This window comes from Chlamydotis macqueenii, chromosome 2, assembly GCF_036417535.1.
Source record: "Chlamydotis macqueenii isolate bChlMac1 chromosome 2, bChlMac1.mat, whole genome shotgun sequence".
Lineage (NCBI taxonomy): Eukaryota > Metazoa > Chordata > Aves > Otidiformes > Otididae > Chlamydotis > Chlamydotis macqueenii.
Window position 1 is genome coordinate 48,409,827 of NC_141557.1, and position 65,788 is coordinate 48,475,614.

General features: G+C 43.5%; 1 protein-coding gene and 1 long non-coding RNA gene across 2 annotated transcripts; both read left to right on the plus strand.

Annotated features, from left to right (window-relative positions):
• Window positions 1–3,667: 3,667 nt before the first annotated feature.
• Window positions 3,668–11,544, plus strand: LOC147601653 (uncharacterized). Its single transcript, XR_015257671.1, has 3 exons — window positions 3,668–3,761; window positions 9,997–10,460; window positions 11,269–11,544. It is a non-coding gene; the product is annotated as an uncharacterized LOC147601653 (long non-coding RNA).
• A 15,284-nt stretch (window positions 11,545–26,828) lies between these two features.
• TMC2 (transmembrane channel like 2) lies at window positions 26,829–60,473 on the plus strand. The gene is made up of 20 exons (XM_086741469.1): window positions 26,829–26,925; window positions 27,344–27,391; window positions 29,403–29,736; window positions 30,248–30,400; window positions 32,155–32,245; window positions 33,108–33,189; window positions 33,485–33,591; window positions 35,636–35,734; window positions 39,439–39,581; window positions 41,070–41,217; window positions 41,647–41,835; window positions 43,348–43,527; window positions 44,353–44,505; window positions 45,873–46,001; window positions 48,962–49,029; window positions 50,038–50,277; window positions 51,697–51,822; window positions 56,726–56,804; window positions 58,977–59,097; window positions 60,220–60,473. Exons 1-20 carry the CDS (start codon window positions 26,829–26,831, stop codon window positions 60,471–60,473), a joined length of 2,841 nt encoding a protein of 946 aa, XP_086597595.1.
• Window positions 60,474–65,788: the final 5,315 nt, after the last annotated feature.

A 65,788-nucleotide genomic window follows, 5' to 3' on the forward strand; every position in this document is an offset into this window, starting at 1 on the left:
CCCTCACAAAACCTACATGATGAAAAGGAACCAAACTCCAAACACGCCATGGAGGTTTTAGGCAATTATTGATTTTGCTATTCAAGTAGAAAGAGTAGTTCCCATGGCAACGAGCCCATCACTCCCTACCTGTGGCATTGCTTGCTCTCATAACACAAGATCTTTATTGAAAGAAATATATATATATATATATATGTTCACATGGCTGCCCCTCAGAGACCAATTTCCTTTCATTTCACCCTGGCATAAGTGACAACTCGCCTTGTGTCTGACTCCTTAAAAATACACCGAAGGCTTTCCCCCGCCTTCCATGGTGTCCACAGGAAGAGTGATGGTTGCAGTGCAGGGGATGCCCGCCTGCCTGCCCCGAGGGGTGACCACCATAGTGGTGCTGGGGCTGATGCTGCCAAGAAGCACTTCCAGATGAACCATGCAAGGGAGCACCCCATTGAGCTGCTGGCTGGGTCCCCCATGAAAACCCACTACTTTTACATCCATGTCACGCAAGGGCGAAGGTGCTCCCAATTTTTCTTAATGTTCCACATTAAACCAGGCATTGGTGGGAAGCAAATTCACCTTCAGCATTCACAGTATTTCTTCCTCAATCTGTCTAACACCTACTAGGGCAAATAACCCTCAAACACAACAAAATTAAATAAATAAATAAAAAAGGGATATCGCATCACTACTAAAAATTATGGCAGCTCTGAGTAGAAAAAGTCAACCACTTCTGATATTTTCATCACTTAAATAATAAGCCAGCAGGACAGGCTGGCTCTTTAGGAGATGTAAATCAGCACAGCTCCCTGTTGTTTTAATGGCAGTCAAGTTGCAGGTGTTGATGAGCAGGCTCCACATCTTGGGAAGAGAAACACCACTCAGGAAAAGGGGAGACAGCGGGTCGTCTTGGGGTGGCTGGTAGGGCAGTGCTCAGGGTAATCAGGGTCATGCCACAACCACTGTCGCAGGCCAGCCCCTGGCTCATAATAAGGCTTTATCTCCATGGAGGGGTCTTCTCCATGCCAGGAGATGGGAGGATGGGGTGCAATACACACTGGTGAGCAGCACGGCTGGGCTGCAGCCCCGTGGAGCTGACAAGGAAAGCGCTCAGGCAAGAAACGTGAGAAGCAGCAGCAATGCTGGTTCAGCTCAAAAGTTAAAAGCAAAATCTAGGCCAGATGCAAGACTTCCTTCTAGAAATTAGCCACTGAAAGAGGGAAAGTGAGGTTCCGTGTGGCAGGGCTGAGAAAAGGCACAGCTGGGTTGCCTCTGGCAGCTTGCTTTGCTTCTGGCTACACACAGGAGGAAAACACATATACAGGCATGGAAACTGGTGCTTACAAGCAGGATCTTTCAGATGAATTTTGGTCCCCTGAAAAAAATTTATGAGGCATAAGCTATTTCCAAGCCCTTTTCTCACGCAGCTCCAGGCCCCTTAACAGCCTTGCGCAGTCCAGCGGGGGGCTGCCTGCATCCATGTAAGCAGGATGCAGGAACCAGACATATTTCCAGGTTGTGGTACCCAAGGGATTTACAAGCCTGATGTCTTGGGTTTGGAGGTCGAAGAGAAGTGAGATCTGCACAAGCATGAGCATCCATCCATGCTACGGGCAGTAGAGCGGCTCTGCAAGGTGTGCTGGGAGCCTGAGAAGGGACAACTCAAACCAGACACACAAGAAGGAGGTGAAGATACATTTTGGGAGATGACAGAGGAAATCATGGAGAGAATTACAGCGAGGGAGATCAGACAAGCCTTGGCTTGGAAGAAGTAAAGGTGTTAAAGCTGAAAAAGCGGTGGCTGTGTTGAGGGGAAGAAGAAATATCAAAAGCAACAGCAGGAGGAAATAGATCAATTGGAATAGCTGGAAGCAAAAAGATTTGAGGACATCAGAGACCTTACAGCACAGAGTCTGGAGAGATGCAACTAAGACTGAGGAGACATTAGTGGATTTTAAAAAATAAAAAAATAGAAGTCTCTGAGAGATGCCAGATATGGGAAAGGAAGATGTGAGGAGTCAAATCTCCTTACAGGGGTGGGATGCAGGGGGACAACAGCCAGGCATGGACCAGGGGGTAAGGAGATAGAAGATAAAGCTTGCAGGCACACAGAGGAAGGGAGCTATAGCAGCAGCAGACCATTTTGCTGGGTCCAAAAAGGGTGGCAGTGCACACAGTAAGGGCCCTCCATCAGCCTGAGCTTGGGCTGTCCCACACTGCAGGGAGAGGAGAGGTCAGTGGTGGGGAGCTGGCGAAGCAGGGCCCAGAGCGGTGTAGCTTTAGAGAACACAGCACCCTGGAGAAAAACCGATCCCAACAGCTCCTCCAGGGGTTATTACACAGGTTTGAATCAGTTATTGTGGAAATACGTTTTGTTCAGCAGCTGGGCAGATAGCAAGCTTGTCTGTACATACAGAGAGGTGAGGCAGAAAATAGCATACACAGAAAAATGGGAAGAGAAGCAGATGAAAGCTTCACACTGCTTGCTTGACAGGCATCTGCCAAGACATCATGGATCAGATGGAAGCCGGAGGGGTCAGTTTTTAACAGTTATCATGTTTTCTGAGTACATTCAAAGCTGAACCTAGATGCTCTCAAGCAATATTTTTCTTCTGCTCATATCTTTCTGCTCGTTATTAGCTTCCAGGCTGGAAAACCAGTATTTGGTTATATCTTCCTGCCTCCAGAATTTGCTTGGGTGAAACTGGTTTCTGAAAAATTCTTTCTTCAGTTTATTTTTGTTTGGGGTTTGTTTGGGGTTGGTCCTGACTGCTTTTAAAAAAAAAAGAAAGAAAGGGGGGGAAGTTTTACTTTTGACTTACAAAACCCCTTAGCCTACAGGAGTTTTCTGGCTTTTTTGCTTTCCCGTGCTAGTGTCCAGATTTGTAAATTCAATATAAGGGAACAACTATTTCACAGAGACAGCTGGTACAAGAGCAAATGTGAAGCAAACCAAGGGGTGACAGAGGATAGGACTTGTAGCTTATCAGTCAGCCCACTAATTCAGCAAAGGAAGATAAAACTGGTTTGCCACCGTTAACTTGCATTTCAGTCAGCTCATACAGCTGAACACACAATCTTTCTAGGACATGATAGAATGATTAAAAATAAGACAGGAAAGAAAGTCACTCGTATCTTCTATCATGCACTATTTATATAATACCAATGATTCCTAGCAAAATTGCTTATTTTCCCCCAAGGCATAAAAACTTCAGATTCTTACTATTTTGCTTCCCTTCCTCTTTCCAATTTTCCACTGATTTTCATGTTATTGAAGTCTCTATATCATGTCTAATGATCAGCCTATAGAGAGCCATTAAAAGGGATGAGAAAATTATTTTCTAGCTCTTTCTTACAGCAGGATGCTTTTATAGGAATAATCAGGTTTTTCAGTATTTGTTTCTGGATCTGCACAGCAAATCTAATAGTTGGGAATCTAAAAGAAATTCTCTGGGAATAACTATGGGCATCAAGGTTGCTCCATATGGAAAGGCTACCTTATCCCCATCACAGCACAGTCATCTGTTGGCTACTGTCATGGAAACAGAGCTGTGCAAGATAGATATCCATTTCCAAAAGTGTTGTCATCGATTTGATGTAGCCAATGTATGAGTAACAAACCTTCTCCCTGCAAATACGATTGCTGCACTATTTGCAGCAGAAAAAGCTGTGGCATGAAGTTTTTTTTACTTCATTGCCAGACAAGGCTAGGATGCAATAGAAGTTATGCCCTTGGCATCTCATAGAAAGCCACATGAACAACAGTAAGTCTTTTCTTCATGTTCATTGCCTTACTCGTGCCTTTATAGTGCAGAATCAAGAAAGACTCTTTTATGTAAAAAATCCGTGTTCCGTGACCACATTCATTAGGACAGAATGGGGGGTGGGGGGGAGGGCGGGAATTAGACTTTCCTGCTATGTAATCTAAGGATAGAAGGTGGGGATGGATAGCTCTTTTTCTGTCGACATTTTATCATTCTATGAATTAGTCATGATGGTCCAATTATCTTCAAATATGTAAAGCGCAACCTTTTAAGTAGACTAATTTACGAGCTTGCTTCATGGCCCTCCGCATCAATTTACCACTTAGCCCTAGATTAAAGGACTGAGCTTGCCTTGCTGAAGTGGCACTGAGGACATGACAGCAGAAGGGTGTGAAAGCAGCATTTGTTTCTCTCCTCTAGCGACAGCAGGGCACTCTTTTCATGCATCACAGGGAGAGAAAACTTGCCCACTTTTTCCATAGCATAGGCTCCAAAAGAACAAGATTACCTCCCATATTAACTCAGAGAATAAGAAACAAGGACAAGAGAGAATGTGAGGATGGAAGGGGGTTAAAATGTTAATGTTTTTATCTGTTCCAGAGCTGATCTGGGTTTAACCCATTCTTTAACAGCAGACTTTGTCCCAAAACATCACTGTCCTGTAGGGATGTTAGACAATCCATATGGTGGGTAGTTTGGCCACTTAGCAGTACCCACTTAAATCAGGTCACCAATAGCAAAACCATGGAGATTATGTTAAAAAGCAAACCCAGGGGTACATGCATGGGTGCTTGTAAGGACCAGGATCAGATGCACAGTGTGTTTGTGCTGCACCTTCACCAGGATATTCCACTTCCTCATGCAACCCTCCTGTTCCCCCGTGCTGTGCTTTGTATGGGGGAAGAGAGTCACACTCTTTGCCATCATGGATCACCCGACTCAGAGGGGCCAGCGAAGCTGCTAAGAAAGTGGGAAATAATGCACTAATGAAGACAGCAAAGGCAGGTCTGGGACAGGTGAGAAAGAACGCTCCCAAGTAGAAATAAGCTGCAAACATTTCTATTACACACCATTGAAGAGAACTGTGAAACAGGATGTTTACCTCCTCCACTCACATTTGAAAGAATTTTTATTACTTGGTAAAAGTTCAGAAAACAATAATTTGTGATATAGAAAATTTACCTTGTATCTTTGGACTGACGTAGTCCAATCCACAAAGTGTATTCAGAACTTTATCTAGACCTCATTAGGTAAGATTCTTCCTGTGCTTACAAAGAGAAACAGCCATATATTTACAGGTGAACTCAATCTATCAGATAAAGGTTTAAAAATATATTCAGTGACAGCAACATCAGTCTAGCCAAATTCAAGCTAAAAGGAAGAAGAATATTTATTTCAACATTGATCAATGGAACAGAGCAGCTTGCAATGTGCTGGATCTTAACCATGCAAAGTCTTTAGCTTTTGAGAAGAGAGATACTTGGGTTCAGTCAAAAAATTAAGGCATTAATCAATAAGTAAAATGAAATTACATGACCTATGTGACAGGGAAAGTTAGATTCAGGGATCGTAATGACTCATCCAGCATCTAATGGTCTGATCTCTGCCTCTCTGAGGGTCAGGATTAGGACCTCTGCCAGGAGCTGTTCTTCAGGGGTGGGAGGTCCTCAGTCTCTGGCTGCAGTGAGAAGCCTTCTGTGAAGGGCTCCAATAGGATTTGCACTTGTTCAGCACTTCCCCATTCATACATATTAATTTACAGCATCCCACTTATGAAAACCTGTTTCCCCTTAATGATCTGGGAACTGCACAGAATCAGGATTTCCACCATTCCCACAAACACTCTTTTTAAAATTTATCCTATCCTACATTTATGCAGGTTTCTACAAAAATATTCAGCTTTTTTTCACTGGTCCATATGTAAGTCTTCTTTCTGGAGTATGCAACTAAATGCTTAGGTATTAACTATTTCAAAGAGAAACAATGTGAAACAAGAGCCAGCTGTCTGTACTAATGAATGTCCCAAGAAACAAACTTTTAACTATTGATCAGAGAAGAAAACATCTTCTGATGCTTTATCTGGAAACAGAGGTCAGATAACAAGAAGCAACACTAAAAATCCAAGACTGAAGAGTGATTTCTGACATGAACCACAAAAGGAAGAGGATGATGGGGATGGACAGACATCTCTATGTGTGGGGATATTTGATATTTCATTTCATACTTAAGAAACAGATTGCCATAAAGGTGCAGCAATATGGCCCAAGACAAATTAACAGATGCTCTCTCTTTTTTTTCCTGAGTCTCCTGGGGCAGGCAACTTTGAATTTAACTGCTGAAAAAGCTTTTAACTGATGCCAGATGTTTAAGAACTGAGGGGGATTCTCAGGAAAGTGTTCCCATGGAGGAGAATCAGCACGCAGATTTGAGGTTGACATGCCAGAGTCAGTAGGGTAGCGACCTCCTCCCAGGACACAGAAATAGAAAGCGATGGGGCAGAAAGGTGGAGGCTTCTGCTAACTGCAGTCAAGAATACAGATTGAAAAAAAAAAAAAAAAAAAAGAAAAAAAACCCCCACAAACAACAATTAAAAAAACACTATAGGTAAAAGCATAGTTTCCTTCACACTATAAAACACAGGGAGGCAGCACAGAGTGCTGATAAGAGGGATAAAAACAATTCTGTGCAACTGGAAGTTGAGAGACCAGCCAAAAATGTGCTTTGTGTTTGCAGAATTTGTTTAAATCCCTGAGTCTTCTCATAAGTTAAATCCATGGGGATTTTCTCTCCTCAGGAAGCTAATTAAACTACACAGCATGTTTTGTTAGCTAACAAGAAGCCTATATCCTTTATGGGCCTATGAAAAACCCCATGAAAGCCAGGCTATCACAAGTAAGTGCTGAACACACAGTGCTGATGTGCCCAGTACATACTGCTGTATAATATCAAACACACCAGTGCTTCTCAGATGTGTTTCTAAGGCTTCATAGCTTTTTTCCTTTTAATTTTCCATTTCCATCCATTTCCACCTGATGCAGACGTTCACTCAGCTGGCCGGTTGCAGCCACAGCTGATACCGCTCTGTACACGGGGACATTGCCACTCAGTGAGTACTTACGCAATAACCAAGAGAAAAATTCTGGATCTCGTCTGCCCAAATACAGGCAGAAGCAGAGGACGTAGGTCCATAGCCACCTGAGTTTGGGAGAAAAAAGAATGCAGAGGGAGTGACTTTTGTGCTGCTCTCTTCCCTCTGGGAAGAGCCCTCAGTCCTGTGCTGGCAGCATCACGTGTGCAGCCCCTTGAGCTGGGTGAGCTCCCTGCAGGCCATCACTCTCCGACATCAGGAGCTAATACTGAATTCACTCTATCGTTTTCTTCAGTGATTTTGTCCCCACATACAATCAATGTTGTGTTTCAAAATCTGCAGCACTTGCTTTTGCTGTGCATGACCTTGGGCGTTTTATCACAAGCAGTCTGTAGCTTAGCCCTGAGCTCAGCATCCAGACAAAGGCCAGGATACAGTTAGTGCTCGTGGGAAATCTACGTCTTGCAGAAAAGCAGCCTGCATCCTCCTCCTATGTCCCTGCAGATACAGGGCAGATCCTGCCCTAGGGCAACTCAGTCTCAACCATGATGTTAATTTTGAGATGCCTTAGCTACTGTGAGATTATTGTCACCTTCCCTGCAGATCCCAAACCATCTCTTCCTCTCCCAGCACATCAACCCCATCCTGCCTTTTGTGACAAAACCAGCTGCCCATGCTGACCCTTATCCTCCCCTCTGCCAGCAGCCCTCCAACCTGCGAGTGGGAACGGCTCCCAAGCAAAACCTGGAAAACTCCAGCTGGGTTTTTCAGGTAAGTAGGACAGACTAGAAAAAAGACTTGAATCTCTTTGGGGCTCACACTTTTTACTCAGCTCCTGGCACAGCACTTTCAACCAGCTCAGTTTCTCAGTACTATAACAATATAAAGGTATTTATAATACTGATACTATTGCAAAGTGTAAAAAGTCTGTGCATTAAGATCCATATCTCACCATGCCATTTTTGCCTTTTTTTTTTTTTAAATTTTTAAGCACCATGCACAGATACAAACATGGGTACATACAGGCAATATGTTATCTTTCTGTGGTCTAATATGGAAGAACCTACAGACAGAAAATAATTTGTGCACCTTTTCACTGCATAAATTGTTTTCCAACATTTGGCAAGAGAAAGAAAGAAAACCAGGACACAGCAGGAGTCCTACCAGTAATTTCCTCTTTTCTGTCTCTGATCTGCCAAGTGTCACATGGAAATTTCTCCTGAGAAAGAGATATGCCTGCATTAAATGCACTCAACTACCATCAGAGGTTCAGTTTTCCTCTACTGAGAATAAGGAAACGCCTCACAGGGCAGCTAGACAGCATGCATTTTGAACTATCGGACACTGTAATTATTTCTATTCCATTTTAAGAATACATCAATAGTCAAGCAACAAATACTCCCTCCACGGTAAACTGGAGGAAGAGTCAGACAGCTTGTTTAAAATTCAGCACATCGGCCAGAAAAAAAACCCCCACGGCCAGAGAGAGCAGGCTGTGCATTTCTGCTAACTGACTCAAAACAAGACAGAAGTCAGGCATGGGCCACATCAGAGGTGACAGTGGTGACCCAGAGGGAATCCTGCCCAGTCAGCTTGCAGAAACCTACATCCTCACTGCTGGGGCCAAAACAGCCCGCGCCTTGCCATGTACCCAAGTGCCATTAAGACAGCAAACCCATCTTCAGCTGTCCTTCCTTCTGGGGAATAAGGTGACTTCGCTGCTTCATATGGTGCTGGAAAGTGAATTTATTGATAATAAGTATTGCAGTGGTATTACAGTGCCTAGCGGAAGAACTAATACCCTCAGCTTTCCAGACCGTATACAAAAATGATTCTTTTTGTGTTACCCCAAATTCAGGCTGGACCATAGTTTTCCCTAATATTAATGAAAGGGCCTAGCTGAACTATGGACTTCAATATATTAGACTGATTTATTAACAATATCTTTTAATAACACTGATGCTACTCTGCTCTCAAACCAGCATTAACTCCAGCCCAGCTCTGGCTAGCATTTCTAAAGCACAGCTGTCTGAGGAAACACACAACTAACAAAGCGAGGCAGCATGGCTATCTGTGGTACGGTTACAATCAGGTTTCCAACACTGAATATGAACAATAACAGTCTTCTGCTGTTCAGTCCAGCAAGCTCACTTATGCTCTTTGAATCTTTAGGCATCATTTAGGTCCTCATACTTACAAATCACATTATTTTCACATGCATGAGATGGAGATATATACACACACGTACATATACACACAGCAAGGAATTTTCAGGAACTGAGAATAACAACTTTTCTGTTATACATTTCTGTGAGTCTTGAGGAAAATTTCCAAAGCATTTCACATCACAGCGAGTTGGTTGTACATGTACCAGAACTTGTGACAAGCAGCTTCGGAAGAAATAAAGGCAGATAAAATGACAATATGTCCCACCACTGTGAAAACCAAAACTAAAAATGCCAAGAGTTTTCTGGCAAGCTCACAAACATCCTTACATCCTTCCTATTGTATATGTCCCTATTAACGTTCACACTTCACACTCTGAATTGCCAAGTGCTTCATGCTCACTATGAAGGTGACCACAGCACCCCTCGTGACAGCATAATCTCGCATGGCTGCTTTGTACTGACTTCTTTCATTCTAGCATAATGCTTTTTTGAAAGCAAATTAACAGAACATAATACTTCATAATATGTTTATTTCCTCCCAATGAATTTGAAAAGCCAACAGGTGACCCAGCATACTCCTGCTTGCACCCCAGTACAATTATATGATCCATGGGCTTTTGCGGCACACGTTACTTTTTGGCAAGGGGATTGAAAACTTGCAATTTGTTATTGATGGAGTTGCTTGTTATGGAAAAATGTCATTTACTGCTGTGAGGGTTCTTCAACTAATTTTTGTCATGTCTTAGCATATACTGGCCTTTTTCTTCTTCAGTCTTACCTGCATTAAAACTTTGGCTTCTGTTAGTCAATACAAAAATATACACATATGCCAGTTACCTTTTTATTAAAAGGTGATGGTTTACAAATTTTGAAAGTCAAGTGTCCAGTCTCCTCAAGGCAATCTACTTTTCAACCTGCCCTGTATCTTTCACCAAGCTGATATTTAGAAATACATTATTTTCAAAATTTCATTTTACAGATCATCCAGGAGAGTTTTCTGATTTCACACAGGATCTTCACTGTGCCTTCAACTTCTGCTACTGGTTTTTACTCTTGCAATTTTCGTTTGTGAAATCATTCTGCTCAAACCATGCACAAACAAAAATATCAAAAAGAAGAATTTTTCTAATGTTCTTTGAAATAGATGTCTTCTCTTGTGTTCCTCAAAATTGCAAGAAGCAGTAACACAAATGGATCCAGCTGAGCCAGGCTAGTAAGAAACTCAAGGGAGTGAAGAAGAGCAGCCTGAACTCCATCCTGGCAGCTGCTGCTGGTGATAAACCCAGCAATTAAGTTTGCTATGTGAAGAAGAAGATGGATTTCATTTGTAGGGACCAGGGAGGGCCCCTCTGAAGGATAGAGATGCTTTTAAAAGGTGTCACTATGGCCAAGCAACTTTGGAGGTGCCTGAAGTTTTGAACCTAAGCATTCTCCTTTTAGCTGGTAAATATTGCAGTTTATCTTCCATTTATCTTGTCTGAAAATTTACTCTCCTGTTAATGATATCCTGATTTTCCTTTAAAAATGCCTTAGCTGTTTGATTTTTATAGATTGATAACTACACAAATCTGCTGCTGTACTCATTCCCTCTCCTCTGCATTTATAGCTTTGCATCCATTAAGTCTGCATATATATGTTCCAATAAGCATTTTAATATCTGGATTTCTTGACAGAGCAATCTATTTTTTATAGTTTATATTTTTTATAGTAGTGACATTTCATTCCCAGTGAATTACCAATTTGCTGTTATCAGTGAGTGCAGTAATACAGCTCAACACTATATTCACCAAGAAGCAGCAAGAATCCTCCTTTTTCTTGACAATTTAACAAAACCCACATGATGTCAAGAAGTCATACATAAAAATATTTATAAAAATTCCTGAGACAGCACCAATTTGCAGCATCTAGGGGAGCCAGGGATCAAAAGTGAAAGCCCAATGGAATGGTGCAGTGCTATCAGTGTCAAATATCAAAGGATTTATGATAAATATTTCTCAGATCGATACATCATAGTCACTATCATGTTAACTATGGCAGAATAGTTTTGCTCAAATAAGTACACAGAATTCATTTTTGTTGTTTAATAAGTGGATATCTTTCTGTAATGATAATTACATTCCTTAAAACTGTAAGGAGATTTAATACTAAAATCTAGAGGCATGTTTCCCTTCAGTACTGCCTAAAATTTTAGGGTAGTGAAAAAAAAAGTTACATTGAACTGAAAATTTTTTAATGTACTTATGCCTTGCAGCTCCAGCTTCCCCTGCAACATGAACTCGAGCCTGATGGATGGTGGAAATGTCACCTGTGATCTCCTGGGAGCACAGAGATGCACAAGCACAAAGCATGGTATTGCACAGGCTTGGCAAAATGGCGGACCAAAAACTTTGGGCAGCATAAATCACAATGGCTACATCAATTTCAGAGATGCTTTTCTGAAACTAACTACCGGTGTACAAGTCAGCATGTATTTATAAAAAAAGACAAAAAATAAAAACAACCCATATCACCTTGGTGTCAGCTGAAACATTAAGTGTAGATATTATTTGAGCAAGTCCACTTAAAGGACACTTTGAATTCAATGTAGAAAAGGATGCAACAGAGGAAAAAGTGATTAATACAACATAGCAAAGGCACTGAATGCCTATGCTCTACTCACAGCAGGTCCTTGATTTTGCCAGCATCCAGGTCCTCTCCTCATCCCTGAGCCCAACCTTTGAGACACAGACTTTTAGAACATATAGGAAATTATTCCAACAAGAAAAATTTCATCTCCTTACAAAGGCTCTAGAAATTGCAATAAAACTGATGCTATACGAGTTTCTTAGCTTTCGCTGACTGCAGAAGCGAGTGACACACTCCAGTCACTCAGGCTCATGTGTGTCTACGTTGGGCAACTTCCCCCCTCCCAGCCATAGGGGTCTGTGCCTAATTGAAAGCACACTCACTTAGCAGAAACAGAGGAGCCACAACACAAGACTGAATGACTGAAACTCTCAGGCAAGAGGTTAGGGCATTTGCCTAGAAAAGGTAGACGTGTCTGTGAGCTTCAGATCTATGCAATTCAGAGAAGGTCCCTCAGCCTGGATTTCTCAAACCCCAGACAAGCATTGCAGCCACTGAAATACTGACTACTTTAGAAAGGGAAAAAATCTTCAGAGGAAGCATTTCAAAAGTGTTTGTTTTCATTGCAACATATTTAAATACAAACTCACAATGTGTTTTTTTTTTTTTTTTTTTAAGGAGATGGTTCTTCTTTACCAGCCCTCCTTGCTCTGGTGGTATCAGCACTGCAAGCCTAAGCACAGGCTCTGCACCAGTGAGCCCACCACCTGCTGTCTCCCCATCCATGCCCCTGCCTACCTCCACAGCTGCTCATGGAAGAGCTTTGGACCCTCTGCGTGGTTTCAGCAGCTGGCTGGGGCTGTAAGATACACACTCAGATCACAGGGGCACAAAAGCTTATGAAGTCCTTGGGGAGATCCCATAGCTCAAGTTTATGCTTTAACTGCCAGGCACATCCTCAGGGGTCCCCTTTCAAGGACCAATCTCGGTTGAGAAGACAGTAGCTTTTCCCCCTGGATCACTGTTTGAGCTGCAGTGATCTTCAGACACTTCATCTGCCCAAAGACAACAAAGAATGTAACAACTGTCAGTCATCTCTCCCTACACTTAATCCACCCAGAATAGAACCAAAAGCTACAACACACCTGAGGCACTTGCATTTTTAGCTCACTCTATCAAAATATCTACTTTTGGTCAGCCCTGTTGTCACTGAAGATGCTGGTCCCCCAAAAAGGTGTTGGGAGCAGAGGTAGGAATAGTCAGGGTCGTTCCTGGCCCTAGCATGAGACAATGCTTCCATTTGCTTCTCCAGATAGCTCTCTGGCCATGGTCAGAGACTACCAATATTGCTGTTTTCCAAAAGAAGTTTTCACTTTATCCAGTTTGCATTCTCACTCTGGCCTATTCAGCAGGGAAATGTCTTAATGTTCCTAACACTTCCTAACACTTCCTTGTTGATGCGGAAGTCACGGACACTGCACACCGATCAACGTGATCAAGCAAATGCCACTTTATTGCCTAGATAGCTCAGATTATACAGACATTAGAGTTCCTGCTCATGCGAAAACTATTCATTGATTGGTTAGTATTGCTTTAGGCGTATGGACAGTACATAATTTGATTTGTTAAAGATGTATACTGGATACAGTCACATATTTCTTACTTTGTCCATCATACCGTTGCTTCTAAGCACGTATTCTCACTTTCTCCATTGTGCTCGGGTCCTGTTCGCTTCGATACATTCACCCATATTCCCATTCGCATAACTCACCTCGCTACATTCGCGTACATTGATACACTTGCTCATATTCCCATCTACTACCTCCATGGCCTACTGCTTGCAGAGGCCTCTGAAACAGTCCCATTGTGTCTGGATTGTTCACTATATGACTATTGCTTTCTAAATATCCCACACTTCCTAAGTGTTAGGAACTTCTCGGTTAAGAGACTGCAATCTAATAAAAACAGGAATTCGGTCCTGCTTAGAAATCTCAAGCAGGAGGAACACGTTCTCATTCAACCCACGGCATCAAAAGGAACAGATAATGTAACTGGTGAAATGCTATGCAAAGGCAATGTGTTGCTGATAGTCTCAAGAATGCCACAGCATGCAAATCTTTAGAGAAAAAAACAGGTTAATGAAGCCAAAGGTGAGAGGTAAAAACTGCAAATAAATGTGAGTAAAGTACAAATCTGGAAATGAGAAGACCACAGTTGAAGACTTTCATTGACCTTCTTGAGCTCATAGTTTAACATCCTTCAGACTCAGTTTCCCTGTAGCTAGATTTCTCCTGGGGCACAATTTGCTTGTTTTTCCCTTCAGAAATACAAAACAGATGAACAGCAGTATTCTGGTAACTTGAAATGCCACACACTGGAAACTGTGTTAGCATAACTCAACAAGATAAAAGCTTGAGTCTTAGGTAAACCCCAGAGGCACACTGAGTTTAGCAGGTCAAAAGGAAGGCCTTTCAAATTTCTTTTGTATGCCTACAGGCCTGAGGTTCAGAGAAAGCTCTTTAGAATTTCATAAAGCCAAAGAAAACAAACAGCCTGGTGCTTGAGGGAGACAGGGATAGGGTTCAGGTTGGAAACAGCAGGTGCAGTCAGCATTTCTCTCTGTCACATATAAAGAACACTACCATCCTTTTTTTTCAAAGAAAAAGGCATTTAGAACCCCAGCCCAAACTAAAGGCTTAGATTATATAGATTCAATAATCTAAATAGCCTCTCCTTCATATCCTACAGAACAGTTCCCATTAGTTTACATGTGCTTGGTATTTTTCAGTAATCCTAAGATCATTCAGGCTGAAGAGACTCCTCAGGATGTCTATAGTCCAACCCCCTGATCAAAATGGGGCCCAAGCCAAGTTCAGACTAGGTTGCTTAGGACTTCATCCATTTGGTCTCAATAAATACAAACAGATTACTCTTCCTCTCTCTTCGATGGCTAAAGCAAGTTAATATTGGTTTTGACAAGAGTCTTGCAGTCATTAGCAAGTAACTACAAACCAGAAGTTTGGCACGTTATTAAGCCAGAAGCGTGACTGTGTAGCGACATCGTAAATGAGCCCTTGCTAACAAGTTGCCCCCTGGAACAGGCCAATGCAGTTAGAGAAAAGAGCAACAATAAAAAATAAATTACCTTCTGCATTCCACATAGAAGGTTAATATTTTAATCAACAGCATTTCATCTTCCTTAAACAACCTATCTTTCTATCTTTCGCATTTGGATCTTTGTGCCAATCTACTTCACTGGATCTCAGATTCACTCAACAGTGATTTAACAAAAGAAGTCTCTGATCAAAGAAGCATCCAAAGAACTGCACCAGTGCCTATGTACTTGCTAAAATTTAAAACATCAGGCTAAATTTCACCTTCTTACATTATCACAAGTCAAGTTTAACAGCAGGGGCTCAGCAATAACATTAAGGCAAATCTGCGCAGTAAACATCACAATGTTTCTGAGGGATTTGCCAGCCTAACCCCAGCCTGCTTCAGCTGCTGGAAGATCATGATTTGTCCGAGATGGTAATTCAGCTCAAGATGATAGAAAAGGTTACTTGGACACACCTGCATTCAATTTTCATTTTAAAGTTTTCATTTTAAAGTTTCACCAAAGAAAAAATCCAGTTTCATTGTGATACTGAAAACCTCATCCATACCAGCTCAGTTTTAGTTTTAACACTGGATTTACCCAACTCAAAAACTAAATCCTCCAGAAGATGAAATCAACATAAATATTTGTAAGCGTGAAAGAATACAAATGTGCTACTGTCCTGGTCATATGATAGAAGAGGCATGCAAATATGTTTTACATCATACACTTAATGCTGGACATGAAGTTTCAGAGCACCCAGCCCTTCCAGCACTTACTGACTCTGTGACACTTTGAACAAAATAAGATAAATATACACATATGTATACATACACACACACACACATATGGTCACGTATATATAGGTGTATACACGTATATACACAAATGAATAATAGTAAAAAATTACCCTCTTCCTACAGCTCTAAGCAAAGGGAGCTTTCTCACAAGAAATCTGAAGCACCAGAAGATACTCAGTGACTTTAAATAAAGCCCAGATAAAAGCTATAACTTTTTATAAGCCTATTATATCAGCAAGACACCCTGAACTGGTAAAGAAAAGGCCTTTATAATTATATTTTTCTCAGTGTTTAATAATAGACAGCCATTCTTAATAATAAGCATGGAAATAACTAACACTTCAAAAGAACATAACTTGTTAGGGATTTTCTCCCTTTGCCACTTACTAGGTATTTAACTTGTTCATGAAACAAAAAGGCAAAAGTTTCCACAGAACTTGAGGAATACTTCACTGTGAATGACAATCTAACAAGATTTTCTCAAGACACACAGGCCTGTTACCTTGAGATTTGCCAATAAAGTGCATTGGCAGTACATTTAAGGAAAGAAATGTAATGAAAACAAATTAAAACAATTTAGAGAGACAGCCCAGAAGTTTTTCCTCAGACCAACAAGGACTCCAAGTACCTCTAAAACAGATCTTTCCAGCATCAGGAGAATTACACCAAAACCCAGCAGGTTATCATTTCATGCCTTGGGTGCCATAAGAGTCCCAGACTCACCAAGTTTCTGAAACTCTGCCTAACAGAAAGCATTTACATGGCATGGCTGAAGTCCGTTGCATTACTTATCTACTTGAATATAAATCCCTACACACTTGTATAATTTTATTTCCATATCTAAATGTTTTTCTATCATCATGTTGAATTACTGACCTCAGATCGCAGCCTCAGCCCTTCAGACTGCCTGACTTGCAGAGCTCAGCTGTGATGAATGCCTCATCATCTATTGGGAAATAACGAGTTTATTTCCTTCCAGCCCCTCTCTGAGGCTTTTCCTAAAGATATCTGTGATAAGTGACTGTAAAATTCCTCAGGCTAATACTCGTAAGAGATTTTTTTCCAATCTGTTTTTGTTACCAAGCGGGAATTCCAATCCCGCTTCTGTTCTGTTAAACACAGAAAAAAAAATAAAAAAGAAAAAAGGAGGAAAACATACCCTTCAATAGCAAAGTGTTTAGTAATAGCTCTTTAAAAAAGAGACAGGATATAGTAAGTCTTCTATTAAGGACTTACACAATATGAAACTAATATTACAAAAGACCTGCCATGTCAGTATGCATGTAATTTAGGATATGATGAATGTTGAAACCCACAAAACTCTCTCTTACTTGCTTCACTTCTGTTCTGCTTTTTGAGGCTGCAGCACCAATTCTACCTAAAAGAACAGAATATAAAGATTTTAAGTTTTAATACACACCACATTTTCTCTTATGGACTTATGGACTCTCTTGGTTGTGCAGCCTAAGGAAATTATCCTCTAGTACTGCACCCGTCCAAGCACTGGTTACTTCTGCTGGTGCCAGCCTCAGCGGTGTCTGGGTGAAGCTGGGGTGCTGGCTATAGCTGGAGCTGGCACACTGCCTTTGGTCGCCATTTAGATGAGGCTGAAGTGTGAAATCCTTTGGCCGTTGGCTGATTAGCGTACTAGGAAATGTTTAGCATCCATCTCCCCTGGGCATCTATCTCCCATCCAGCAATCGCCATCTTAGCACCCAGAGGGGCAGAGGATGGGAGGGCTTTGGGCCCCAGGAGCTGCACTGTGACTCTTTCTAGATACTGAAAACCTGAAAGGTTTGAATCCAGAGCCAATCACAGAAACTGCAAATCTGCTCTGATTAGCCCTCTCCCATGATACTTATGGAAAACATTTCCAGTGCCATTCTGAACTAGAATTTTCCCCAGTTTTCCAAAAGCACTCCCACCTCCTGCAGAAAGTCACCCGGCTTGAAGAGAAGCTACTGACACAGGCATCCCTCCTGCAGAGTGTTCTGCAGTGGTGCATCTGAGAATTAGAACCTCGAAAAGATTCAGACAGAAGGCAAAATCGTACTTGGCTCTTTTAAAAGAAAACAGTGGCTGTCCCAGGGAGCTGTGTGGAGAGGAGGGCATCATGCAATGGAAGGGATGCACCTTCCTTCATCCTCACTTTTGCCAGTTTGGCCCTTTGCTTCCCAACAGGACATAATTTTAATTGAATGATATTTCATATTAAATTTTTTTTTAAAAGCGAAACCTTGGTTTGGTCTTTTTATGGTTTGTTTGTTAGGGTTTTTTTAATGTTTCCATAAGAAAGTCTTTGGGTTTAAAATGCAGATTGTGTTTAACCTGTATCCTTTTTTTTTCCATTCAGGTTTTTACTTTGGCAGCCACTTTAAAGAGCCAGTTATCACTCAGCTCTGGTTATAGTTCCAGCCCCACGAGACCTGTGAAGCCCAGAGATGACCATGGTGAGCATCTTCTCTTAATAAAACAGGTGTGGCACCACCAGAGTCACCAGAGTGTGAAATGCAATGGTGCTTTACAAATGCAGAGACTGCTCTCTAGAAACACCCATGGGGGTCATGGCAAGCATAAAAACAACTTTGGTTAAATGTACTATTTTAACTCAATACCACATTTGGTCTGCCACACTGGATTTCTTTCTGAATCAGACACTAATGAAACCTCTGCTTACTCAGTAATGAGAGAGAAAGCAGACATAGTGTGAAGGACAAAGAATAAATACAAGTTTCACCCAGTGCAACACCCCATGCTTTTAACAAGTGTGCCGCCTCTGCCAGGAGAGACGGTAAATCTGCTGAAATGGAGCAATATGCTATGTAAAGTGGCTACCACAAGAGGGAGGTCCCATTGCACTGCAGGTGTGCTCACTCACCTCAGGGAGCATCATCGACCCCTGCCATCACCCTGCCATGAAAGCCTGGTAGCCATTTGCTTCTCCTCCCCTCCTGTTTCTCGAGCCCATCTTGCACATGAAGGACGCCTTCTCCCTGAAACGCTCTCCCTTCCCCTACCACCTCACCGCATCTCTTCCCTGGCTGTAGAGAAGCTGTCCGTGGCCAAAAGACATTTTAAATGTACGTTACAACACAGAGCAGATCTCAGCTAGCTGAGCATGCTAGCAGCATATTACAGGCAAGCAATGCTACCTTCTTCAGAGCAGAAGGGAGGTGCAACTTTTGTGAGTAGTGTCTGTTCATCACTCAGGAAGTTACTGAGACTGAGGCAAAGGGGGAAGCAGGTTACTGTGGCACAATTTCAATTTATTAAAGAAGCTCTTAAGATGCCTAATCATTGTCTTTCTCTTCCCCAGACAAATTGCTTCTGTTCCATCTTAGTTCACTCTCATGCTTTGTGAGTTTTGTGCGCAATCATGATGCTGTTTCTATGTTGCATTTTATTCTTTTTAAAAGCTTACCTGGAAAGCCTAAGAAAAAAAAACATGCAAAGCATTTCATTAACATGGCCTTATGCTTCTAACAATGGCACAAGCATGTTTTGGTTTTTTTCCAATAGAAATCAACAGTGAGCCTTGAGACAATTTTAAACAGAGATCCTAGTTCTGACTTCCAGTCCCCCTCTCGCCTCTTATGTTCTGACACAGACACAGGGACCTTCTGACTCTGTAAATGCTTTATGGGGAGATCCCTCAAAGTCCTGTGCATCACTGAGCCCATGACCTAGGAGAAGCTTTAGGGTTTTTTGACACAAACCCATGGCTAGTGTAACCTGTCAGAGCCTTGTGGAAGTCACTAAAGCTTCAAAAGCTTGCAGCAGTGGAGGGTCCTGCTTGTACAGATGCAGGCAGAAGTCCTCTGGGAGCTTTGCGCATTTTAGGAAGAGGTTAAAAGCATGCAAGATCCTCCTGCCATGACTGGATTGTCAGGCAGCTTTCTCTCTGTCTTTCTGCATCTAAAAAATAATCTTGTTTTTTGGGCAGAGATTCAAGAAAAAAAAGTGAAAGAAATTTTTCCCATAGAAATTCTCTCAGATCCAAAACAAAAGAGAAGGAAATTCAGCAGCAGCAGCATCCCCTCTGTGTCTTGAGGGGCTGGACAGGAGGCAGCAAAAAAGGTTCAACTCTAGTGAAGGACGTCCTTCTCCTGATCTTCTCATACTTTTATTGCTGGCCTTTCAGGCACCTCCTACAAAGCTGAGGATTTCTCCTTCAGACCAGGGTTGAGCAGATGTGTAAGGTAGGAATGGAGCCCACCAAAAATGTTCCTCCCCAAGAAAATCAAAATAACATCATCACAACACAGGACGAAAAGTGGACAATTTACACACAATCCACCCATCATCCCTTCACCACAATTAAAACAACATGAATTCCCCTCAATCATTTCACTCTCTAGAAGAGTTCAGTCCGTGTTTTGCCCATTACTGCTCCCAATTAATATCCTTATCCCAAATTCCTCGAGCCCCACATCGAGGGCTAAAATAACTGCTGTAGTTTAGCCCCGCTCAGGACCAAGCTACACAGTCTCTCACTCACTCTCCCCACCCCCCAAGGGAATGGAGGAGAGATATTATAACAATAAGCTTGAGGTTTGAGATAAGGACAGGGAGAGATCATTCAAGTTACCGTTACAGGCAAAACAGATTCAACTTGGGGAAAACCACTTAAATTTATTATTAAATTAAAACAAAGCAGGATAAGGAGAGAGAAGAAAAACAACTTCCCCCCGCCCCTCCATCTTCCCAGGCTTAACTTCATTTCAACTATCTTTACCTCCTTCCCCCACCCCAAGCAGCACAGAGGGGAACAGGGAATGGGGGTTGCAGTTGTTGTTTTCCATCACTCCTTCTTCCTCGGGGGAAGAACTCCTCACATTCCTCCCCTACTCCAGTGTGAGTCATTTTTCCACGAGGTGCAGTCCCTCAGGAACTGGGTGCCCCAGCGTGGGCCCTCCATGGGCCACAGCCTCCTTCAGGCATCCTTCTGCCCTGGCGTGGGGTCCTCCACAGGCTGCAGGAGGACAACCTGCTCCACCATGGGCTGCACCTTGGGCTGCAGGGGAATTCTGGCCAGGAGCCACATTACTTCTCCCCCTCCTTCTTCACGGACCTTGGTGTCTGCAGCTGTTCCTCTCACAAGAAATTCTTCACAATCGGTTCAAGCAGATGCCTCTCAGGTTCTCTTCACATCTCATCTCCTCTCTTCACTTCTCTCAGCCGGGCTGAGTCAGGCCCAGACGGCAGCCCAGCAGGAGGTCAGAGGGTGAGGGGGGCAAGGCCCTCAAAGCTTGCACCTCTCCCTCTCTGCCTCCACTTCTTCTTTTTTACTTTTTTTTTTTTCATCCCCCTTAAATATATTATGACAGAGGTGTTATCACTGTAACCAATTAACCAATTAGCCATTGGCTTGGCCCTGGCCAGCAGGGGGTCCGCCTTAGACCTGGCTGAGTCCACCAGATATCCGGGAAACTTCTAGCAGCTTCTTGCAGAAGCTGCCACTATAGCCTCTCCACTATACAAAACCAGGACACTCTCCTACTTTAGAATTTGTGCAAAAAACTTTCCCTCCTTTTGGTTTTCCACATACATTCTCCCCTATTTGCTTGTCCTTGGAAACTTCACAACCTTCATTTTTGGACTTCATTAACTCTTCAGATAGGGTGTGTTGGGTTGAAAAAAAAATGTTGTGCAGTGTCCATTCCCTACAAAAGGTGTGGGAGATTGGTGGAGATTTCTGTCTCTGGTTAGAAATCAAAATGCTTTTCCCATTGCCACTTAGTTACTCATGCAGTGCCAGGACCACAGGGCTGTGGACCACTTTTCAGATGAACAAGAGCCTCCTGCCCTCAAAGTCTGTCAATGCCAGAGATGAGGAAGACCAACACCCACCATCTGATCAGCACCACTGCCAAATACCTACCTGCCGTGTTTGAAGAGCACTGATAGGCTTGTGTGAATCCAGTATGGCTCTAAGCATGCGTGTAGCCTGAGACATGGAGTCAGTGAAGATGGCAGACACGAGCTTGTGTTTTGCCCTTGGCTGGGGTCTTGAAAATGGCACTGTTTCCCATGAGGCTGCTGCTAAAGGAGTGAGTGAGGCTGCTTTATTCTCACACAATTTGGGCAATATAAGCATTATTTAAAAAAATATAAAATAATAATTTATTACCAGCTTCTAGATAATAAAAAGCAGTGGAAGACTGAGGGGCTGTATCCTATGATTTATCTGGCATTCAGAGATATCTCTCCAAGCTGGCACAGCTCCAGGACCTGCCAGTGCACATCCTCCCCTTTTTTGGTTTAATTCTTCCTGACAGGCCACCTGAATTAGCAGCCCTCTGGCAGTAATTGTTCTTCAGCGAAAACACAGACTAACAGCATGTACAGAGCTTGTTGCGCTTCTTCCCGGGAAACTCCCAGCTGTGCCTTGAGGCATGAGGTGAGTGAAAGCCAAAGAGAGAACACCATGAAGTAACAACAAGAAATAAATGAAAAAAGCAATGGCTCTTCTTCTGAGGACCTTGTGCTCCCCACCTTGGGTTGGGATTATTCAGATAAAGGTTATTTCCATGGGCAAAGCACAAGCTGGCAAGGCACTGTGTTGAGCATCCCAAACACCATTAGATTGGTGTCATGCAATTTCTTCCAGTGGGAATTCATTGTCCTTACAAGTAACTAATGCCTACACTGCACAAACGGTATATGACACATATTTGGCACCGTTTTACTGCCTCCGGCCATAATCCAGACCCATCGTTGTTTATGGGAGCCAGAGGATTATTTTCAGAGACTGCAAAAACCTGAGGAATTTCTTTGTCAGATTATGTTAAATTCATGAGACTGTCTACCCACGTGTTTGCAGTGAACACTGCTGACCAGTCCTTACTTTCTCAACATTTCCATGCTGCTCTGTCAGAGGTCACTCCACACCAGGAAATACAGAGAAATACTACAGCATTGCTGAGATTACATGAGAGCACGGATGACCTCTGCATACATTTGTGCTCAGGTTAATGTGTAGCCCATGCCGGATTTCTATGGCTTAGTCAGAAACATTTTTTGCAAAGTAAAGCCGAGATTTTGGTCAAAAGCCAGATTGGATCACAGATGAGCTGGATCCAGTCTTATGAAGCATGCCTGCGAGACCTTGGGAAACACAATTATGTTGCTTTAAAAAAACAATTTAGTTTTCTTTAACAGTCAGTTCAACAGAACTGAGTCGGTTTTGGGAAGTGATCTCTAACTTTTAAATGTCTGTTTCAGATATATCATTAGAGCTGGCTCCAGCAATTTGCAAGTTTTAGGCCCTGACCAAAATATCCTCACACAGGTCAGGTATTATTGTTATTGCTGAAAAACCTTCTCAAGTAAAGATTACTTATAGATGAGATGAATATTGAATAAATGTAATCCGTGGATTAATTAGCTAAAGACCTATGTTAATCAGAAAGCAAGAAAGGGAGAAACACTAGCTCATTAAGCATTTAGAAGCATGTTGTGTGTGCTTCCAGGATTCAGTTACCCTCTCTCCATAACACAACTGCTTTTTATTTAACACTTGGAGGTGTGTGAGAAGTTCAATGTCCTCAGATGTTAAAACTGTCAAATTATATAGCGTTAGTCCCCAACGTGAGAAGAAACAAACTAAATGGTACAGGACAAAAAAGTAGTGCTACAGCTCCACAAATTGCTCTCACTCTGCATGCAAAGTCTGGTATTTACAGAAGTAATAGTTGGATTCATGGTCATGCATTACTTATTCATACCTTGTGTGGAATAACTCAAAGGTAAAAGACTAATCCATTAATCCCCCCCCAATACATAATCCTAAGAAATCATAAACCCTGCAAGATACATCATCCTCTTAGGAAAATCAGGCTCATAAGCTGAGGATGGCAGCGTGCTTGGTGCTGAAGCATGGCAGCATTTCCCCAATGTACGGCTATGCAAGCCCTGCTCTGATCTATTTTGGGATCTGTCATCTGTTTGATGGACACACATAGACATGGAGAGTCCTCATGTGTGACCTCTCTCACAGCACACAAAATGTCTCGCTGCTCTTCCCAGCCTGCCATCCTTGGGGGTTGCTGCAATGTTTTTGCATATGTTTCCTTTAACAAAGCACCTTCAGCCTTCAGAGAAAGATGAGTGTCAAAAGAATGTGAAATGAAGTAAATTTTTCTTCCTTCAAATACAGCATTTTATAGAATATCCCACCTTAAGTTTTTTTCTCATGAATTATTCAACTTTGCATATAAACATCTAAAGATACGGGAAAAATTACAGATCTCTAAGCACTTAACCAAAAATCATGCCAGGCAAGAGAGGCTGGCATGTCTGTGGTTCGGCCTAACCACGCTGAACTTTCTCTTGGTCTCAGCTTGCATGACACCACTTTGTTGCACTGAACCCCGCTCCTGGAGACTCCCCAGGCTCACCTACCCAGCCGGTCTTCTACATCACACCTCTGGTGCTGCCACCTCAAAAGTGATGGTGGCTCTGCCTCTCTCCCCAAGGACAGGTGCCACAAGAGACAAAGACCTCAAGGTTTCTCATCATCCTTGTGTAGCTGCACATCAGTTGCAGGTGGACCTTCACTTCTGGAGCAGGAAGATGGCATCACCTGGGGTAGGTTATTTTGTTTATGCTGGTCTTGGGGCTCTAAGGCAAAGGGAGAAGTAGACTATATGCAAAGGGTCTGTCGTACCATAGGCTGAGTCTGAAAGGTAATGTAGGGATTTCTCCTTAAGGGTAAGCACTTGGGGATCCATTTCAATAACCTTCTACATTAGGCAATAATTGCCAGGCGTTATGCACCTCCCTCCTCTCTGTGTGATGGAGTCCAATAACGTTGGAAGTGTGAAAGATAATGATCCCTACTTACGCGAGGGTAAAATGCTGCCACCCAGCCTGCAACACTACAGTGTTTTCTTGGTCAATCTTACTATGTTTTGTAGTGTAAGGTGCGTGAGTGAGGGAAGCAACATCCATACAGAGCCTACTGCAAATACCTTCAGCCACTGAACAGTCGCACTGACGCGTTGCCTCACGAGCACCGTTCCTGCTCTGTCCCGTGTGCTCAAACCCCTCAGCTATCCCCTCCTCCTGTGGTGCAGGGTGATCTCACCCCCCCTTACAGTGAGGGGTGCCATGCTCCACAGATTGTCTCCAAGTTTGTTGTACCCTGGGCCCCTGTGACTGCATGAGCAACCATCACAACTTTGCCACCACCTCTGTGAACTGGAGTGCAGATTATAAAATCAAAGGATGGGAATTTTGGCTCAGTGCAGGAGGAGGCAGAGGTATTACCTCGCCACACATTTTGGTGTGTTGGCATGTCATAAGCTGCAATTCTGGGAGGCTGAGTATTTCTCAGGAAGGGGGTACACAGGTCTTGAAGACGCAGCAAAATGCAGCAAAATGAATCTGCAGCCCCCGTCAGTTTTCAAAAGCATGCACTCATTACCTGTGGGCATGCCAAGTGGCACAAGGAGCTCTGGAGCCTGTGGCTGCCCCAGCTGCAGTGCAGATGATGGGTGAATTACCGACCATGTGGTGGGGCAGAAACCAGGACATTCGTTTTGCTCCTTCCTGAGGCATTTTGTATACCTCTGGCAATGAGGCACTCACATGAGCATACCCTGAGCATGCAAACAGCATCAGGGTATGCCTTGGTGGAGAAGCAGGGTGTTCTGAGGCAGAAGCAGTGCCAGCACCGGGCACAATATTGCTGGGGCGTGGTGAGCATCCATAGCCCTTTTGCCTCTTACCATCTGATTCTCCAGAAACCTGGCTTTCATTTAACAAGGAAAAAGAAATCCTTAGATCCTCTCTTTGGGAAAGTGATGCTTAGGGCTGAGGCTTGAGGCAACTGAAGTAGCCTGCAGAAAATCCATTCCAGTAGCCTTCAGCAACTGCAAATGTCTCCATTTTGCCTGGAGCAGTCTTAATGCAACAATCTAGTGATCACATTTGAAACAACTTTTCAACCTACCACATCAACACATAGGGTTATAGGTGAAACTTGTTCACTGGGAAGACCTTCAAAGACCACTGCTGCTGTCTTCAGCCCCAGTCAGACCCACTGGTGTGGGGAATACACAGTGGAAATGCCCTGTGTAATGAACTTGCAGGGTTAGAGGTGTTAAAGAGGTGTTAATAATGTATGGGCATATACCGTACATTACATATTTAGCTTAGATGAGCTGAGCTGAAGTCAAGACAGATCAAACAATCCATGGGATTGGACTTCAAATACTTGAAAGGTACCTTTGGACCAAAAGTCAGTGATGAAAAAGAAGCAGAGAGTCTCCCTCAGGCTGTCACTTCCTTGGGTGCTGCACCCAACACAGAGCAGGAGTCATCTGCAAGAGTAGTGGTGGCAGCAGCCTCAAGCTGATCTCCACAACATTCCTCTCTTTTGGGAGGGAAGGGGGGAATTAACCCTCTCCCTGACAACACTTAGTCTTTGTGTACTGTCACCAAGCCAAATCCCCCCAAGGCATGCCCACGAAAGCCGGGGGAGGGGGGGGGGGGGCCGGGAACGGACGGTGGGGGGGTGGGGGTGAGGGGGTGGTCCGCAGCAGATTTCATGGATGGTGTGAAGATAAGCTTTCCTCTTTGGAAACCTAAACAATCTTCATGCCTGCAGGAGAAACCCTGCGCTGAGGATGCACCGGCTCTCCCAGAAAGCTACAGCTGGGGCAGGCGCTGCAGGTTTTACACCGGAAATTGCCCAGACAAACCTATCCTTGGCCCATCGAAAGACTGCCTGCTGCAGTGTGCAATACAATACTTCGCGGTACGAAAGGACCTTCCGAATGAGGGTCTCGCATTAATTAATTAAGCCTCAGAGCACCTAGAAGGAAAATCTATCCTATTTTACCAGCAAGTGCAATGAGCACGCAAAGGTCACACAGAATAAAGGAGCAAAGGAAAGAGAGATCCTGCTGTCCTGACTCCTGACTCCTTGCTGTATCTATTAGCTCATGAGTCCCCTACAAAGGACAGACATGGAGGACAAAAGCGGACCCACAGCTGTGCCCCTCGGGGCACCGCACTGAGAGGTTTAATAAGGTGTGGGAGAATGACTAAGAGGGTTACACAGATTGACGCAGGTCAGTAAAGAATATGGCATTAAGAAAATTGATCCTTTCAAAGCCTCCAGCCACATGCTTATGTCAGAACCAGACGTGACTTGTGTCTGTGTTTCATGCGATACCACCAAGTATCCACCAAAGGGCTTTCCTTCATGTTTAAATAATGAAATGTAACATAATGCCGACAGGTGCTTTTTTTCACAGTTAAAAGGGAGCAGAAGGGAAAGTGCTTGGGTGGGCTGAGGCAGAGCCCTGGTCTTCCCTGCCTCTCCCACCCCTCCCTGCCCACATGGCTCGCAAACAGGAGGTCACCGGCGGCTGGACATGCCCCTTTGTCTGCAATGCCACGGAGAGAAGCACATGGGCACTGGAAGAGAGAGTAACCTGTATTTGACTGGGGTGTGCATGCGCTACGGTGTCTGTGCAAAAGACGGGAGACTGTCATGGGGAAGAAAAAGAAATGTGCTTTACAGGTCATCATGGAAGATGGTTGGTATCACTACAAGATAATTTCAGTTTGGATGCTGCTGAATACTTGACAGAATGTCTCGGGAACTTTTCAAGCACACCATTTTGTGTCTCTCAAAGATCATGCCATTTCAGTTTGCTCATGCAGGGAACTTTTGTCAATACGCCAAACTAAGCAAATATTAAGAGTGTCAGTGTAGGAAAAGAATGTATAATGTATAATCAATAAGGGACATTCTGCCAAGCTCAGCTAGCACTTAAGGAATAGCTGTGTAAAGCATCCCATGTGTAAATCCCAGAGACAAATGCAATTACTCTTTGTTCTTTGTCTTGCAGCCGGAATAGAAATTGATGGACAAGTCCAAAGTGACACAGAGAGTGAAGGTAATGTAGAGATTAAAATATACGGTCTTATTTGAAATACAAGAGGTGATACCTTTTCTTTTGCTCTCTTACTTGCTCTACAACAGGAATGTTTCATAAGCTACTTGGAAGCAAGCAGATTTTTCCCTTGAGGTTTGACTTGTAATAGTGATATTTAAAACACCATTCTTAAGCAGTCTGTCCCCTTTCATCCATGTTCCTAGAGTAGAAGGCTGTCAGAGCTGACATCGCTTGACAGTCATCCCCAGTAAACCAGGAATCACAGTAAAGCACCACCCTATGCAGGGCTGGGACTGCTTTGCATGGCATTGAGGTCCTGCTTGCCCTCCCTGAAATGCTTGCTTAGACTATAACATGCTGGTGTCTGGAGTAATCATGGCTACGAGAAGACAAAAATGAAAATGGATTGGGGGCAGACTGATGGCTGTTACAGAAATTAGGAAGAGCCAGTGACAGGATTAAAAAAAAAGCTTTAAACCAGTGTGTATAGTAAGTAAAGAGAAATAGCTAAGGAATAGGATTATAACACTAAATAAAGAGAGATAGCTATGAGGTAAGATCATAATAGCACTGGATAGATCATATGAATGTAGATGCTACTTCAAAAATGGTACAGACACAACTGTGACTGTATGATCCATAAAATATGAGAAAGTAATTAGCAAATGATTGGGATTTATTTTTTTAATCATACCCACCTTTCCCATACAGGAAAACAAGGAAATAAGATAAAAGTAATGAATGAACACTCCACACTTAACCTAATATTTGATACGTTTCAAATGAAAACCATGATAGTTGACTTCCTGAGATGAACATTTTCCCAAGGAGAGTAGGTGGTCCTTTGATTTAGATCACTAACTGAAATTCAGCTGAAATGCACCATTACACAGTAAAGGAAAGCTATCTAATGGCTCTTGAGAAATAAGTTGAAAGCTCCTTCTCATTCCCAGTGACAAGTGTGACAACCACCACTTACTAATTTTGTATCACTAGCAAGCAAAAACTATTTGTTTGTTATTAATTTCTGACTTTTCACCAAAACAAAAATGCAAATACTCAAATTCATTTTGCTTCTATTTTCCTCACCTTTTAGACTGCTCATTTTTCACTCTGGATCTCACTGCAGCACAATTTCCTTCTTCCATTACGATTTCTGCAACTCTGGGGAAAATGCCAAAATTACAAATTTAATTTTTTTGTTTGTTTGTTTGAACACTCTATTTTCATCAGTAAGAAATTTTGGAAAATTAGAAGCCAAAAGAATCTGGAAAACTTACTATTGATTTTAATGTACTTGGTGGCAAAAGGGATGGAGGGGGTTGAGGTTTTTTGAATGTTTTTTCCCCTTTCCTTAATATTCTTCTATTAAATCATGCTCCGTTTCAGTTTTTTAAACTGGAAGCACAAATTAGGGTTTTAGCTTGCAATGCCAATAAGAATGAAATGTGCATCAGAGACTGCTTTTTTTGTCCTCTGGATATAGACCTTCCTATAGAAAAGGAAATTCAGAGAAAATAAGACCTGGTGCTGCCTAAGCTGTACCTTTTCTCTACATAAATAGAAGACCTCCATCCTCAGCCTTGAAAAGCAAACAGCTTTCAGGGACATCGCACCAACAAGCACACTACATACTGTTTAACTGGCTGCAGTTTCTGTTTCCATTGCTCTGGTGTGTTTACATGCCAGGAACATATCTGTCTGTGCTCTCTGAGGGATGGGATTTTGCATTTTTAACTCATTTCCAGTTTTCTTATGGTCACATATCAGTCGCTGATGTGCTAAAATGAATTGTAATGTCTTAAATGGGAGTTGTATAACCAAAGAGTTGGACGAGGTTCTTGGATGGGACACAATGCAAAGCCCACCGAGGTCAACTGGCATCTGCACATCAGCTTCACTAGGGTTTGTATCAGGCATCCTGGCTGGCTGCACTTTTCTGATGAATCCATATTTTTCCAGCATGGAAAGCTAAGTGTTTCCCAAAGTACTTGTTTTTTATCCATTGCAGAAGATGAAGAAAAGGACAAGAGACCTAAGAAACAGCCCCTCAGGGAAACCGGCAGAGCAAGCAAACTTGAAAGGAAAAAGCAAGAGAAAGACAAAGAAGAAGATGACAGCAAAGAAGAAAACAGTTCTAGCCAACAAAACAGAGCTTCTAGGAGAAAAAGCCTCGAAAAAAAACCTGGTGATGGAAAAAAGGCAGGAGAGGAAAGAAGCCGGCAGAGAGAGAGAGGCAAAAAGGCTCCTACCAAAGATCAAAAGGAGTCAGAAAACAAAGAAAGGAAAACAAACAAGAAAGGAAAAGAGGGGGAGAACAAACAGAAGAAAGACAGGAAAAACAGGTAATTAAACAATCCCTGAGTACAGTGCCTTGTGTCAGACTGGCAGACTGGCAGCAGTACTGACGTGCCAGTGGTGTACGCATCAGAACTGTGAATAAGTTACGACTCTCCCAAAAGAGATACAGGAGTGGAAAACAGTAGTGTAAAATGCCACACAACTAAACTGTTTCCAAGGTCTTCTGTTATTATCGTTTCTCAGGCAGGCTCAGATCCATTAATGTAGTGGAGTCCTAGTGCCTACAGCAGCAGGTAGAAAAGTACTCTTTAAACAGGACACCTTGAGAGACCCAGACCTGGGCACACTTTTTTGGTTGGTCTATGGAAACAGGCTTGCTCTGAGCACGAAGGGATGCACTGGCATCGCACCGAGCTGGGGGACAGTGAGGCACTGTGCCCACATCAGAGTGGGATCCCCTGGGGCCAGCAGCACTGTGTCCACGCTAAGGAAGACCTTCCCTCTAACTCTCGCAAGTTTTTCTATTGTGTGTCCTTTATTTTGTGTCTCTCCTAGTACTTCTTCTGCTTCTTCCAACTCATCTGACGAGGAGTCACTGTCAGAGGAAGAGCTCGCGATGCTGATGGAGCAGGTGGAGCAAAAGAAAAAGCTGATTTCCACCATGAGGAACAAGCCTTGGAGGATGGTGAAGAAGCTCTTGGTGCTCAGGTACCCATCATAATGGGAACCCACAGCCCTAGGGTCTTTGCTGACTGTCAGGTGTACTTTGTTCTTCTGAGAAATTGCATATTTGCTGCTGCTACTGTAACGCCATGGTCTTAGAAAAAGCAACTGGCAGAGCCTGGCCAGCCTGTCTGGGTTTGTATCATCAGAGTTAAAATGTGGAATTTGATTTTCAGCCTCTGTAACCAAAGAAGAGACAAGGTGCAAATCTGTTCAACTGATACTTACGGCCAGGTCATTCTACCCTTGTATTTAAAACCAAATGGCTCGCTACTGTCAGGCTACTTGTTAAAGCAAACTCTGTGCCCTGGTTTGCTTATTCATGCCCATTGTCAGACAGAAATCAGAGCGGCAAAGTGCCACGTTACTTCACACTTTCTGAGATCGCGCTGCTTGGAAAAAATGCTGTATTATTTGCAAAGGTTTATGGAGCAAAGACAATATTGCCACCCAGCCTGCACTGAATGTAGGAACAACTCAGGCAGCGGCAGAGACCTTGTAGTGCAGGGCACTGGGGGGCCGTGAAGCAGGGCTGACCTGGGAAATCAAAGCCACAGCTCATAACAAACCATTCCCATGCCTAGGCAATGATTCAAATCCCAGCTCTATTGGTTAAAATTCCCTTGAAACTCCGTTCTACCAGGAGAGCTTTCAAAACAGCGTTGCAAGGCATGCACAGCCCCCGGGGAGCGGTGATACACGCTCCCCCCATGTTTGTCAAGAGGCTGCAGTGCCAGGCTGTGAAGGCTGGCAGGCACCATGTGTCTCTGCTTCTCTCTTTTACACCCTGAAGGGCAAGACCTGCTCCTTTTTCCATTAAAATCAGGAGCCCTGAACACTGCCAATTATTTCTAAAAATCTGGGTAAAGATCTATGCAGGGAAACTGTATTGGAGCAGCTTTTCTATCTCGCAGGCATGCTACGAACCTGAGCTCATTACAAATAAAATCTTATGACCCTCAAAGTACAAAGTTCTGCAAGAAAAGAAAAAAAAAAAAAGCACTATTTCTGACATACTTTCCCTTTGGTGTAGGAACCTGGCTAAAATTCTGCCTAGAATAATTTTTTATCATGTACCTCCATTCTTTCATCTTATCCCTGAACCATGGCGATCATTACCACCCACTAATGAACCTAAAAAAAAATGTTGTATTGCTTCTGCAAGAGTCTCCAGAAAGGTTCTCAGAGTGCTGTACATTCAATAGTTATTTTGGCTGCACAAACTCGACCCTGAGACAAGAAAGGATTAGCCCTATTGCACATTATCCTGTTAGGCCTCTGGTATTTATTCAAGGAGGTGTTCTTGGAGGGAAATTCTGCACCCTCTTGGAGCTTGTTTGATTAGAAAACGTTATTTTTCTCTTGACCAATGCACTAGGAGAGTGAAGTTATAGCAGGCATGCCAGGGTAGAAGAGCTCTGGAGGGAGAGGAATGGGCAGGCTTTTGGTCTACACCTAGGGAAAAGCAGGGAGAAAGATTCATGGCACATCTCCATTGCATGAGCATGAGCGCTTTGGGGACCCATTAACTAGCCCTGGTTGAGTGTGCGAGCTCTGCTTGGCACAGCAACACCAGCAGCAGGCAGCAGCTGGCATCCCAGAACGGGGTCTGGAGAGCCCAAATCCCTGCCTTCACACTGGGAGGGCAGTGTGGCTGCTTTCCCACCAGTGCAGGCAGAGGTGAAAAGCTAAAGATGCCTTCACTGTTTCAATAACCCACTTGTTTCTTTTCCAATTAGGGAGGCACAAGCTTTTGTAGAGAAGTTTGAAGGAGCTCTGGGAAAAGGGAAGGGCAAAAAGTTGTACGCGTATAAGATGATGATGGCAAAGGTAAGCGCTGCAACATTGTCAGGGAAAACCCTGGGTACTTGGTTATGCATTCAGCTAATTTTTTATAGAGTTTATTAACCCATAAAAGAGACACTTTGAAATCAGAATAAAACCTCCTGCCCGCATTCAAAAAACTACTAGCCAGCTTCAAATTTATGATGATTACAGAAAGAACAGGGGAAAATTTTCCCCCACCTGGATCTCATTGCAACCTTCCCTGGAGCAAGGGAGGGTTTGCAGGAGCAGGAAAAACATGGCTTTCTGGTTGCAATCTCCAAAATGTTGAACTGTGCGACAAGGTACCCCTAAAGATAACAGAGGCCATGCCAAACTTTTGCACTGTCCCATGGGCTTCTGTAAAATTTCATCTTCCTGGTTAATGAGACAAGGAGGATGATGGCCGTGTTGTAAGGTTTAAGTTGGTAGCCAAGTTGTGTGTTGTCATGGAGATTATATAGAGAAGTGAAAAATGGAGCCTGGCCTGGGATGATGAAATTAATGGGAGTTTAGCTACTGGTCTGACAAGGAAAGATTCAAGATCAGTATTTTATAAAATTAAATTTTATTTAAATAGAGTTGGTTCTGCATTAATTCTTTCAATCCAGAGCTAGGTCTGAATTTTCCACCTCTATTATAATATAGTAAAATTATAGCACAACTGCAGTTTTCCAAAAGCCTGGGAAGGTTAAAATTCAGGTAATGAATGTGAACACTTGGGGATGGGGGGCTTTTGGATTGCAAGTAATTTCTGAAATAGTCCAAAAGATCTGACCCAGACCCGAGTTTTTACTTTGGACTTTACACTCATTCCTAGCAGTGCTCTTTGCTTATCTCTGCTCACAACAATGTTGTCTTGTTTCAGAAATGGGTGAAATTTAAGAGAGATTTTGACAATTTTAAAACCCAGTGCATACCCTGGGAGATGAAGATAAAAGAAGTGGAGAGTAAGTGGAGTTGCTGTGCAGTGGCAGTAAGACATTTTGTAAGACAGCTTTGTCTTCATCCAAACAATGCTCCAGCTCTCTGGTCCCCAGTCTCTGCTTGTCCTGGGCACCAGTGCCAACCTAGGAGCATGCACCTTGGGAAGCTCTGGGCTTTGCCATCTCCATCAGTGGTGTAGACTGTTGGGAGGCTCTTGGGCAACATGCTGGGGAGACCTGAGGATTAAAGGGTCCAGGTCTTTCTGAGGATAGTTCAATCCTCCTAAACTCCTAACCACTAAGTGTTTTCTGGTTCAAGGTCACTTTGGCTCTTCAGTTGCTTCCTACTTCATATTTCTGCGGTGGATGTACGGAGTAAATCTTGTCCTTTTTGGGTTAATATTTGGACTGGTTATAATTCCAGAGGTAAGTGCTTAATTCTTCTTTCAGGAATATCTTGCCTGTTGCTTAACATGAATAGGAGATCAATAGCACAGACAAATGTCTTATAACAGGCAGTGCTTTAGAAAAATGAAAATTATAAGGATGATTATTTACAAAGAACAACTTAGAAGTCTGTTACTGACACAGGAGCAGAAGTTGGATTGAAATTAGGAGACCTAAAATGCTATCAAAGATCCTGTCCATCCAGCAGCTAAAACAGGAGCTCAAAAACCTAACTTGAGGCAATTTTTACATTTTGACTAAAGTGAAAAACATGATCTAGGAATCCTCCTAGGTGCAAGCTCAGGTCCATAAAAGCCATAAGAAATGGACTGTGCTCTGAAACCAATTAAGAAAACCCCCGTGACAGTATGGGACTTCCCCAAACATTTCCTTCACCTCTCTGCATTGCAAAAATCGCAATACAAATGATCAAGTAGGATCAGTTATTCTTACGTAATTGTCAAAGACCAGGGCCACCTGCTGCAATGCAGTCCTCACTGGGTGTGTTGAGTCCACTTCTGACAAACATGCAGTTGCGTGAGCTTTCACAGATGCAAGGATAAGGTGAGGGTGAAAACCCCAGGTTTCTAATGGATGGTGCCAGTGCCAAGACCCCTCCTCAGGCTCAGGAGGCCCTTTTGGGCCCTCTGAGGGGCACGGCCCTGGGGCGACAGCTGTAGCAGAGCCCCACAGGAGGAGCGATAGAGGGAAGGAACAATTCCCAAGCACTTTGCCAACTAACATGTGTTTGGGAAATATCCCTTTTCTGTACTTCTAATTCAGATGATTCACAAAGAAGAGTTTTATTTTTAGTTTTTCTATTTCCTGCTGTTCTTAGAGAAGGAAAAGGATCTCATAGTCAACTTTATGTGATTGTTTATTCAAGAATTTTTTAGTGTAGCCATTTAGCTCTGGCTAAATTACTCAGTGCAGTCTTTAAAGGCTGTGCAATCTGCAGATAGTGGCATCTGTTCTGTTCAATGCAGATTTTTATGGAGCAAAAATGCAGTACAGAGTCTCTCCTGAGGACCGTGCTTTTGTTCTCCTTAATGTGGTAGTTCTCACTATCGAAAGTAAAAGCTGTGTTTCCACCTAGGATGAAGAGACATAACCATTAGCACTGAACAATACAAATGTATTTTGTTAGGAACTATGCATATGGTAGAAGACTAAACAGCTTTCGTCTGTAAAGTATGCATACTGTTACTCATTGCCTACTGAGCTGTTACGATATGCAGAGTAGCTGGGTAATAAACATTTAATCATAAATGATTTTGAAATTAATTTGATAGCCCTAAAAGAAAAAGTGATAGATGATATGCCAGGACCTTTCTAGGCTATGAATGCTAATGAGGTATTTTGGTATGGGCACCAGTCGGAGTCTGCTTGTAGATGTGTTATTAACTCTCCCTAGCCCTTGACGTTGACTGTCTGGAGAATAACTGTTGGACTTGCTGCAAGACCTGCTTTGCATGGTGCCGTCAGGAGAGGCTGTGCCATGAAAACTGTTCTTTGCTTCATTTTGTCATATGGTTTTTGCCCAGACCTCACTGCCCTTTACCTCATCTTGAGGTCATTTTTCAGTTCAAGACTGTATAATAAAAAATATACCGCAAGCTCGATCCAGTGCTCTTGACTTCTCTCAAAGGAGGAGTCCTGCATAAATAGATAAAGCTAATCCCTTTATTGCACTAGACCCATGAAGTTCAAGCAAAGAACATCTTGCTAAACTAAGGACATTTAAACTGGAGCTGTTCATCGAGGGATACAGCTCCTTGGCAAAATAGTTCCTGTGCAATGGATGTTACCAGGGAAAGGGAACTCTTCTGGTTATTTGGGTGAAATTAATTCTAAATATTTTAAACTGCTGCTCTGGTATTGAGAAATAAAGTGTATATTAAAATCAACCAAAAGGAAAACCAACCAAAGAACAAACCAAAAGGAACTCATTAAGAAAAATTACTGCTGAAAACTGTACAGTGTGTTATACTATACACGCGTCACTGTTATTAATGTTCACCAGGTCCTGATGGGAATGCCATATGGGAGCATGCCAAGGAAAACCGTACCTCGGGCTGAACAAGCAACAGCTATGGATTTTTCAGTTCTTTGGGATTTTGAGGTAAGTACAGGAGTGTTAATCATAAGAGATCAGTTGAATACCTCCTAAAACCCTTCAGAAGTTAGTGGCGCTACAGGGACAAATTTGTTCCAAGATAAAACAGCAATGCACCTATTTCTTCCAGAAGATGAAGACACCTGCTGCCACAAAATCTTTGGGAATCTCCAGAAATTTCTGGCCGAAACAGCATGTACACATGCAGACACCTGCGTATGGATCTGAACCACTTCCACATATGAATGTGCTGGCTGGCATATGTCACACATGTCTGTGTATACAGAGACATATATTTCTCAGTGTTGCAGGAACAAAGCAGATGCACTTTTGTTCCAAAGGGGACATATCACATCCCAACACAGCTGTCTAACACCACTCAAAATGTGTCTGTCTGGGGTCGATGAGGTGCAACAGGAGAAAGTAAAATCCACTAAGGCCACTGGAGTTAGACAGTTTCACAGTGAAAGGAAGTCAGAGTAGATTTAGGAACCCCATGTCCTTTTATCGACACAGTATTTTTTTACATTAAGTAGAAGAAGCCCGTTAGGTTTTTCTATGAGCATTAGTAGAAGCAGGTGAGTATGCAAACTGCCCAGTGATGAGCTTGGTGCAACTGTCTTAAACTACATTCACAGAGTTGCTTTGTGAATTCAGGCAAAAAAAAAAAAAAAAAGATCCTTTTTCAGAGGAAAAAACATCAATTTCTGCTATATTTTCAATCTACATAGAACAATCTATAGAAATCTGTATCATCACCTCACAGTCGTAATGTAGAATTTTATTCTGAAAAAACTAAAAATTTTTTTATGCACAAGAGCCATTTATACTTTTATACTTCCAACCAGAAAGGCAGCCAGCATGCAGGTGAAATATGAGAGCTACCCTGAACCAAGCAGCCAGAAGGCAAGTTCAAGCTGCAGACTCCCCTTCATGGGCAGGGAGCATCTTGCTAATAGTCTGGGGAAGGGGATTGCTCCACACATCCCTGCCATCCCTCTTACCCTGAAATACTTACATGAGCCTGAAGCTGGAACTAAAGTTTAGGACTTGCATTCAAAGGGAAAGCTCAAGTTTCCAGCTGCTTCTGAGCGCTTGGCTGCAACCCCAAATCGGACCCCCTCTGCCTAGTTACTCTTTGTCTTTAAAGATTTAGGCAAAGGGATTAATTGTTGTTAGGGTATGGCCCAAAAAAGAAAAATATGTGTGCAGGGAGTGTGCTGTGGCAAATACCTTGGGATCTGACTTTCAAAACTACTACTTTTGGAAATATTTTTTTGTATGCTTGTTGGCTCTGGCCCACATATTACAAGTGTGGGAGCTAGTCCTTCTGTAATAAACCCCATCACAACTACTTTAATATAAGCCAGATTATTTTAATTAATTTATTAATAAGGCTTCAAATACTGGCATGTCCAGGAACTTGACAGGGCCAGACCTTTATTCACCACCCATTTTCTGCTGAGGATCCTTTTAGCTCTCGCTCTCCCCACACTTTCACCCACTTGCCAGAATCCAAAATTCAGAGGTGGATTAGTGACACGTTGAATAACACTGCACTGTATGAAAAGCTCATCTGAGCATCACACTAAAAATACAAACATCAGCGTTTAAACTAATTTGTCCAGAAAACAAAACAAAACAAAACAAAACCCACAAACAAAGCCCTGTAGCAGTGTTGCTGAACTGTAGCTGCTGATTTTGTCTGAGACCATAAACTACACACATAGGAAAGGAAGATAAGGAAATTTGCTCTTGGATGAGGCTGTACCATTGCACAAAATCTGGGTACCATGACCTGCCTATGGCTTGGTACATACATCTACATTCCCCTGCTGTCACCAAGGGCTTGATCCTCTGAACCCCTCTGCCATACAGGTCTCCATCCGATACACTTCCCTTGCTGCTTGACACCAGGGAGCAATCATGCAAGCTTGAGAAGCGATCTCCAGCTCTGGGGCAACAGTGTACACCTGTACTCTCTGCAGCCAGACATCAAATTAAGCCCTGCACAGGGGCTTGCCCTTTGAAAATGAATAGATGCTTATTCCAGCATGCTCCACAGGAGAGGTGCAATGGGGAAACATATTTCAGAGCAGGCATAAAATGAAGAGTCAATACTATGATCCTGAAAAATACATTTTAAGAGACAGAAATCAGGGAAATGTATGCTTTTGCAGCAAGGAGGTCACATCATAGATTTCTAGAGGAGTAGAAAGGAATAAATCTCACTTGGACACCCAGACACCATGTCTCACAAATGGAGTTTAAAGAACGTACTGGATGATGTGAGCAGAGAAACTAATTTTTCAGTCCCCACCATTTGATGAATCAAAAAGACAAAGGTTTGGGATTACAAACTGAGAAAAAAACTTCAGTAGTGCCTTCCAGGAACACCATCTTTATCTTTTACAAGGCTTTTTTCTTTGCACCTTTCCAGCACATGTTGTACATAACATGTTATGAGCCCCAAGCAGCTGTGCTGTGATGTGCCAGCCACAGGCTTGCAGCATTTCCTTAAGTGGCTCAGCAGCACTAGCAGAAACATGGGCAAAGTCATCCTGTACCTGTGGCACTGTGCTTTGTGCAGGGCAAACATGCAGCTAATGTGACATCCAGGGATACTAAAGTTTTATACTAGGTTAGGAATAAAAAAACTAGCACTTTGGGGGATCAAATGAAAGTAGCCAAGAGAGGCCCAGAAAGGTTGTGGGTTCTCTGTCCTTGGAGATTTTCAAAACTCAGCTGGACATGGCCCTGAGCCACAGCACTTAATTTTGAAATTGGCTCTGCTTTGAGCAGGGGGCTTGACTAGACAACCTCCAGAGGTCCCTTCCCATGTAAATTATTCAGTGTCTCCAAACAAGGTCCATTACACAGCCTTTGATATGAGCTTCAAGTTACGTCTCAATTTTGGTCTTTCCAAAGGCTTGATCAGAGGGGAGCTTGCTCAACTGTCATGCCACACTGATTAACTACACTTAACTTACGAGCTGAAAGACAACAGGCTGAAAATAGAGAAGTGCAATATGCAATGATACACATCAACGTGGATATGACAGAAAATTAGGGAGAGATTGCTAATGCAGATTAGGAGATCTGCACATTCATTGAATGCCCAACAGTTTGTACACCAAAAAATATATCTGCTTGAGACAACATGGTTGATATTGTGTCTGAGCACTGCTTTCCACAGGAAGGAAGGCTTTGATTTTGGTCTTTAGTTATATTTGCTCTGCAGGTGGTAGCCAGTAAAAGGAACTAAATCTGCATGGTACCGAGCATCAGCTGCCTCCTAGCTGAAAGAAAAAGTTTCATGTCATGGTGGGAAACCCCTTTGCTACAGCATTTCTACAAGATCTGAGTGTTTGATATTGGCTTAGAGAAGCAGGTGAGCTACAGCCACAAAGAGCGATAAGAAGGTTTTCACGGGATGGATGAAACAGCGATGAATAAAAACTACATTTTAGTTTTGAGACAGTATCCTCTGATGTGCTCTCCCTCTTCTTCCTTCTCTTAGGACGATCAGCTTTTACGAGGATGGCTCTCAAAAGTGACAGGGCAGCAAACAGCTGAGAATGAGACACTAAAAATTTTTCCAAGTTGATTTTCCTTGTTTTAAATCTTCAGTTTTCACCAGAAATCTCTTCCCTGCAGAAAAAAAAAAGCTAAACAGCTTATGCAAAGGTTTGGTTTTGCTTTTCCTCCAGGGCTACATCAAATACTCAGCGCTCTTTTACGGCTACTACAACAACCAGCGGACAATTGGCTGGTTGAAATACAGACTACCGATGGCATATTTCATGGTTGGGATCAGCGTATTTGGCTACAGCCTGATGGTTGTTATAAGATCGTAAGTACGGCTGGCATTACTCTCTCTGCAAAATTCACCCAGATGTGTCTCGCAGCGGGGTTCCTCTCCATGGGCACAGCTCACAGCTCGGTCCAGCCTTGGCCAGATGGCCTGGGGACCGTGGGGTGAAGGGGTCTGTGTCCCTTCTACATTCATGTACTCTGCCTCAGCACCCACCGCCCCTGTTTCTGGTGGGCTGGGTGGATCTGGGTAGTCCTCTGCCTCATCCATGTGCTCACATACATTATTTTGAACCCTCACACGTCCTTTTCCAGCCCTCTTCTTCCTCCTCCTCCTCTCTGGATCACTTTAACCCTTCCTCCAATATTACTACAGGGCCATCAAACAGGTGGATTTTGTACATGAATGAGAATTTTACTTACAATAAATTTCTAAGGGTCCTTTTTCCATCCTATCATTGCAAAAAATCATTCCTGAAAGCCAACATGAGTCACATAGATGGGACAAGGGGTACAGAAAAGAGCCAAATGCTACAGACTGCTTTTGATACATCCCCAAACCATTCAGCAGCATTTTAAAGCCAGGCTCTAATCTTCGTGGCCCTGGTGCACTGTCCCTGGGCACCAGTGAAGACCCTGCAGCATCCCCAGGGCACCAAAGATGCAGCCGAGGCACCTCTCTGTCCTGAGATAGGCTCTGCAAAGCCGAAAATAAACCACTCTGTCTCTCTCTAGAGGCCACACAATGCAAAAGTTATCCTTTCTTTGCAAGAAAGAATAAGCCCAGGGATTTGTATCTCTATCAAAACAGGCCCTATTGCTGTGCAGCAGAAAGAGCCTCTTGAGCCTTTGGCTGGAGCGGGACATGGGGATTTGCTGTACATTTGCCATGAAATTGCAGCATCTGTTGTCTTGCCTTTCTCAAAGGACTGGTGCTAGGAACTCTAGTGGGAGTTACAGAAGGATTTCAGGGATCAAATAATAGAGAGGGAACAGCAGAAGCCGTATCTGCTTCTATGCTGATTAACATATAATAACCCTTTTTCTCTCCCTGCATGGTTTGCTCCAAGCTCTTTGGCTCCAGCATTGTGCAGCTACTGAAATCTCACTAAAACTTTGTGTTGCAGTGGGTGATTTTTCACTAAATCTAACTAACTAATGATAGCCATAGTCATATACTTTACCGAAGGACCCAGACACACTGTGAATAGACTTTCTTCATGCACTAGCTGGTGGAAGCAATCCTTAACTTGCTTTAATCACCTGTGCTAGGTTTTTTCTATATTACTGTTTTTAATACAAGCCCTGCATACCCCCGAAGACCACTTTTGACAGTTCAGTGCTCCTCAAACCTAAAGTCCCACAGCACGTGATAGACATTCACACCCAAACCCCAAGAATGGTCACCCTACTTTTTCCTTACTGACCAGCAGTCCCAAGCCACTGGGGCTGCTTTGCAAAGCTGAAGGACCTGTGATGGCTCTGTGAAACACTCCCCAACCTTGCCACTGCATGTGTCCTTGCACAGGATGGCACGCAATGCCAATGAAAATACAGCAGACGGGGACGATGACAACTTCGTTTTCAGCTGGAAAATGTTCACCAGCTGGGACTACCTCATCGGCAACCCAGAAACAGCAGACAACAAGTTTGCATCCATCACCACCAGCTTCAAGGTAACCCTAACTGGCATTTCTCTGTCTTGCTTCTGGGGATGCTCCCAGCACCTACCATGGCAGAGGTTTAAGGGGAAATCTGGGCATCTGTACAGCATCTCTCTATATGAACAGGGTATGATGCTGAATCACGGCAGCCCCAGCTCCCGTGCGATGGGTCACCTTTTTAGAATTTGAAAAAAATCTGGTTTACTTCACAGCACCATTCCTGTGCCCTGCCCCAGGACACATCAGGGTTTGCCACTTAATTTCTTTCAGTCAAACCAGAATGCCTATATGAAGCTTTGTTTGAGCTTAACACAATATAGTTCAATATAGCCAGAATAGCACAGGATTATGTTTCGTAGGGTAGAAAACCATCTTGTGTTGCCTTAGGCTCAGTGCTGCGAGATACAGACTCCAGTTCTGTGAGCACACTTGTTTTTTCAGGAGTCCATCGTGGATGAGCAAGAAAGCAACAAAGACGAGAACATCCACTTAAGGAGGTTCCTGCGGGTTTTGGCCAACGTCCTTATCATATGCTGCTTATGCGGGAGTGGCTACCTCATTTATTTTGTGGTGAAACGCTCACAGACATTTTCCAAAATGCAAAATGTTGGGTGGTATGAAAGAAATGAGGTAAGGAAACTTCGCTTCCAGTTTTCTGCTGTGATAATTTGCCTTAGACATCAGCATAATCATTGCCACAACTTGAGGACAGCATCCAAGGCAGAAGGATTCCCTACCAGGGCCCAGAAGTCCTCTTCAGTACCTTTGTACTTGTTTTAGCTGGGAAGCACATTGATCTCACTGAGAGTTTCTAGGGCAAATTAACAACTCCTGCAAAGAGCAGAAAATACTCTTAAAATAAATCACAATGAAAGTCAATGGGCTTTCAGCACTTACATCACTGACCATTTTTAAAAGCATTTACCTCAAGTTGCACATTATTTCGTACAAATTCTGTTGTAGCAGAAAGTGGTCTTGGGGTTAGAAACATCCACGATGAGACATAAAGCTAAACTCATATCTTTATAGTCCATCTTGAATAATGGGAATAAGATTTTACAACCTGTAGAAGAATTTCAGTTGTCAAAATTTTTCTATGTCTGATTTTGGAATGAGAAGTTCAAATTTTGAAGCTCTTCACAAAAAAAAAAGTTTCAACCTATGGAAAGGTTTAATTTCAATGTATACTACATTATCATGTATTTATATATCAAAGTAAAATTAAATTCTAAGCCATGCATTTTAATAACTCCCTCAGAAAACATTAGCAAGACAGCACTTTCTCACAGAATGCTTTGATTTATTTCAGTGAAATTTTCCCAAAGAAAAAAAATCCTATTAAAAAAAAAGTTTTACTATCTGAGACTTTCTTGGTGATAACTTGAAATCAGAATACATTCAGTTGTGGGTACTGTTCCCTCTCCTGGAAAGAAAAGTACAAAACAGAGACCTGTGAGTCAGAGTCTCCCAGCAGGTGTATAGACACAGTCCTCTGCAGGCCAACAGGCACTGTAGGGCTGTGAAAAAAGATAGAGCCTGCAAGTCATGCCTGAGCTAACGCTGACTTACCAATGACCTCATTGACCACAGTATAACTTAGCATCTCGCACCATATAGAGGAACAAAAATACCACTAGGACATATTTTCTTGAGCTGCAAAACTGAGTCCTTGATGTGCTTCCATTCAAATCTGTAATTGCCTGTTGCAAAAGCAAAGGTGCTGAACGTGGAAAATAAACATTAGCATCAACTAATTATCTTTATGCACACAAGCCAAGTCTTGTGCTTCCTCTGAAACGAAAATAAAATCCTTGGAGCTGATGCAAGCAGTACTACAAGGGACTTGAGGAACCTAAATATTCATGAGGCTAGACTGACTGGGAACAAATTCTTCAGAGCTCATCCCTTTGAGATAACAGCAAAAGTGCTCCTGTAAGAGCAAGTCATGCAGCCCAGCCCTGAAGTCTGATGCTGTGCTGCCTGCACACTAAGCAAAGCCAGGAGCTGAGCTTGCTTTGGCTCCCTACCCTTTATAAATCCTTCAGAAAGCTCTAACCAGTTGCCGGCAGCCCCTGCCCTGCTCTAAGTAATATAGTCATCATTGTTACTATGAGCAGTAATCTCGTTTTCTTCATGTGGCAGGTTGAAATTGTGATGTCCTTGCTGGGCATGTTTTGCCCTCCACTGTTTGAAACCATTGCTGCACTAGAAAATTACCATCCCCGCATCGGGCTGAAATGGCAGCTGGGGCGGATCTTCGCGCTCTTCCTTGGGAACCTCTACACGTTTTTGTTGGCCTTGATGGATGATGTCAATGAAAAAGTAAGAGCTGGGCTGAAAATCTACATTCACTAGCATTGTTCAGAGCTGAGGGCACACATAACCCACCCCTGCAGCCAGCAGGAGCAATCACCCCCTTTGGAACAGGCGCTTCCCCGCTCCCCAATCCTCTCGAGTACCGGCTGCAGTGCTCCAGGGAGACTCACAACCCCAGACAGGTTTCCAGAGAGCCTCCAGCTTCTCTCTACAGCCCTGAAAAGAGAGTGGTTATTGTCTCCTATGATCATGGCATATTAGGATAATTCAATTTTTTTTCTCCATCTGACAGCATTTGCAATTTCTATTAACACAGACCCTGAGGATATAGTTTATAATCCTTTTCGCTTGCCCTCCCCTCTTTAACATTATCCTGGTAGCGTGTTGCAGGCAGATAACTGCAGGAAAGGATAAACGTCTAACCGATCTGCAGAAAAAATGAGTCTGTTTTAAGCTGAGAAGAACTGGAGGAATCAGGGCGGTTTGCTCTGCCCTGAAAAATGATGAAGAAAGTGAGGAAGGAGGACTGGGTGGAGGCTCCCTTCACACACGCTAGCCTTCCAGGAAGTCTGGCTCCTTCACTTGCGGGGAGCAGCCTGCTAGCTCCCCAAAACTCACAGTGCAGCTGCTGCTCCCCTGCTCCTGGCAAAAGGGAAGGAGTTTCTGTGCCTTTCCAGTGCCAGCACTGCAATGCTGTTGTAAGCAAATGCTTCTATAATGGGTAGTGACTGGTAGGGAGAAGGGGGAAACCCAAGCCCTAGGTCTCTCCAAACATGTTCTCTGGGGTCCTCATTTCCTTATGTTTTTGGCTGGGATGTGTCTTCATTCCAGCTGGCTGAGGAGGATGTGGTGAAGAACATCACACGCTGGACGTTGCTTGGCCACCACAACTCGTCTGCGGAGAATGGCAGCACCGCCACCCCACCTCCCCTTGATCCTGCAGATGTGCCCAGGGGACCTTGCTGGGAGACGACCGTCGGCATTGTAAGAAATTCATTGTCATAAGTCTCTAGGCTGGTTTGGAGTGGGGTGGGTTTTTTTTGTTGTTGATGATGTTTTTAGCATTTCCAGGCTTGAAGTTTTCCTCACAAGTAACATCTCCTTTCCAGACTCTCCCATAACAGCATCAAGGCAGTATAAATCCTTGGCCATAGTTCTCAAGCTGTGGTGGTGAAATGCCCAGTTGGGTGTGCCCAGGGCGTGCACAACTCTGCAGCCCATTCCATGAAAAGCACAAAAGGCCGAGCAGTCTGCAGCCATGCCTGCATCATGTTTTGGTTCAGATCATGACTGCGTCTTTGAAGGAACCTTTCTTTGCCACTACTGCTGCACTTTGGTTCACGTTGCAGGGAGGCTTCAGAGCACACGGGTAAAACCTGACCAGAGGGCATGCCCCAAGGGAACCCTTGACACATATCAATGCATTGTGAGGCCATGGGATGAGTGCAGAATTAGGCAAAAATAAGCTCCCTCAAATTCATGCAGGATGACTTTCAAGTCCTCAGAGTTTCACCCCACAAACCCACCCTGCAACCTTCCCACTTCAGGCAACTTTCTTCATTCACCAAGATCTGCAGACAAACTATGCACAACTTAAAAAGTAAAAGGAACTATTTATTAGCTGATCTAGATATTTATGGCTTAGCCAAGCTATGGGGCTATGCATTACTGTGTACACTCAATGCGCATTCACTGGTCAAGCGGTTTTCAGTCAAGTGGGGAAAGACCAGCCACCATCACTCCTTGGAAGGGGCTGATCCTCAGTGCAACTGAGCTGTCATCCTCTAAATCCTTGAGTTTTTCCCCTCAGACTTTCAAACCTTTTTTTATCAGTGTTTTTTCTTTTGAATCCTTGGGACACTAGCTATCGCCATCCTACAAGTCTTACTTCTGTCTGCAATTTTACCCTTCTTGTCTTGCACATCTCCCTTTCCTACACTTCCGCGCAGCTCTTGTTTACAACTGAGCAATTTCCTCTGGAGTCCATGGGAAGGGCTGAGCTATAGCAGAGCTACGCACAATCAAAATTACCCTCAGTGTGTGTTTTACACCAGCATTACTGCAGCATTAACATTCTGCTTACATTTTACGTGCTGCCACAACATATAGCACAGTCAGTAATTCTAGCAGCAAAGATCAGGGCTAATGACTCTAACGGAGCTTGTGGTTCCCAAGCACAGAGGTAAAGCTTAGGCACCACCTGTTTGAAAACAGGCAGAGAGTTTGCTCATGGCATGCCTTTCTGAAGGTTACTGTCATATAAAGGCAAATGGCTTAATAAAAAAATATAGCCCCAGATGCACTACTGAAATTATAGGAGCTAAATGTTTTTTCCTTGTTTTACATTGCAGGAGTTTGTAAGGCTCACAGTGTCTGATATCCTAGTGACCTACATAACCATCCTGGTGGGAGATTTCATCCGAGCGTGCTTCGTCAGATTTGTGAATTACTGTTGGTGCTGGGACCTAGAGGCTGGATTTGTAAGTCAATGTCTTATAGCTGAGAAAATAGAAGTAATTTAAGGCCATTTGGTCAAATGCTACAAACAGAGTGGTTTTTAATTACTCCAGTAGTCCTCTGGTCTTGTCTAATAATTTAATTCGTGTAGGAAGTCTCTGCATCACTTCTCTGGATCAGTCAGTTTCATCTAATAAGAAAGAATCCTACAAAAAGGCCGTTGTCTCTCCCACCTCATGACTTTAAAATATGAAGTTGAATTAAAAAAAAAAAAAATCTCATCTTCATTCAGTCATTATGACCCTAAACCTTTGGGCCCTCTATACCTCTTCTCAAAGCCCCAGAGCTTCCTGTTGGTTGCCCACCCCACAGGCATGCTTTACATACAGCATGGTCTTCTGATCGATGCTGGAAGCTGGTGTTTCTTCTGCTGCAGTGGAGCAAGGAGCCTTTCCTTCCTCTCTCCTGTGTGCGTAACACACAACAGCACCGGACTTTTTGGTATTCATAAAGGCTACATTACAAAAGCAGCCAGTACTGGAGCTGCACAAATACAGAACAAAATAATGAGGAAAAAAAAAATGTCCATTGTTTCACAGAAGAAGTGACAAAAACAGATGGATTCAGACAGAGATGGAAATACCTGGCAAGAATACAATTGTATCAGTGCACTAGTTGCCTAACCATCACAGCAGGAGGGTTTCCAGCAGGGGTCTGGAAAAGAGCAGAGGTGGGCTTGGCAGGTGTCTACAGGAGCCTGGTCAAGCAAGGGCAATCAGGGCACAGCAGGCATTTTGCTCCTCATGGAGCACTTAGCGTTTCTTCTGGGGGAGGCAGAGGATGTTTCCCAGGGTCACTGAGAGATTTCAGAGCGTGGAGGAACCCCCCTGGGAGCCAAGTAGCATGCAATTTCTCTCACGCATGTGCTCACAGATCACAGTCTTGCTGCAACTTTTCCTCCTCCAGGCCATGTCCTTCTCTCACTTTGCTAGCTGCCTTTGATTTTTTTTTAAATGCTTTCCTCAAAACAACCTTTAGAAATACTACACGGAGTTTTTCTTCATTCTTAAGATCTCCATTGTACGAATAGCTGTAAGTCTCTTCTGTCCTGCAGGCACTCCTTGATGTATAAAAAAACCCCCAACATTTCCTGGACATCCCTCCTCCACCTCTCATTGACATTTAAAGCTTATTCTGCACTTCCCTCTCTCCTTTCCCATGGCATTTGGCATCAGCCTGGGCAGGCTGCAAGGCAATTTTGCCCTGAGAAACTAACCCCATTCAGCGTTTGTCAGGGGATGACCAGACCAACATGCTCCAGCAGGTCAGTTTTTGCAAACGAGCAGTCCAACCCAGCCCCTGAGGAGCTCAGAAGGAGCAAAGCAAGGCCCTTATTTATTAGGACTCTTATTTATTACTACTGTTTATTAGCAGTGTTAAGTTGCAGCCCGTAACATGGGGCAGCACTAGAGGGTTTGCACTCTGTTATCTGGAAAAGGCAAAACTCTCCTTTCATGCCAAGCGGCTCCCATAGTAGTAATACAAAGAAGAAAGCACTGTGGGTTTCCCTCCTCTTGTTCTCCTATATATCTGGAAGATTCACATACTGAGTGCATTACTTCGTTGGAGCTCAAGAAGGGTTTGAGTTTTTTTCCCCTGACGCAAGAATGAAAAAGGAGTGAAAGATGGTTTAGTACAGCCATCTAACCCAACCTAGCCATGGGCACCAGCACAACTGTATACGTGTATTTCTAATGCATACCATGAATAAGTCTCTTGTTTAATCCAGTCTTCTCACACAGAAGTACTCAAGGCAGAGAACAGCAGGCACTGAAAGTTGTCTTTATTTTCATGGGGAAAAGAAGCCAATATTAACCTCTAGCTAAAGATTTGAAGTAGAAATGGACTAGAATCAAAAGAACAAAGAAAAAAATGTTTGCACCCATCCCTTCCCAAAGCTGTGAGCAGTCAGCTAAGCAAGATTCTGACTAGGCTCCTTTTCAGTTTTCACCATAAAAGACAAACTTCTTAAACCTCAACTTTATGAATCGCTGACAGTATTAAGTATATGCAAATGGGGTGAAAAACAGACGTACTGCACAGGACATTTAAAAAATATAAGGACATCACACATAATTTCTTAGAAATGTGTTTTCTGCATTGCAGTAAAAAAAAAAAAAAAGAAAGAAAAAGAAAAAGAAAACTTTACACATAGTTCATGCTGCCAAAAGTCATCTGAGTTTTGTGTGCACAAAAGTGAGTATATGTAGAAGACAGCAGGTTCATCATAGGCAGATCTATCAGAATAATAATTTAAAATATAACAATTACTAGATTGAGCAGATTAGAGCAGCCTGTTCTGGACTTAGCACCATTAGCACCCACATCAGACAGGTTGCTCCATATAAAGCAGTATTTTAATGACTGTCTAAAACAGACCAAAATGCCACCAGATACCCACCAGGTCATGTATTCCCTCATATTTCTCTCCCTTTGCCCTCTGTTTCTGTTCTTCAGCAGCCCGCTGCTGTAAAACCCGACGATATGGATATATCTGTCATAGCATTTGCACTCCAGCTCATCATTATCACCGTTTAAACATCCAATATTTTGCCAGAGTAAAACTGTAAGCCCATAGCCAGATGCACCAGCTGGAATGTAAAACCTAGTCCCATGCCACGGCTCCTTTGCTTGCAGCTGGCTTTATATTATCAGGGAGAAGATACAAACACAGAGCAACTCTAAGCAGCTCTATGTATCTTTCCAATTTTCAGCAAATCAAGAGAGAAGCAGCAGCCCACAGTGCAGTAGCTACAATTTTGCCTTCACCGCACTCCTGCTCGTTATTCAAGCACTATGGACGCAGCGGGACCCCTCCCAGAAATCCCTTTATACCAGCTTTAAATAAGCATCCTTACACCCAGCAGCAAACAATAGCAGGTACTTCTAGCAACAACAAACTCTCCTTTCTTTCCCCATGCAGCCGTCGTATGCTGAATTTGACATTAGCGGCAATGTTTTGGGTTTGGTGTTCAACCAGGGAATGATTTGGTAAGATACCTCCTTTTTTTGTTTTTTTTTTTTTTTGCATTATTAGAAAACCTGCCAGTAGAGTTAAAAATCTTCCACATCAGCTAGAATAACCTTTGGGTTTTGATTTCTTTTATTGTCTGGCTTTTCATGCTTGCCTATAAAAGTGGAAGTTTAAAAATCATAGAACAGTTTGGGTTGGAAGGGACCTTTAAGGGTCATCTAGTCCAACCCCCCTGCAAGAAGCAGGGACATCTTCTACTAGATCAGGTTGCTCAGAGCCCATCCAACCTAGCATGCTGGCTTATTCATCCAAGAGGAGTAGCAGTGGCATAACTGCAGCAGAGAACAGTCTTACAAACCCTGCCCCAATCTCACTTTTATAAGATCATTTTATTCCAGTTGCAAAAATGTATTAAGATGGTCCACACACTGAGGGAGGACATCAGAAAGGGTTTTGAGGGGCACCTGAGCTTACATATCAGTACAAGGATGAGCATGGAGCCATCTGAGCAGGTCAGGCAGGAGAGGCGCATCCCAAAACTGTCCCAAGGAAGGGCAAAGAGGAGCTGCTCTGCCCTGCTGTGGCAGCACAAGAAGCAATAGGCCACAGCACAAAGCACCCTCACCTCCTCTGGAAGCAAGGTTTCTTTTGCCATGGATTGATGATTTCTGCCCATTCCCCTACTATAACATCTCTACAGACTCAGGGAGGTCTCTCCCTCCTGGTTGCACTCATCTGATATTTTCCAAGCTATCCCCAAGTTATTTTTATCACAAACTGAAAATGTTTCTTTACAAGCATTGGGCGTCTGAGACCTCACTGGTCATCAATGTATGGTTACTGTCCCCTAAGGTCGATGCGGGCAGCTTCTCCTCCAGGAGCACAGGGGTAGCACAAGGCAGTCGGCTCAGACTTTATTTGTGCATAAACTTGCCACCACATGAACACTTTTTTTTCCTTCTTCTGAAAATAAAAAATCTTCCAGTTTGTCAAAAAATAGCATGTCTTTCTCCTTTCCTTTTCAGGATGGGATCCTTTTATGCACCAGGGCTCGTGGGTATAAACGTGCTGCGCTTATTAACCTCCATGTATTTTCAGTGCTGGGCTGTCATGAGTAGCAATGTCCCTCATGAAAGAGTCTTCAAAGCATCCAAGTCTAATAATTTTTACATGGGACTTTTGCTGTTGATCCTCTTCCTCAGCCTCCTGCCTGTGGCTTACACCATCATGTCCCTGCCTCCCTCCTTTGACTGTGGACCATTCAGGTACTAGCAAAACACCCAAAATGCCAGTTTTCTGCTCTGATACATGGGATTATTTTCATGAAGTTAGAAGGCCTGGAGTTCAGCATGCCTCCATTCTCCGTCTGGTTAAATCCTTAAAAATAAATAGCAGGAAATGGATAAGTCTAAGCCTGAAGAGTTGCAGCTTTTTTTTTTGGGTTTGGTTTTTTTTTTTTTTTTTTTTTTTAATAAAGACAGAATCAGCACTGCACAGAGCACTCAGTGGACCAGATTAACATGCCAATAAAGTCTAATTTGATTGCATAACACCATTTCCTGGGCCCGCTGAGTCTGACTCAGCAAGAAGCCAGGTTGGAACAAATTGTTCCTGTAGATGCACTGTTTTAGGTTATCCACTTGACAATGGAGAATGACATTAGAAAGCTAAAAGACTCAGGGGAGAAGACAAGAGACCAAAATTCCCTCAGTTCTATAACAAGGACAGGTGTCAACGAGCAATGTCAGAAGATCTGACAAGAAACGTGTTGCATGCATGCTATCATTTGGAGATGACTAATCTGCAATATGAAAGAGCTATTTCAATTCCTAATCAACCCTTCAAAAGCCACTCAGCCTGATTCAGACCCTTGGCACACCCTCTCAACTCAACTGAAAGCTCAGCTTTCCTGGGCTTAAGGCAGTTGATGAAGTCAGGACACTGTTTAGCCAAGTTTGTGTTTATTGACTGTCATCATCAGGACAGAGTCCAACACCTTCCTGAGCAGAATCCTGCAAGATGCCAGGAGGCAACAAGCCTAAAGATGTGGAATAATACTCATCTAGTTGAATTCACAGATCCAGAGATACTGGGGAGAGAAGAAGGTTAATTACGTAATCCAGCCTTTTATAGATTTGTTCTCCTTTCATACAGAATACTCTCATCTGCTTTATCAGTCCAGTTTGAAATTACTCTTTCACTGAGTTTCCTATTAAGCAATAATTACAGCTTGCTATTTTTGTCATTACTTAGCGGCTCTTCAAGTTAGCTCATTATTTCAGAAAGCCGGAATTTGCATATGGAAAGTCATCTCTACCATAAAAAGGCCATGTTTAACAAGATATTGATCAGAAATGTATGGTTACTGCAATCTGTAGGCTGTCATACAGTTCAGAGGGGTAAATACTCAGAACTCATAAAGGAGCCGCACGTGGAAATAAATTTATTAACTCCAGGAGTAAGTTGGCCTAGCAAAGATTATTCTTCTAATCAATGGTGGCGGGGGGAGGAATAGATGGACAAATACATAATTTTAAATGAAGGCATTTCAAAATTCTTGGTGGCCAACAGCAAGCTGATGCTCACTGACTGAGGAAACGTGTTACTTAGCATCGTTAGATTAGGAGCTATTTTGTCCCTCCAGGAAATACCTACACTCCTTAACTGGCCATTTGTCTTTCCAGTGGAAAGAAAAGGATGTATGAAGTCATTCAAGAGACCATCGAGCTCGATTTCCCACTTTTTGTTGCCAAGATCTTCAGCTATGTGGCAAATCCAGGACTGATCATACCTGCAATTCTGCTCATGGTGTAAGTTTTCCTTGCACTATTACATGCTTGGCTGGGGGGAGGAGGTTGAAAAAAAAAAAAAGAAAAATGCTGGGATGTTATTGAGGGCTAAATACAGCTTCTGCTGACATAACAGTCCAGATTAGGGCAGACACATGCTCCCAACTCCCCTCATCTTTGCCCAACCCAATTTCCCAAAATTTAATTTCCTGATCCAATTAAACACAACTTTGTAGATGAAACGTTGCTGACAGAGGCCTCATGGATATCAAAGCTGTCACAGCTTCCATACAAAAAATTTTCAGGAGCCAGCAGGAAATAAATGGACAGTCTCAGCCTGGTGCCTTTTGGAGAAGCAATTTCTGTCACAGCTGGTGGTATTTACAGCACTGCCAAGCCAGAGCATTCAAAAACTACATGTTTCAATACTATGAAGAGGTGTGTTTTTTGTTTGGGTTGTTGGGCTTTTTGTTTTGTTTTTCCAAATAATATATCTGGAATTTGTTTCAGTGCTGTCTGATCATTTCAGCTTTGAAACCACACTTAATCCCTGCACCTTCAGCAGCACTAGAACCAAGGCAGTTCTCTTATTTTCTTTTTAAAAATATATTTTTGGCATTGTGCTTAAGGTTTCCATAGCTATCAAAATGAGTGGGAGAGTTGTGGCCAAATTTTATAGGCAGCTCTGAATACTCCAGACTAAACAGTGGGAGACAGGGAGAGGGCTGGGAGCATATCACATATGCTTGCGTGCTCTGACTCTTCCTTGGGTACCCACACACATTGGAGATGGGCCTCTGGGCTGATCCAGTACAGCCACTCTTGGGCATTCTGATCCTTCATTCTGAATAGGTTACACTGAGGATAATGCCATTAAATTAAAGCAAATACAAGTTCCCATGTTACAAAGTTTCTTACAGAAACAGCCTAAGAAAAATCTCATTTAAACTGAAAATGACTTGTCATCCCTCTACCTGCCTTGAACTACTTACTTATTATAACCTAAATAAAGATGATCAGATACCGTAACTCCTGCAAACAGATCTTACACTCAGAAGAATCAGATCAGATACACGCAGCAGATGAAGTCTCACACTAGAGCCCTAGTACGGCTAAGCATATTATTGAGTTATTAGTTCCATTCCTGTAGGTTTCACAGTACCACTAGCAGATGCTACCACAAACATGTGATGAAGACTGCAGAACTAATCCACCCCAAATGCAGCTCAGGTTTCTAATGCTTTGATGTAATCCTCTTCCCCCCCGCCAAAAAAAAGGCAATGGGAGAGCTGTAGACCTTTGTAAATAATGTTTTGTTCAGTGACAGTCTCCTGCCCTCTCCTCCACTGACAACTGGGACACGGAACACCACAAATCCAGTTTATCTGCTGAAGAGACACCTTTTATCACCCCTTCCCAGTCTGGATTATTCCCACACCACAGCCGTCCCATCAGTCCATCTCTCCTCAAGGCACCATTTTGTCTCTGTCCCTATCCCTTCTGCAAACAGAGATATCCTGTGTCCACATTACCTAAAACATCTTTGTTTTTCACCCAGATACACTGCCTGTGCAGGCTTTGAGGATATCAGATATTTGTGATTTCCAGTCGTTCAACTACCGTGAGAGTCACAGACCTACATGGTGCCTGGACAAGTTAGACCTGCAGCCCCTTGGCAGTAGCTCTTGCATGCCCTGAGACCATCGGGTGTCTTGTTGAAGCGCTGCTCACTACATGCATGCAAAGCTTTTCTGGGATAATCCCAGAATTATAGGTACCCTACAAGGACGTTTCTTAAGGCTTGGGTCCTTTTCTCATCCCAGAAACTTTACAATTAAGGGACTCAAATCTAGCACACCATCTTTGTACGCCTACAAAAATTACCTAAATATACAGGGAGACAGAATCCAATTACCCCAATTAAAATTTTGCCAGAAGAGCAACATAATACTCCTTTTGCTTACAGTCCTGTAACCAATAGCTACCAGTGGCCAGAAACTTAGGTTTATCTCTCTTTCACCATTTTCTCCAGAAAGTAGATAATAACTATAAATCACACACAAGTCTCCAGTTCCCTGCCTTCTCCCTGAAAGTCTTCAGCTTCTGCTGCTACTTCTGCCATGGTGCAGACAGGTAGAAGGGGTCAAGCTGGAGCCAGTCCTTACGCTGATCCCCATCCAGCTTGCCAAGAGATTAAAACCAGGGAAATGCAACTACTGGAGCTTCATTTGGTCCTGAGGAGGAGAGAGCCAGCAGCTCTCAAAGTAGCAGGCAATGCAACCTACAATGCAACCTAAATAACAAGCAGCCCGCACAAAGAGCAACAGGTGGATTGTAAATGGACAGTCTGTTGATTTTGATGGCAGACACTCAAAAAAGTGTGTTTTCTGCTTCTATGGGCTGAATTAAGTCATTTTCTCAAGCCATGATAATCCCCTCTCTCTTTCCAGGTGCAATCCAAAATGTCTCTTCTGTTTATTTCTGGTTTTGGCTTCTGGTCCTAGACAATTATGGGGTCCAGCAGGTGACACAGGTGTCAAACTTACTGTCATGTTTCTAGCTGCCCGAGAACAAGGGGAAAAAGAAACAGATCAAGAAGAAGCAAAGATGCTTTGCACATAAGTATATGACCTAGTGTCACTTGGGTTGGGAGCAGGATTTCAAGCCATGGCTTGCAGAGCTTCCTGGCAGAAGCTAGAAGCACCTTATTTCATCAAGGAGAAGGAGAAAAAGGTTCAAAACTACTGTGCAGGCTAGAGAAGGACAGTGACCCCCACTCTCTCCCCAGCACTCGAGGAGCAGTAAATCAAAGAAGAAGGGTGCAAGGGTCATGCAGCATCCATGCTAAGCAGCTCAAGAACAAGTGTACATACCCAGCCTCATTTTAGGGGCAGGTAGATCTAAAGCACCACATCAAAAGTGGATAAAGTCCATTTGCTAATGCTTACTTGAGTTCCCAGCAAAGTTTACACTCCTCAAGCTGCTGCTCAGAGTCAGACCAGGACATGGCTTTGCTCTGCCTTTTCTGGGACTGTCCCTTTCCCCTCTCCCTCTTAAGATCCTTTAAGGGCACCTCAATCTTGGACAAACTCAACCTCCCTTGAACAATAAACCTGCAATAAGCCAAGGACAAAGGAAACTCAGACTCAGCCTGCAGACAGACCGGGTTCATAGCTCACAGCGTTTGGGAGAGGGGCCTGGTGAGTTCACACCCTTCCCATCAATGCCCTGTTAAACACAGGAGTCAGCAGGAGAGGAAGCTGTGGTGATTTGAGATGATGCTAGGAATCGGAATGGATTTGCTCAGTTACTCAATAAGCTTGAGAAGGCAGCTCAGAAATAGAGCACATTGCATCCCAGATAGCTTTGGATAGACAGATCCAGTTATCTTTATGAAAACATGGGTGGCTCCAGACACTTACGTCCTGGCTGGTCACAACAAAAATGGCAGAGCAGCACCAAAGCTCTGGATTACAAAGCAATATATTTCCTAGGCAATGAGTTTGACAATGTAGAGAAATAAAACTATTGCATCCTCAGAGAAGATAAAAAATAACAATTTTCAAACTCACCAGGACCAAGTTTTGCATTAATAATAGGCAAAAGGAAATGTGTTTCCTCCAGACAGACCCCTGCAAAAAGCCTCAAGAAAGGCTATCCAAAAGTACCCACTCCTGATCTCCCGTCTGGAAACAAATCAACTGGTACATGGTGCCTTGCTGGGCTTAGAGTCAGGCAGTTTGCTGACAAAATCCTCAAGCCTGGTTTGAGGATGCTGAACCTGGGCTGGATCCACACAAGCAGGTTATGAACTGTCAGGAAATCCTTTCTTTTTTAAGTGTGTGCTGTTATATTCCCCCCCCCCCTTTCTTTTCTTTCTTTTTTTTTTTCTTTTTCTTTTCTTTCTTTTTTGTTTTTTTTTTCTTTTTCTTTTACAAGACCATTTTCTACTTTACTTTAAAAAAAAATCTATAGTGATGAACTAAACGGCTGGTGCTTTTCCTGGGAATGGCTTGGAGTTACTGAGCAGATGATGTTTATAATTTAGAAGAATAAAAACACTCTACAAAAGCAGGAGGAGACATGTTTTGACAACCAAAATATTACTGGCTGGAGTGCAGCAGTGGTGGCGAGACAGCCCCAGACGCTTGGGCATGTTTTAAAACATGCACCTCCCCATACGCCAAGGGCTGGCTTGCCAGCACACCCTCTTCCATCCCGCTCACCTTTCAGTTCCCTCCAGTTTGGCTCATTTTATCCCTTGGCTTTGGCATGCCCTTTTTGCAGAAGAAGGGATCGAAACAAAAGCCATTGGCTCTGCTTCGACCTGGCTTCTGGTCATCCTCAATTCCCGTCTCTGCTCACTGCTGGCAGCCTCTTATCAGGCCGCAGGAGGTAGCCAGTCCTGGCGGAAGAGAAAGGTGGGCTGTGCCTTCATGGCTGTTGCCTGCCACTATTTTCCTTGTTTCCTAGTTTTTTCTAAATTCCCTCTGTGACCTGGTGTCTGGTTTGGTTTTCCTTTGAGCCATGGCAGAAAGCCATGTGTTTTTTATCAGCTGAGTTGGTTTTCACCTAGGTAATGAGTTGAACAGGTTCACCACCAAGGAAAGACCCAAGGGCCAAGGCTTGTGCAAAGGAAGCAGAGGGAGCCTGTGGCCTGCCAAGGAAGGGACAGGAGGGCAGGACGGTCATTTTTCTTCTGTTCGAGCAGAAGTGAGCTACTGGACTGGATCAGTCTGCCTTACCTGACCATGCCACAAGGCAGCCTGAATTTTTCCTAAGCCTTGAGCTTCTAAAAGCAGTTTGGAGACAGCTAGTTAGAAAACTAGGTATTAGAAGGTAGGCAAAACGTAAATATTCCCTCCCTGTGAAACTTTCTCTCTCCCCTGATCTTATCACTACAGCAACGCATTTGTTTTTGCAGCCTTGCCATCTATTACCTAAACGCTGTGGCTGAAGCGTACCAGCGCGCCAATACAGAGCTAAAGAAGAAAATGCAAATGGTAAGTATTGATCCGGCAAAGTTGTCTTTGAAATATCACGCACTTCAACTCTGATGTGCAATATATGCTTTTAAATTGTTCTTCACTTCTGAACATGTTAGTGACACAAGGGGAAGATGCATTTTATGCTTGTTCCATTCTCTCTGATGGCATTTAATGGCTAACTGCAAAGAGTGGTCACATCCCATAATAGCCTGCTATTTGATACATCAAAACTACAGTGAGTTTTCCCATAAACTGCACTTTCCACTTACAAAAATAAGTTAGCTCAAAGTTCAAGTAGTGTTTCAGAGCCTGAGATTTCCCAGGGACAATGATAAGCCTATCAAAACCACAGCCAGATTTTGTACAAGCTGAAGAACCAAGAGCCGTAAATAACAACACCGCAATAACAATTTTTTACCAGTAATTCTCAAAGCACTTTACAAAGGAGGCTGGTGTCTGTCTTTGCCACGCAGATGGGAGAAGTAAGACAGAGAAAGATGCAATGACTTGAATTAGCAGGGTAGGATTTGGACCTCATAATTTCCAGAACGGGAAGACGTTGCAACATGCAGAGGACGATAATGCAGAGACCCTTGAACTAATATGGATCAGGTCTGGCAGCACAGTGCCTGTAAAAGCGCAGCTCTGCTCAGATAACGAGTCTCAATGAAAAACAGCAAAGGTGTCCTGCTACCAGGGGCTGTGCTGGTCCAGCAGCACCAATTTCCCCCAGAGCTTTCCTGGTGTGTCTCTAATCCTGTGCTGTTTTGTACTACATAGATGTGTCCAAAGTATTGACCCTTGCATCAGGAGAGGATACACCATCAAAGGATTGGTATCAGCCATTTTGCTGGTACAGGGCAGGATCCAAGCCAAGGAAGCAATGCCACATCAAGCCATGCATTGCATAAAGGAGAGATCTGTGCAGCATTAGAAGTGAGGATGTGAGCACTGAGAAATGAGACTCGTAAATTACATTCCAATGCTCAAATTCAGAACTGATCACTCATGCACATGGCTTAAAATAAGGGTCTTGGTGTGAAGGCCGTCCTCAGGTATTGCAAGAACTGAACACATGCTACAGCACACTTGGACTTAGTGACATGCAGTCTACTTCAACACACTGCGATCAGGGTTTAAGGGAGCACAAACCCCCATGGAGGAGTCACAAAGCACAGCCCAGCACTACCCAAGGGAACAGAAACATCTCCAGACAAGCACCTGCCTTTGCACAGACCTTACACGTATCTTTGTCCTGCAGGCACCTGTAGGTTTGCTGAGGCAGCTGAGCCTGGCGAGAGGAGTGGTACACAGCAGTGCAGTGGGGAAGGGAGGGCATCAGCACAGCTCCGATGCTTAGGGAGCAAGGGATGGGAGCTGCCTGGTCATGGCAGGGGTGGTCAGCAGTTGGAGCCCACCAGAGACCCCCGCATGATGACCTGCTGAGCTCAGAGATCTATTATGGCTGCCCCTAAAGTCTGCCAGGTTTGCCAAATAGATGGAGGCTGCTCTGTGGGTTGGGATCTTTCAGCTGTAGCAAGGTCATGAGCCACCTTGCATTCCATGGCTCCATTGGCAAATCACCCTTTTGAGAGGATGGATGGAGCTGGAGTGGAGTCCATCCAAGCTTTCTCACTTCATAAGAGAGGACAGCCTCTCCCTTCCCCATCCAGTATGTTTATCCTGAGAGAAACAGCCCTCGGGTATTTTCCTCCCTCTGCCATCCAGAAGGAAATCTTCTGAAGATGTAAGCATATGCAAGTAAAACCAAAGACAGCCCTACAGCCCATCTCCATGTTACCATGCCTTCCTCCTCTTCCTCTGGCATTTGTCGCTGACCCTCTCATTCCCAAGAGGTCCACATTTAACCAAACCAAAACCGCAGGGAGGGCAGATTGGCAGCTGCAGAAACACAGACAGCCTGGTAGATGGAAACCAAGTTATCAGCAAGTGCTTGGCCCCAAGAAGAGCACAGCTATCACTTCCCAGGTTCTTGGTCCTGACTGGGATGTACTTTCTTTCCCTAAAAACCTTGGTGACCAAATCAAGATTCAGCACCTTGACCTTAGCAATAAGATTACATTCATACAAACAAACACTTAGCCAGGCCAACCATGACACCAGGCCACTATTTCATGGATTACATCTGCAGTTTCAAACTAAACTCGATGGTTTTTATTGATGCAGCAACGCGAAGAGGAGAAAAACAAGAGAAACAACAAAGCCAGCACTAACCCCATGCTGCAAGATCTGGAGGATTTACTTACACCAGGCACAAAGAGTGAAAGCCACCCCAAACAAGCAGAAGGTAAACACTAAACAACCTCCCCTCAACTCTCCTGAAAAGGCTCCTTCTGCCACCAGACAACAACTGGGAAAGATTGATAAACAGGGGCGATACACATTTGCAAGGGATTGTATGAGTATAACTAGCACAGATTTTTTTTTGCTTACAGAAGTCCCTCTGCCAATGGACACCCAGGAAGGGCAAGTTTTTAGACTGGATCGTGTCTCACACAGGCTTATCACACTGTGGGAATTGTAACCCAAAGTTATGATTCATATCCCAGCTATTAACCATGCTGGTCATGAAACCAGCAATCTATTCTGGGAACCATGCTGAAACTCCAGCATTGTTTCTGGGCTGATGAGTTAAGCCAGGCACAGAATTTTCTCCAAATTTAGGTTTTCATTGGAAAATTCATTATGACTGAGAGAAGCTTTTTACAGGACTACATTGGTCTAGGGCAAATAAAGGCATGCTGCAAGCTCTGCTGAGGGGGTCTGTGCCTAGACAGAAAGATGCAGGACAAGGCATTGGCACCAGAGTCTGGTCATTCTCAAGGAAGACAAATTCTTCAGGCCTGATCTGAACCTCCCAGAGCCTCCTGGTCTCTGCACTGTGAGAAATAGTGCAACACATGTGAAAGATTCTGATTTTTTTCTTGATGCATACAAGGAAAGCAGACTAGTGCCACCATAACCCTCTCACATTTAGATGGGCTATTTCTTGAAGAGGCTGAGATGGGCTGGAAAGTTCAGATCAAACACATACAGATTCCCCCCAGAGCAGACCCAGGACATTCATTTAAATGGAAATAGTGCTGGTGGCATTGTGGATGCATTGAAGACAAAGACTAAAATCAACAATTACTCATGACCACCACATGGTTAGCAGTGTACCAGCATAGCTGGTAGGATTATCATGTAGACAGCATCAGTAAGAACCCAGAAAGAGGGCTCAGGAAGCAGAGACGCATACTGGCTGTTGGCCAGGAGCTAACAGTTGTATCTATGGTTTCTTCACTCAAATGCTCAAATACAAATTCCCAGACACTCGGGTTATTGCACGTAGAAGACAGACACTGGGGGAGCGGAAGAAAGGCAGTGTTTGCTCTCAAGAAAATAACACTCATAATCTTTGCCCTAGACAAGAAAACAGAGTCTCCTACTAGACCCAGCCCTGTTGGGAAACACAGAAAAGCAGCACCTCTCAATGGCAGCCCCATGACTGGTGGGAGAGGAGCAGCATTTACCCCGCCGCCGCACATGTTTGTGAGACAGCCACCAACGCTGGGTGTCTGGGCACCTTACCCTGGCCAGCCCAGGCCAAGGGGGCACCCACCAGGACCAGTCCTTGGAAGGGGGAGAGGGCAACCACGCTACTCACATCCTCCTCGATAAGCTCAGCAGTGTTTCTCCTGTTTGACATTAAAATAGAGGTGCTGCATGAACTATCGTAGTTTTAGTGGGAAACGATTACTGTACATTGGTCATCCACTCGTGATTATCTGTATCTATCCAACACTGACTGTCTAAACCAGCTTTGTTTAGAAGCTTAGTAGTACTCTGGAGTTGCAACCTGCAACGGTTGCACTGATTTTGATCATGAAGGAAACAGGAGGCAATCAGGATGAAAATCAGCCACGGCATTGCTGAACCACTACATACAGGACACAGCCCTGGGGCCACTAACAGCAGCACAGTGAGCTCGCTCTGTGGTGCGAGTGCTTGTCAGTCTCTTCAAAGGCTTCTTCAGTAAATAAAAGCAGTGTGAGTTTATCCGTCATTTCAACAAAAGGTTGCTTGGTTTTGTTTGGTGGTGTTGTTGTTTTGTTTTGTTTCTGGTTTTTTTTGCTGTCCTTCTACTTAAGGAATTAAGTATTCTTTAAAAAAAGTGAGCATCCTATGTCCAGCTGCATGGTACCTGCCCCTAGGAGTGGAGGACTCCTACTAGAGCAGCACTGAAGGAGGTTTTGTCAGCTGCATTTCATCCTTTGTGATAGCTTTCCTCCAGTCTACCTCCTCCAAACATTCATCTTTTTGTTTCAACCCCACTCCATATCCCACCACAGCTTTCTCTGGGCTCCCACTCTGCTCCTCTTCTCATAGTCTGTTGACAGTAGCTTGCACCATTATTTCAACTCCTAGATACGATGCCTGATTCAGTGATGCCACCCAGCACAACAGAGAGACTAAGAGTGCTTTGGCCTAGTTTCTGATTATAACCAGTTAGAAATTTCTGGTGCAATTTAAGGATCATACATTCCAGATCTACAGGAGTTCCCAGGACCCTGTGGCAGAACTTCTCCGGGTTGATCTGCTCTTTTACAGTTTCTTCCTGTTAGAATCATAGAATAATAGAATAATTTGGGTTGGAAGGGACCCTCAAGGGTCATCTAGTCCAACCCCACTGTGAGGAGCAGGGACATCTCCCATCAGATCAGGTTGCTCAGAGCTCCCTCCAACCTGGCCTTGAATGTTTCCAGGGATGCACCACCTCTCTGGGCAACCTGTTCCAGTGTTCTACCACCTTCATTGTAAAAGATTTCTTCCTAATATCTAATCTGAATCTGTCCCCCTCTATTTTGAAACCAAAAAACAGTTGTGTCAACTGCTGTTGGCACAAACCCATCCCAGCCAGCTTAGATCTGGTGTTCATATATGTGTTGTTCTTCAAAAAACTTTCTGTAAAAAATAAACTCATGTTCTTCAGTAAAAACAAATCCATAAATATAGCTAGTAACAATTCCACTACAGCTGGGATATTTGGGATTAAAGGTTCTCACCTTGAATTTTTCCACTAAATGGCACAAATCTTGTCATACAATACACCCAGGACAGGAAACTCAGTAACTTACTTCTCCTCTATGGCTTGACAGAGCACACAGCATTTGACCTTCAGTCTGGGAATGTCCATCTTTGAGGAGCTGGGCAAAGTGGTCCAGTTAGGTCAGATGTGAGGCAGACTGGGAAAAGGATTCTGTTTTTCAGGTCCAAACCAACAAAAGTATTTAGCCATCTAATTCCTCATAGGAATTAAGAGCTTAAATATTGTGCTATGCTTATTTGTAGATAAAGCTCTAGCCCATTTTTTTATGTCTGTGCTTTATAAAAGAGATCAGAACCCTAGAGAAGTACTTCCAACAGATACAAGTGAGAATCAAATAAAAGGAGAATTCAGAATTTATTCAAAAACTAAACCACTGAATTTTGCTGTCAAATACAGAAAAGTGAATGGGTTATTTGTAGAAATAGCTGTCCCTGGCACGCAACTCAAAGTCAGTTTGGCTGTTCCCAGGCACACTGCGACGATCGAGGTAGCTCATTCTCCCGGGGAACCTCCACATGGGAAGCTGCTCATCCGACTTATTTCCTGGTCTTGGAAGGACATTTGTCTGAGCTGAGTCTCACAGATAAGGTCTTGTCTTGCCTCTTTGCTGTGAGAGTTGGTGGTAGAACACGGCTGTGGTTGCCTCTCCTGCCACCTCTGTTTGCAGAGATACCCAGTCACTGAACTGGAGAAAAGTGAGACAAGAGAAAGCCTTTTTCAGGATACAGAGGCTGTTGTCCCCATCCTTCTCCACAGGTGTCTGTAGAAAACATTGGTCAGAAAGTGCTGAAGGAAGGTGATGCCAGCCTGCTAATTCAGAAGGATGTCACATAAACGACACAGTGCCCTGATTTCAGTCCTGCAGACTCCAGTATCTTCGGAAATGGTTGCAAAATGAGGAATAGGATTTCCCTCCTCTTAGCACCTCATCTCACATTAAAACATGATTTGGAAAGGGGATACGCGGTGTCAGACTCGCTTACCTCTGCTAGAAAATGGAAAGGGGCTGGAAACATGCACGTGTGTGTGCACAAATGGAAGAAACGAAATATAAGGGCAGTAAGAGTCATTATAAAGAAGCCATAGAGAACTCCAGTCAGGTTTTGAAAACCTGAGAAGCAGAAGTAGACTTAGGTCCAGATGAGTAAGTACTCATTTGATTTGAATGTGCTCTGAATCAGGCCTCTGAGACCTGCAATAATATTGAGCATTACAAAGCATTTTGTTGTCTCTGGAGCACACAACTGCCCATTAGCTAGTTAATTTTTCAAGGTTTGCTCATCTCTAATTATAATACATTAGGTTCACCCTTTGATCAGTGCCTTTTGCAAGCTGAGAGGCTTCAGGATACGAGGGTGACAGTATCAGCTAGACAATGATTTCTGGAGACCCAGCGGCAACTCTCTTCCTCGACTTCAATTCAGATGGGGTCCTACAGGAGCACAGCAGTTGCGACGGGTGTAAAAATGCCCACCATTGTTCTTCATATTAACCAAAATGGTTATTTGTCCTTCTGAGTTTTGAGCTTATTTACCAGTTACTCACCTGCAACCAGAGGTTAAACTTCACAAACTCATGGGAGCGTTGAGTAGTGTTCAGTTTCATCCTTACTTTTATATTGTTAGGAACCGCAATAAGTATTTGTTTGAGAATTCAGCATATCCATCCCAAACTTCCCTGGGGCTCAGGCTAACTTCAAGGGGAAAGGGAAAAAACAACGAAAAAAAGCTCAGTGGTGTGTAGTGGGAGCCTCCTAATAACATCTCACACAGCACACAGTTTGCATTCATACATGACTAGAAAAGTCCTCTGCATTGCAAATTTTTCACATCTATTTCCACTAGCTCGAGTGCTGCATTCAAAAGGTTTTGGTAAAAAACAAGGAAATATCTAAGCTTAATTCTTTTATTATTCTTCTCACCAATGGCTTGTTTTTAAACAGGCAGCTCTCATAGGCATGAGTTTTTAGTTCCCATGGTCAAACAAAGCACAGAAAGATTGAGCCTCTGCTCAGCATTACTGATGAACAGGAATCTCAACAAAATTTAAAAACAAAATTTAAAAGGGCAATTTTGCATGGCTAAACCTGATCTGTGAAAGGGGGGTGCCAGCATGCACACTTCTCTTAGGGTCAAAAATGCCATTCAGCCACTTCTTTCAGACTGTGCTTGGCCGTGGTGCAAGACAAACTGCTTTCTGTACTCACAAGGAACAGAAAATAGTAGACACCACTAAACAGGTTTGCTCATAAAGCCAACAAAGTGGTCTAAATGTCTCATGTACATGCAAAGAATACACTGATTTTGCATTCAGTACTGTAATACTGGGGCCTTGGCTTCTCCAAAGCAGAAAATTCAGCTTTTCACTCCAGAATAAGTTCCTTCCAAAAGAGAACTTCAAAACATTTGAGCTTGTATTTTCAGGTTGCTTAGATGAAGCTTTCCAAGGAAAGCAAGCAGTGCTTATGGCAGGGAGACAATGGTTTCCTCATATCAGCTAATGAACCAGTGTTTTGGGGAGGGATTTTTGGTTTCTTTCAAGGTGCTGAGGAGGGGTGTCCTCTGCATATATAAGCTAAAGAAATCACTCAGCTACAAAAAGGCTCCACACACCACAATAGCCACTGTGGAACATGAGCCATGGGATGTGCTGGCACAGGCACCCACCTACCCCAAGAAACCTTCCCTGATGAATCCAGCTGAGGAAGACAAATAGTAGCCATTCCTCATGGCCAGAGAAACTTCCCAGTAATGGAGACTGGTATTTTTGGAGTTTATCCTACCCCACGAACCACGCTGCTCAGCATGCCTAGCCAGGCAGGGGCTCTGCCATCACCAGAAGCACCACAGTGTCTTCCACGCTGGTGAAGATGTGCCGAGACTCGGTCTAATGTCCTGCGGGGCCCTGACATGATCCCAGCACGCCTTGGGTGCAGCAGGTTGTCCACATGTCTGCTTGGACTGGTCTCCATGACCACATATCAGGTGCTTTTGTTGCCACTGAAGCAGGTCAGACAGGGACCTTTGAAGCCTGACCCCACTGCATCTCTAAACCACATCTCTTCAAAGCAGCGATGTTCTGACAGGAAAAAAAAAAAAAAAGTGCTCACAGAAAGGCTTTAAAGAGTGATCCTCCCATTTTGATTTGTGCTGCATGCAACGTTATCAGCTCTCCAGTCTGACAGCCGTGGGGATTTTTTTCTCTCTGTCATGCTTTTCTTGCCGCTTGCCTAAGCCCCGAGGCAGCAGCTTGTCCTTTGGCGGGTAGCAGCCCGGTTTCATCTGCAGCCAAGGCTTTATCACTCAGAAATGCTCAGACACAGTTTCTCCTTAGGGGAAAAAGGCAACTCTGGAAACTGAGGCTTTCTAGGTCCCGGCCCATTTCTCACACAGCACAGACATCATTCCTGAATCCAAATTCAGCATCGTGTTTTAAATGGACTATACCAACACAATACTGTGCTGCGGCAAGCCAACGCAGGGAGGCTTGGCTTTGGTGCAATCTTTCATTTCCCATCACAGGGCCCAACTCCCTGGATCCACTGCAATTCAACCATCTACAGACATGCAAAACAGATGGGGAACACCGTCTCTAAATCTGAAATTGGTACTACATGGTGCTACTCAGTAATACTCGCCTCCTCCGTGCATTCAGCAAACAGAGGCCACTAAGTTCCCACATGTTGGGAGACAGTCTGTGTACGCGTGTATTCACACAGGCACTGAGATGAACACGAGCGGATTTTAAAATATCTCAGGATTGGTATTATTTTCTGCACCACTCCTTCATGATTCAGAGCAAAACTGAAAAGCACTGAGGCGAGGGGATGCATTACGGCATGCAGGCAGAGGGATGAGAGCCCACAGCCACCCAGGGATGGACAAAA

Coding starts and splice junctions, on each gene's coding strand:
- TMC2 (XM_086741469.1), top strand. CDS start 26,829: ATGGCTCGCAAACAGGAGGTCACCGGCGGCTGGACATGCCCCTTTGTC. Junction 50,278..51,696: donor TTTGACTGTGGACCATTCAG/GTACTAGCAAAA, acceptor TTGTCTTTCCAG/TGGAAAGAAAAGGATGTATG. Junction 56,805..58,976: donor TAAAGAAGAAAATGCAAATG/GTAAGTATTGAT, acceptor TTATTGATGCAG/CAACGCGAAGAGGAGAAAAA.